At 45.5% G+C, this 70,475-nt stretch overlaps 4 protein-coding genes across 9 annotated transcripts; 1 reads left to right on the forward strand and 3 right to left on the reverse strand.

The window, feature by feature from the left end:
* Window positions 1-14,820: 14,820 nt before the first annotated feature.
* Window positions 14,821-26,061, reverse strand: TMEM253 (transmembrane protein 253). Of its 6 annotated transcripts, none has more exons than XM_043983173.1 (8): window positions 25,946-26,061; window positions 19,168-19,258; window positions 17,417-17,538; window positions 16,671-16,781; window positions 16,522-16,578; window positions 16,177-16,287; window positions 15,918-16,064; window positions 14,821-15,579 (listed from the first exon to the last, which is right to left on the reverse strand). In XM_043983173.1, the coding sequence occupies exons 3-8, from the start codon at window positions 17,522-17,524 to the stop codon at window positions 15,508-15,510; spliced, it is 606 nt and encodes a 201-aa protein (XP_043839108.1). In that variant the 5' UTR covers window positions 17,525-17,538; window positions 19,168-19,258; window positions 25,946-26,061; the 3' UTR covers window positions 14,821-15,507. The 6 variants fall into 6 exon arrangements, with proteins under 6 accessions (XP_043839108.1, XP_043839110.1, XP_043839107.1 ...); XM_043983175.1 differs by lacking the exon at window positions 25,946-26,061 and adding an exon at window positions 20,101-20,267; XM_043983172.1 differs by lacking the exon at window positions 25,946-26,061 and adding an exon at window positions 20,064-20,267.
* ZNF219 (zinc finger protein 219) lies at window positions 20,369-29,185 on the forward strand. Its single transcript, XM_043983171.1, is given in 6 exon segments — window positions 20,369-20,434; window positions 25,063-25,148; window positions 25,450-26,893; window positions 27,212-27,343; window positions 27,630-28,187; window positions 28,190-29,185. Coding segments are annotated over 5 exon segments (2,193 nt in total). The 5' UTR covers window positions 20,369-20,434; window positions 25,063-25,142; the 3' UTR covers window positions 28,243-29,185.
* Window positions 29,186-29,253: 68 nt separating this feature from the next.
* Window positions 29,254-54,188, reverse strand: ARHGEF40 (Rho guanine nucleotide exchange factor 40). Its single transcript, XM_043983180.1, is given in 29 exon segments — window positions 29,254-29,978; window positions 30,108-30,164; window positions 30,754-30,884; window positions 31,423-31,566; window positions 31,820-31,924; window positions 32,074-32,251; window positions 33,138-33,308; window positions 34,127-34,342; window positions 35,618-35,704; window positions 36,167-36,401; window positions 36,622-37,238; window positions 39,922-40,065; window positions 40,221-40,343; window positions 45,065-45,191; window positions 45,438-45,528; window positions 45,531-45,552; window positions 45,702-45,804; window positions 47,332-47,378; window positions 47,381-47,443; window positions 47,566-47,589; window positions 47,591-47,638; window positions 47,733-47,755; window positions 47,758-47,831; window positions 48,242-48,359; window positions 48,532-48,699; window positions 48,791-50,036; window positions 50,588-50,785; window positions 53,443-53,562; window positions 54,080-54,188. Coding segments are annotated over 27 exon segments (4,548 nt in total). The 5' UTR covers window positions 53,446-53,562; window positions 54,080-54,188; the 3' UTR covers window positions 29,254-29,978; window positions 30,108-30,122.
* A 14,247-nt stretch (window positions 54,189-68,435) lies between these two features.
* Window positions 68,436-68,783, reverse strand: LOC122740676 (60S acidic ribosomal protein P1-like). Its single transcript, XM_043983179.1, has one exon. The coding sequence runs from the start codon at window positions 68,781-68,783 to the stop codon at window positions 68,436-68,438; it is 348 nt and encodes a 115-aa protein (XP_043839114.1).
* Window positions 68,784-70,475: the final 1,692 nt, after the last annotated feature.

Consider the following 70,475-nt stretch of genomic DNA (forward strand, 5'->3'; position numbering starts at 1 on the left):
CAGGAGTACCTGAATTCAAATCTGGCCTCAGACACTTGACACTTACTAGCTGTGTGACCCTGGGCAAGTCACTTAACCCTCATTGCCCAGCCAAAAAATAAAAAAAAAAGAAAAGAAAGAGACCCCAAAAGGAAAACTCCAAGGAATATTGTAGCCAAATTCCAGAATTATCAGGTGAAGGAGAAAATACTCCAAGCAGCCAGAAAGAAGCAATTTAAATATCAAGGAGCCACAGTCAGGATTGCTCAGGACCTGACAGCTTCAACATTAAAGGACCGCAAGGCTTGGAATATGATATTCCGGAAGGCAAAGGAGCTTATATTGCAGCCAAGAATCTATTACCGAGGAAAAATGTTCATTCTCTTTCAGGGGAAAAGATGGACATTCAATGACATTGGGGACTTTCATTGTTTCCCGATGAAAAGACCAGAACTGAATAGAAAATTCGATCTTAACATACAAGACTCAAGAGAAGTTTAAAAAGGTAAACAGAGGGAAAAAAAAAGTTACTCAATTAGGTTAAACTATTTACATCCCTATGCAGGAAGATAATACTCATAACTCTTAAGAATTGTAAATGTATTTGGGCAGAGAGAAGGACTATACACAGAGGGTATAAATATAAATTGTCTTTGATGTGATGATACAAAGAAAATTAAGGGGTTAAAAAGGGAGTCTATAAGGAGGAGAGGTAAGGGGAGGTGGAATGGGGTGAATTACATCATATGAAGAGGTGGGAAAAAAAACCTATTAAAATAGAGGGAAAGAAAGGAGGGGTGAACATTGTTTCAACTCTACCCTCATCAGATTTGATTCAAAGAGGGAATAACATATATGTTCATTGGGATAAAGAAACTTAGCTCATTCTTTAGGGAAGTAAAAGGGGAAGGGAAAGTGGGGGGACTGATAGAAGGGAAGACAAAAGCAAGAGAGAAAAGGGTAAAGAAAAGGGAAGGGGTGATAAAAAGGGAGGGCAGATTGGGGGAGGCAGGGGTAAGAAGCAAAACGTCAGTGAGGAGGAATAGGGTAAAAGAAGGGGAAAAAGTACAAAGGGGATAAATAGAATGGAGGGGAATAGACAGTTAGTAATAATAACTGTGAATGTGAATGGGATGAACTCTGCTATAAAATGGAAGCGAATTGCAGAGTGGATTAAAAAACAGAATCCTACAATATGCTGTTTACAAGAAGCACATTTGAAGCAGAGGGATACACACAGAGTAAAGGTAAAAGGCTGGAGCAGAATATATTATGCTTCGGCTAAAGTAAAAAAAGCAGGGGGTAGCAATCGTTATCTCAGACAAAGCGCAGGCAAAAATAGATCTCATTAAAAGAGATAAGGAAGGAAACTATATCTTGCTAAAAGGTACTATAGATAATGAAGTAATATCAATATTAAATATGTATGCACCAAGTGGTATAGCATCCAAATTCTTAGAGGAAACGTTAAATGAGTTACAAGAGGAATTAGACAGTAATACTAGTGGGGGATCTGAATCTCCCCCTCTCAGAATTAGATAAGTCTAGCCAAAAAATAAATAAGAAAGAAGTGAAAGAGGTGAATAAATCACTAGAAAAGTTAAACATGATAGATGTCTGGAGAAAATTGAATGGGGATAGAAAGGAATATACCTTTTTCTCAGCAGTACATGGCACATTTTCAAAAATTGACCATGAGGGGGCAGCTAGGTGGCACAGTGGATAGAGCACCGGCCCTGGAGTCAGGAGTACCTGAGTTCAAATCTGGCCTCAGACACTTAACACTTACTAGCTGTGTGACCCTGGGCAAGTCACTTAACCCCAATTGCTTCACTAAAAAAAAATTGACCATGTATTAGGGCACAAAAACATCATAGTTAAATGTAGAAAGGCAGAAATAGTAAATGCATCCTTCTCAGATCATGATGCAATAAGAATTACATGTAAGAAAGAGCCATGGAAAAGTAGACTGAAAATTAATTGGAAACTAAATAATTTCATTCTAAAGAATGAATGGTTCAAACAACAAATCATAGAAACAATCAATAACTATATCCAAGAGAATGACAATAATGAGACAACATACCAAAATCTATGGGATGCAGCCAAAGCAGTGCTTAGGGGAAAATTTATAGCTCTAAATGTTTACATGAATAAAAAAGAGAAAGAGGAGATTAATGAATTGGGCATGCAATTTAAAAAGCTAGAAAAAGAACAAATTAGAAATCCCCAATTAGATACTAAACTAGAGATCCTGAAAATTAAAGGAGAAATTAATAAGATTAAAAGCAAGAAAACTATAGAATTAATCAATAAAACTAAGAGCTGATTTATTAAAAAACCAATAAAATAGATAAAATATTGGTTAATTTGATTAAAAAAAGAAAGAAGAAAACCAAATTACCAGTATCAAAAATGAAAAGGGTGGTGTTACCACCAATGAAGTGGAAATTAAATCAATAATTAGGAATTATTTTGCCCAACTGTATGCCAATAAATTTGTCAATCTAAATGAAATGGATGAATATTTACAAAAATACAAACTGTCCAGGTTAACTGAAGAGGAAATAAAATCCTTAAATAAGCCCATATTAGAAAAAGAAATTGAACAAGCCATTAATGAACTCCCTAAGAAAAAATCCCCAGGACCAGATGGGTTTACAGGTGAATTTTACCAAACATTTAAAGAACAATTAATTCCAATATTATACAAATTATTTGGAAAAATAGGTGAAGAAGGAGTTCTATCAATTTCGTTTTATGATACAAACATAGTGGTGATACCAAAACCAGGCAAAGCAAAAACAGAGAAAGAAAATTATAGACCAATTTCCCTAATGAATATTGATGCTAAAATCTTAAATAAGATATTAGCAAGGAGATTATAGCAAGTGATCACCAGGATAATACACTATGACGAGGTGGGATTTTTACCAGGAATGCAGGGCTGGTTCAACATTAGGAAAACTATTAACATAATCAACCACATCAATAAGAAAACTAACCAAAATCATATGATTATCTCAATAGATGCAGAGAAAGCTTTTGACAAAATACAGCACCCATTCCTAATAAAAACACTAGAGAGCTTAGGAATAAGTGAAGCTTTCCTTAAAATAATAAGCAGTATCTACCCAAAACTATCAGCAAGCATTATATGCAATGGAGATAAGTTAGAGGCCTTCCCAATAAGATCAGGGGTGAAACAGGGATGTCCATTATCACCCCTATTATTTAATATTGTCCTAGAAATGTTAGCTTTAGCAATCAGAGAAGAAAAAGGAATTAAAGGAATTAGAATAGGCAAGGAGGAAACAAAACTATCACTCTTTGCAGATGATATGATGGTATACTTAAAGAATCCTAGAGAATCAACTCAAAAATTACTTGAAACAATTAACAACTTTAGCAAAGTAGCAGGATATAAAATAAATCCACATAAATCATTAGCATTTCTATACATGCCCAACAAAGTCCAGCAGCAAGAGATAGAAAAAGAAATTCCATTCAAAGTAACAGTAGATAATGTAAAATACTTGGGAGTCTACTTGGCAAGACAAACCCAGGAACTCTATGAACACAATTACCAAACACTCTTCACACAAATCTAAATAATTGGAAAGATATCAATTGCTCATGGATAGGCAGAGCTAATATAGTAAAAATGACAATACTGCCTAAATTAATTTACTTATTCAGTGCCATACCAATCAGACTACCTAAAAATTATTTTATAGAGCTAGAAAAAATAATAACAAAATTCATCTGGAAAAACAAAAATATCAAGAATATCCAGGGAAATAATGAAAAAAAATTCACAGGAAGGTGGGTTAGCAGTACCAAACCTGGAGCTTTACTATAAAGCGGCAGTCATCAAAACTATCTGGTACTGGCTAAAAAATAGAGTGGTAGATCAATGGAATAGGCTAGGCTCAGGAAATGCAGTAGTAAATGACACTAGTAATGTAGTGTTTGATAAACCCAAAGACTCCAGCTTCTGGGATAGGAACTCAGTATTTGACAAAAACTGCTGGGAAAACTGGAAGATAGTATGACAGAAATTAGGCATAGACCGACATCTGACACCTTATGCTAAAATAAGGTCAAAATGGATACATGATTTAGACATAAGAGGTGATACCATAGGTAAATTAGGAGAGAAAGGAATAGTCTACCTTTCAGATCTTTGGAAAGGAGAACAGCTTATGACTAAACAAGAGATAGAGAATATTATAAAATGCAAAATGAATGATTTTTTATTACATTAAATTAAAAAGTTTTTGTACAAACAGAAGCAATGCATCCAAAATTAGAAGGGAAGCAGAAAGCTGGGAAACAATTTTTATGGCCAGTACTTCTGATAAAGGCCTCATTTCTAAAATATATAGGGAACTAAATCAAATTTATAAGAATCCAAGTCATTCCCCAATTGAGAAATGGTCAAAGGATATGAACAGGCAGTTTTCTGATGAAGAAACCAAAGCTATCTATTCCCATATGAAGAAATGCTCTAAATCACTAATGATTAGAGAGATGCAAATTAAAACAACTCTGAGGTACCACCTGACACCTATCAGATTGGCTAAAATGACAAAAAAGGAAAATAACAAATGTTGGAGAAGCTGTGGAAAAATTGGAACACTAATGCATTGTTGGTGGAGCTGTGAGCTGATCCAACCATTCTGGAGAGCAATTTGGAATTATGCCCAAAGGGCAATAAAGCTATGCATACCCTTTGACCCAGCAATACCACTTTTGGGTCTTTTCCCAAAGAGATCATGGAAAAGGGAAAAGGACCCACATGTACAAAAATATTTATAGGTGCTCTTTATGTGGTGGCAAGGAATTGGAAGTTGAGGGCATGCCCATCAATTGGGGAATGGCTGGACAAGTTGTGGTATATGAATGTAATGGAATACTATTGTGCTGTAAGAAACGATGAGCAGGAGGAGTCCAGAGAAACTTGGAGGGTCTTGTGTGGGCTGATGATGAGTGAGATGAGCAGAACCAGAAGAACATTGTACACAGTATCATCAACATTGTGTGTCGATCTACTGTGATGGACTATATTCATCTCACCAATGCAATGGTACAGAAGAGTTCCAGGGGACTCATGATGGAAGAGGATCTCCAAATTCAGGAAAAAAAAAAAAAGAACTGTGGAGTATAGATGCCGATTGAACCATACTATTTCTTTTGTTTTTGGTGCTGTTGTTTTTCTATTTCTATTTTCTATTTTGAGGTTTTTCCTCATTGCTCTGATTTTTCTCTTATAACATGACTAATACAGAAATATGTTTAATGTTTTATATATATACATACATATATACATACATATACATACATACATATATATATATATATAACCTATATCAGATTACCTGCTGTCTAGGGGAGGGGGTAGGGAGAGGAGGGATGGGAGGGAGGGGAGGGAGGAAGAAAAATCTGAAATTGGAAAGCTTGTATAAACAAAAGTTGAGAACTATCTTTACATGTAACTGGAAAAAAATAAAAAACTTTATTAAAAAAAAGAAATAGAGTGATGGATCAGTGGAATAGATTAGGTACACAAGACACAGTAGTTAATGACCATAGTAATCTAGTGTTTGATAAATCCAAAGACCCCAGCTTTTGGGATAAGAACTCACTATTTGACAAAAACTTCTGGGAAGGCTGGAAAACAGTATGGCAAAAACTCAGTATAGAACAACATCTTACACTATATACTAAGATAAGGTCAAAACAGGTACATGACAGACATAAAGAATGATACCATAAACAAATTAGAAGAACAAGGAATATATTGTCAGATCTATGGAGAAGGGAAGAACTTATGATCAAATAAGAGATAGAGAGTAGTGTGAGATGTAAAATGGATAATTTTTATTATATTAAATTAAAAGGCTTTTGCAAAACAAAACCAATGCAACCAAGACTAGAAGGAAAGCAGAAAACTGGGAAACAATTTTTACAGCAAGTGTCTCAATAAAGGCCTCATTTCTCATATATATAGAGAGAACCGAATACAAGTCATTCCCCAATTGATAAATGATCAAAGGATATAAACAGGCAGTTTTCAGATGAAAACATCAAAGCATGGAAAAATGCTCTAAATCACTATTGATTAGAGAAATGAAAATTAAATCAATTCTGAGGTACCACCTCACACCTACCAGACTGGCTAATATAACAGAAAATAAAATTGATAAATGTTGGAGAGGATGTGGGAAAATTGGGACACTAATACACTGTTAGTGGAATTGTGAAATGATCTAACCATTTTGGAGAGCAGTTTGGAACTATGCCCAAAAAGTTATAAAACTATTCATGCTCTTTGATCCAGCATTATCATTATTAGGTCTCTATCTGAGAGAGATTGTTAAAAAAGGGAAAGGACCTATATGTACAAAAATATTTATAGCAGCTCTTTTTTGTGGTGGCAAAGACTTGGAAATTTGAGGGGATGCCCATGAATTGGGGAATGGCTGAACAAGTTGTGGTATATGTAATGGAATATTATTGTGCTATAAGAAATGACAAGCAGGATTATTTGAAAAAAACCTGGAAAGATTTATATGAACTAATACAAAGTAAAGTAAGCAGAACTAGGTGTACACTGTACACAGTTAAAGCAACATTGGGCAATGATCAACTATGAATAACTTAGCTCTCCTCAACAATACAATTATCCAAGACAATTGCAAAGGGCTTATGATGAAAATACTATCCACATTCAGAGAAAGAACTGATGGAATATGAATGCAGATCGAAGCATACAATTTTCGTTTTGCTTTTTTCATGGTTTTTTTTCTTTTGGTCTGTGTCTTCTCTCACAATATGACTAATATGGATATATGGTTTATATGATTGCACACATTATATATATATATGTATATATATACACGTAAATGAATATTAAAATTGCCTTTACATGTAATTAGAAAAAATAAAATACTATTAAAAATAAATATAGTTCAGAAACATAACTAAGCTTGCCAGCACCAGCTAGCGAAGAAGTGGCTTGACTCTGTGTTTTAAGGAGCTTGTCACCTAGGGCAAAGAATCTCCTTGTGGAGATAGGAAGTTTATTTGTTTTGTTTCTTTTTTAGCACAGGCTATGGAAGAAATAAACAAATCACTCATTGGGTGAAAATCCCTTCCTTGATTTTTTTCCCTAGGAAATATTTTTTTCCCTAAGAGATTATGATGTTAGGGTTGCTACCTTTTTCTTTGAAAGAGATATACTGGGGGCAGCTAGGTGACGCAGTGGATAAAACACTGGCTCTGAATTCAGAAGGACCTGAGTTCAAGTGTGACCTCAGACACTTGACACTAGCTGTGCAACCCTGGGCAAGTCACTTAACCCTCATTGCCCAGCAAAAAAAAAGCAAAAACAAAACCAAAAACAAAAAAAAGAGATATACCAAAAAAGAAGTCAACCAGATTTAAATGGAAAGAGCAAGTAGAGCTCATTCTTCTATGAGGAAGAAATGGCACCCTAGTTAAGAACACCCTAGTTAAGAAACTTGAAGCAGGAACTTGTGAGGTTCTGTAACCTGGAAGTAGTCAGCTCCGCTAAGCAACAGCATTATGAGGCTAGAAGGGAATAGGGTCTGGTCAAGACGGCCCACATTGGGAAAATTACAACTTTGATCAAGACAAATGTTCAGGGGGCAGGTAGGTGGCACAGTGGATAAAACACTGGCCCTGGATTCAGGAGTACCTGAGTTCAAATCCGGCCTCTGACACTTGACACTTATTAGCTGTGTGACCATGGGCAAGTCACTTAACCCCCATTGCCCTGCAAAAAAAAAAAAAAGACAAATGTTCAAAAAAGACTATGTGTCTGATGAAGACTATGGACAAGACTGTGCCAATAGTGACATCAGCATTAGTGTTGTACTTTTAAGAAATTGCCCTTTCAAGACCAGTGTAAAGCCATGCCTGGCAGAGATGTAATACCATGCTAATACATCAGTAGAGTCTACACATTTTGTAGAGATTGCAAGCCATGTGAGACCAGTGGGAAGCAGGCCCAGAAGGAGCAGTGCAATGAAAGCATTAGCTACCCTGCAGTGTAGGAAGTGAGAACTGCTTATCCTATACTAGGCAAAAACCTATTACATATTCCATTGCTTGCAGCATTAAGGTGGCCCTTGGTTTTTGAAGACTATGTTGGTTGAGCACAAACTTTGGCAGGTCCTTCCAAAGTGTAACAACTTCAAGTGCAGGCCTGGAGATGGATCATTTTTCTATTATCTGAGCACCAGCCTAGTTGAGTACAAATGGGCTCATTACCACATTGACCACCACGTGATAATTGAGGGGCAGAGAGAGCAATTAATGAAGACCAGGTACTAAGGTAAATAGGATGTGATTTACATGAGAAGAGGGATCACTCATACCTTGGAGTATTAAAATGTAAACATGACCGCCTAGAGGGTAGGAGAACTTTGGGAAATGGAAGCTAGAAGCTAGTGTGAAACTCTACTTGGGTATCAGGTTTCTGAACATATTATAGCCATGTCACAAACATACTGCCAGAGTGCCTCACAGTATGGAGAACAGCCCTTCCTATTGATGGAGAGAAGATAAAAGACTGAGCTAGTGAACACCTATACCTGGACTGAAGGGAGAGACCTCTAGATACACCTGGGTCTGGACAGCCCAGAGCCCACAAGATGGCAGCAGAGGACACAACCTGGACATGGGAGGTAATGAATTTGTGAACCATGCTTTTCTGAAGTAAATTTTTCTATTAGAATCCTTCCCCAGAAGACAAAAGGACCATTCTTAGTCAATGAGAGCTGATTTTCCATAGTTTAGATGTGTTCATTAAAATCAGGAAAGGTTAATGAACTCATAATATATGAGTAATATTAATAAATAGGATAATTCCTTCAAATGTAGGACCTTATGGGACTTTATAGGTTCTCTAGTATCTAGTTTCTTAAACCGTGGGTCATGACCTTGCATGGGGTCACATAACTCAATGTATGGGTCATGAAAAATTTGGCAACAGTAAAAGCTTATGTATACTTATTTTGTATACCTATATACCCAGGGTTATGTAAAAAAAAGTTTAAGAAGTCCTGCTGTAGTCCAACCCTCTCATTTAAAATTTTTTTTTGTGGGGCATTGAGGGTTAAGTGACTTGCCCAAGTCACATAGCTAGTAAGTCTCAAGTGTCTGAGGCCAGATTTGAACTCAGGTACTCCTGACTCCAGGACAGGTACTTTATCCACTGCACCACCTAGCTGTTTCCAACCCTCTCATTTTACTGGTGAAAAAAACTAAGGCCCAGAGAAGTTAAGTAGCCTGCCCAGATTTGCACAGTTAGTTAGTGACAGTGGAACTAGAGCCTCAGCCCTCTCTCTCTAGAGTTCTTTCTACTATCCCACACTGTGACTGAATCCAGATCAAATCTGGACTTGTGTAAGCTCTTGATCATATGTCATTTCTTGGAAATCTTCCCAGTGTTTGGAACAAGAGAAAGAAGTTAGTGATGATAAATATCTGACATCAGTGGGACCTTCATTCATAGTCATTCCTTCCTGTGAGATCCCAGTTGGTCAGCAAATAGAACAAAATATCTGTGATCTCCACAGAGTCTACTGTATTAAGAAAGCTGTTGCATTGGATGATGGGAAGGAACATAATATAGTAGAGGACCATGAAAAAGAAGGCACCAAGGAATTATTTTTTTTAAGGTTAGGGTCTTCTAGGGAAGAAACAGAGCAATGTAGTATGTGGGAGCAAAAAAAGGGATGCAACTGAACTTCTCAGAAGGTAGTAGAGAGGGTGAGATTAATTTATAGTCATGCAGCTCCCGTGAAGATGTCAAGGCAAAAATACCCAGTTTTTCATATCCCTTTGTAGTTTCCAGTACCCACAGTACAACTGTATAGCACTTAAATTTTTGAAGTACTTTCACATATATCTTCTCATTTCATCTTCACAGAACCCCATTGTGGTTGAAAGGGAATGTATTATTAACACCATAACTCAGCATGTCTAAAACCAAACTCAGTATCTTTTCCCCTAAGTCCTTCCTTCTTTTTAACTTTCCTATTATTATTGAGGGCCCAGTTACCCAGGATCATAGCCTAGATGTCATCCTTGATTCCTACATCTCTCTCATCTCACCCCTCCAGCCCCTCCATCCAATCTGTTGGTAAATCCTGTTGGTTCTATGCCTCCTTCTCTCCTCTGGCATTGTCACCACCCTGGTACATGGTCTTATCACCTTATACCTGGACTATTTCAATTACCTTCTGGTTGGTCTATTTGCCTCGTGTCTCTTCACTCCACTCCATCTTGGTCTACCTGCCTCAAATCTCTCAACTCCAATGCATCTTCCACTCAACTGTCAAAGTGAATTTCCTAAAGTGCCAATCTGACCTTCTTGCTATTAGTGTTGTTGTTGGATCATGTCTGACTCTTTGTGATCCCATTTGGAATTTTATTGGCAAAGATACTGGAGTGGTTTGCCATTTCCTTCTCCAGCTCATTTTACAAATGAGAAACTGAGGCAAACAGGGTTAAGTGACTTGCCTAGGGTCATATAGCTAGTGAGTACCTGAGGCTAGATTTGAACTCAGGTCTTCCTGACTCCAGGCTTAGGGGCACTCTATCTACTTCAACACCTAGTTGTCCTAGTTCTGACCATTTCATCCAGCTATTTAATCAATTCCAGTGGTTCTCTATTACCTCTAGGATCAAATATGAAATCCTCTGTGGTTCAAAGCCCTTCATAACCTGACTCTCCTACCTTTCCAGTCCTATGCCTTACTCTCTCCCGCCTCCCCCTAAGTGCTCCATCATCTAGTAACAATGACCTCTTTGTTGTTCCTTTCACAAGGCAGGCACTCTATCTCTCAACTACAGGTATTTTCACTGGCTGTCCCCATGCCTGGAACTCTCCCTTCTCATCAATACCTCCTGGTCTCTCTGGCTTCCTTCAAGTCTCAGATAAAATCCCATCTTTTATAAGAAGCCTTTCCTGATACCCCTTTTCTCTGTTGACTATCTTCAATTTTCTTGTATATACCTTGTTGGCATATAGTTGTTTTCATTTTGTCTCCCATATCAGACTGTGAGCTCCTTGAGAGCAGACTTTTTTTTTTTCTTGCCTTTTCAGCCAAGCTGTGCGGTGAATAGAATGCTAGGCCTGCTGTTAGGAAGACTTGAGCTCAAATTTGGCCTCAGATACTTTAATAACTGTGTGACCTTTGGCAAGTTGCTTAAAGGATTTACCCCTGTTTTCTCATCTGTAAAATGGGGGATAATAATGACACCTACCTTCCAGGGTGGTTGTAAGGATCAAATGAGATAATTGTAAAGTGCTTAGCACAGTACCTGATAGAAAGTTGATGCTTAATAAATGCTTGTTGACCATTTGCCATATGAAGAAACCAAGATCCAGCATGTGACCTGACAGTGATGAAGTCTTGACCAGAATTAGTTCCTCTGTCAGTTAATTGAACAATGATCAGGCATTCATTAGGTATATGCTATGTGCCAAGCACTTTGTGAAGTGGTGGGAATGAAAAGTCAAAAATAAGAGACCCTGCTTTTAAGGAGTTTGTATTCTTTGAAGGAAATAATATACTGTACAGAATGAATCAGAAAAGTAAATTTTCCCTGGGGTTGGGGGAGAGAGAAGTGAACAAACAGGTGTGGGGATGAGGAAAGGCTGGGATGTGATACTTGAACTGAGCTTTGAAGGTAGGTTGAGATTCTAATAGTCACATTGAGGAGTGAGTTCACTCCAGGAATGGGGGACTTGTACACAGGCATGGAGATGGGAGGCTGAATGCTGTATATGAAGAACAACAAGCAGTCTGGTCTAGCTGGAATGTAGTTTGTGAAAAGAAGCAATGTGTAATATAAGCCAAGAAAGATGAGCTGCAGCCAGACTGTGAAGGGCTTTGAATGTCCAACAGAGGACCTATGTCTAAGTGACTCCCAGATCAGTGCTCTTTTAATAGGTATGGGCAAAGTTTCTTTCTAAAATTTAATTCAGTGGTTCATGTGACTAAACCACAACTAAACCACAGGAGAAGCAGATGGGAGTATAACTATAAGAATGAATGAGCTCCAATTGCTCATCCGCTCACAGCAAGTGATTAACTCTTTGTTTTCCCTGAAGTACATTTGGAATCACTTCATCCCAGTATTGTGACGGTCATGGCATGTTTTCCTGGCTTGAACCTGAGTTTTACTAATTCTTTATCTAATCAAGAGCTGCAACTCTAGTTTAAGAGAAATTTCTGCACTAGTTTGTTGGCATGGTTTTTTGTTTTCTTGGCCACCATTTCACATTGCAGAAGTTCTCTTTCCAGCTCTTTTCATGCTGATGATATAGCCCTATACAGACAGGATCTCTCTAGACTTTCAGGGCTAAGAGATCTGAGAAAACAAACACTATTTTTTTTCTCAATATCCAAGCTTGGCCTTAAGGGCTTGTCCTTTGCTCCCCACCCCCCTCCCCAGCTTTTCTTATTCACCAGCTTTCCTGTAAAAGGGATGTGTACATGCTTCGACCCACTCTACAGAATTTAAGCTCCTTGGGGACAGAAATGGTTTTGTTTTTGTCTGTGCCCCCGGAAGTCTAGCAAAGTGCCTTGCGAACAGAAAGCCATCAATTGTTTGCTGTGTAATGGAACTGAATGAAGATTATTCCAAAATTGGCTAGGAGAGCACTGCTTAACTACCTTGGTGCCACGGAAGGGGAGTCTCAACTTTTGTACTACTGGAATTCTGGCATATGTGGCAGCCAGTTCCCTGGGCGATCCCGGGCTTTAGCTATTTTCTTGGTAAGGAGACATTACTAAAAGAATTCTGTTGTGACTTTCTTTTGATAATAAATGAGATAAAGAGAGGGTAACTCTGTGATCGTCGGAGCACTGTAAATCTGGAGTGTTTCCTTTCTAGCATATATGACTCTTCCCCAGTTATTTCTGTACTGATTGCCACACCATCCAAAATGTTACCTGGGTTGATGATTGGACTTGCCTGAAACTTGGAAGGATGAAAATGAGATACCTTTGCAATGTATTTATTTTTTAAAACAAAGTGCTATGTGAGTTATTCGAATCTTGTTTCCTCTAGATTTTAATCGTATTGTGAATTTGTATTTTTCAACATTCATCTTTGCTCCCTGATTGCTCGCCTGTCAGCTTTATATATCTTAACAACATTCTATTCTAAATTCGACAAACATTTATTGAGTGCCTACTATGCAAGGCAGAACAATGTACTGGGTCTAGAGACAAAAAACAGAAATGATACCTGATCTCAAGAATGAATGAATGAAACACTTATTAAGCGCTTACTATGTGCAAAGCACTATTAAATGCAACAGGTACAAAAATAGAAAAAGAAGTCCCCCTTTTCAAGGAGCTCACGTTCTAATGGGGGAAACAATATATACGGAAAGTTCCAGCTGCAAGTCAGATCTAAAAGTCCCACGGCTCTTAGAGTGCAGAGGTGAAGCAGATGGTAAAACCTCCTCTTGAATGTCATTATTTAATGTCACTATTCCCAGGGATCCTAGCTAGGTTCAGGGGTCCTGAGCTGTGCCTCTCAGGCTTACTTTTTAATGGGTGGGGCAGTGAAGGGGAGATACACATTGTTTTTCAGTCGTTTCAGTCGCCTCCGACTCTTCCTGACCCAATTTTGGGGTTTTCGCGGCAAAGATACTGGAGTGGTTTGCTATTTCCTTCTCTGGGAGATAGATGTACACAGGTAAGATAAGACAAAATAGAGATGGGGGTAGAAGGAGCAGAAATCAAGTGTGCAAAGAGCATTCGAGCAGAGAGAAAACACTAAAAGCTGGGGAGGGGGGTGGGTGTCAAGGAAAGCGAGACGAGCGAGTGGCATTTGAGCTGAAGCTAGAAGGAAGATAACGAATCTGAAAAACAGAGATGAAGGAATGCTTTCCAGAGTACGGGATGACGGCCTTCCTGAATGCAGGGAGGCGGGAGATGGAGTGTGCTTTGACTGTGATAGGCACAGGGGATTCAAAAGCCTGGCGCTTGGAACGTCTGGATCAAAGGTCGATTAAGGCGGCCAACCAGAGCCAGGCGTAATTTTGTTCCTGCAGGAGGGGGGAGGGGATTAAGGCTGGGAAGCGAAGTGGATGGGGGTGGTGTTTAAGCTTTAGATAAGAGTGTCTAAGTCCCTTAGCAAGAAACCTGTCTCAGTTTCCTCATCTGTAAAATTAAGATAAAAAATATGTGCACTACCTGCCTCCCAGGGTTGTGAAGAAAGCACTACATAAGTGTTATTATTAAGTGTTATTATTATCAAATATGTGGGACTAGGAAGTTGCTCTCCTCGTCTCGCCCCGTCCATCCCCTCCTCCTCCTCGCTCCAAGACAGCCCCACTTTGAGCCAGGTACACTGCTTCTTGGGACATCTCCAAGGCCTTTCTCTCGCTCATCTCGGGGGTTTTATGCCTTGCAAAGGGAGGAGGGGCCGGGGAAGGGGGTAAGGGTGATTCCGTAAGGGAAACCCCAGTTCTGTGGCCTTGGCGAAGACGCCCCTCCTCCCGTCGCTTCGCGGGCAGACGTGCTCCCCGCGCCTTGGCGGCCGCGCTGCCTCTAGGCTGCAGCGCCCCTTTGGGATGCAGCCACTTCTCCGCCCAGATGCAGGTCGGATCCACGTCAGCTCCTCCTTGCCCCACCCCTCTTACCCCTCTTCCCCCCGCCTCGCCCAGCTTCTTCCGGCCTATTGGTTGCCTGGACCCGAGCGAAGTGTGCGCGAACCAAGTGGATGGACCGCGATGGGCAGATCTCTAGCGCTGCGCGTCACTCAAGGTATCCGTATCGCCCCCAGTTGCACTGAGAAGGACCTTTATTTCCCAGCATGCAAAGCGGTAAGGGCATCTGCTGGGATTTGTAGTTCTCTGCCTCCTTCCTTTAGCAAAGGGTTGGGCGACTTGCGGCTTATGGGGAAGATGTTGAATTGTGGATGGTTGGAATGTGATGAATGGGATAATGGAGCCCGATGGCAGGAATTGCATGGAAGAATGTCTGAGGATGGAAGGGAATGGATGAAGGGAGAGGGATAGATTGAGAGATGGATAAATGGCTGGGGGGAAGGATAGATACATAAAATGGAATAGCAACAAGTGTCAGGGGAATTCGGGATGCCGTAGGGGAGCTTTCACAGGATTACGAATTGGGGCAGTTAGTAGTATCCCCCTGAGGGAGGAGGACTCAGTCCCGAGCACAAATCTGCCTGGGCAGGGGCCCATGTCCACGGTTGAGCCAAATTGAAGAAGTGGCCACCTCCCTCCTTGGCATTCTTGTACGTGTGGTTGGATTCCAACCTCCTAAGCAATAGAGGTTGCTGGAGGAGAATGCAGGGAACTAGCATTCCGGATTGGGGGGGGGGGGCAGGGAAGGAGCCATTCCTGTTCCTTTCCCCTGGGCATCGGTGTCTGCGCAGGGTGATACTGGGACCACTGTGTCCATCCTCAACAAGCATTCTAGGAGTACTCTTCTGTTCCCCTTTGCTGGCTCATTCATTTGCTTCGTAATCCTCAGAGGGAATATTTTCACCATTTTTAACTTCTTCCATTTCTGAGAGTCCCTGAAAGGCAGACACAATTGTGAATGGTCAAGATGGAGCAGGTGGTGAGGGGAGAAGTATAGATTAAGAAGTAGGAGTGAGAGGCCCTCCTACTTTGTTTCTTCCTCAGAAATCTTGGCTGCTTCCAGCCCTCTGCCTCTTCCCCCACCCAGTTAGATATCCCATGGCTGGAACTAGATAGCCAGACAGTGAGGGTTTAGAACTGGGTCCCAGACTTTTCCTGCCCCAGGTTTTGCTACCCTTCATAAAGGCTCTGTGCAAGAGCTTATCCTCCCCCTTAAGTGTCACTAAGTAAAAAAACCATTCAGCTGCCACATCATCTTCCCCCATTCTAGTACCTCCTGTAGTTCCTGGTAGCGCAGTCTCCGAGCACCACAGCATCCTGGCTTTCTTTGGCTCAGCAGGAGGAGGGAAAAGGCAGAGGCCAGAGCTCCGCCTAGGGTGAAGGCCTCTGCACTCAATTCCACGATCAGCAAGCCAACCCACTGCAGGCAAATAGAGCTTGGGATGAGACTTGCAGTCTCCCCTTTCCACTGAATGATTCTCCCAGCCTCTCTTCTAATCACTCTCCCTCATCCCTTCCCCTGTTCATGGTACCTGGTAGGAGGTTGACTGTATGGGACCCAAGGCCAGCTTCATTCCTTGGACCACAACAACAACAAGTCCCAGGATCATCCCAAATAAGTTGAGTATCATCATGGCTCTCATCTGCCAGAGAATGAATTTGAGTTCATCCTGCCTAAGACAAAGGGCAGACCACCCAGCCTGGACTGTCTGTCCCATCTTTATTTAACCTTAAGCACCTCGTCCCAGCAATCTGTCCCATTCTTCCCTCTTAGTCATATCTATCAAGAAGTAGAAACACTGATTCTGTAGATCTCCTCGGCTTAGTCATTAGCCCAGTGGTGTCTGGGGAATTCTGAGTTTAGGACCTCTGCTCACCTTCCAGAGTCGGGGTGTTCTTCGAAGTTCTAGTGTTAAGATCCCAGTAAGAAGACCCTGATGGTTAAGAAGGGTTATTGTTGGGTTGTTGCCTGGTGGGAGGGAGGGATGACTCCCTGAACTCTCCCCTCATTCTCCCTGGGTCTCACCGAAGCTCCTGGCCAGAGGGGTAGGGCTATATTCATGTGGCAGTCAGATTCCAGGCAAGAAATGGTAACAGCAAAGGGCACAGAAGCCAGTGCCATCCAGAGCTGGCTCACCTGATTTGGGAGGTCGAGAAGAGGTAGAACAGATAGGGTGGTAATAGTAGTAGTTCTCATTTTTATCTTCATAATAATAGCTCACATTTATATAGTAGTTAAGATTTGCCAAGCACTTTACTTACAATATTCCTGTGAAATAGGTAGTTCAAGTATTTTTGTGGATCCTTTCCCTTTTTTTTTTACAGGACAACGAGGGTTAAGTGACTTGTTCAGGGTCACACAGCTAGCAAGTGTCTGAGGCCCGATTTGAACTCAGGTCCTCCTGAATCCAGGTCCAGTGCTTGATCCACTGCACCACCTAGCTGCCCAGTTCAAGTATTTTTATCTCCATTTTATAGATGAGGAAGCTGAAGCTCTTGGAGGGGAAGGGACTTGCTCAGTGTCACATAGCTGTGTTAAAGCCAGGCTTTGAACTCCCTTTTTTAAAAACTACAGATCAAGGGCTCTCTTTCCACTGTACCAAGCTCAGCCCCTCCTCTCATTCCTGAGGTGCAGGTGGAAAGGGAGGGAGGGGTGGGGTGGGGAAGGAAACAGGGAGAAAGGGAAAGGAGGGGTGGAATGATTCTCTGGGGGTGGGGACACCACGAAGATGTAGTGGAGGGGATCCAGGGGCTGTGGAAGTCCAATCTCACCGCTAACACCAGGAGACGCCCACTCTCTCTGTGTTGGGCCCAATGCCTCAACTTTTCTTCCCGGACTGCCCTCCTCTCTTCCACAGGCTGGATCTCTCTGTCCTCCATGACTTTGCTGGAACCTAGAGGGGACGTCCCAGCTTTAGCCCCAGGGACATGACAGTCTCCTGCTCTAGGGAGCCCAGGGTCACCTAGACCAGAGAAGTTCCCCCTTTTCTAGGCTCAGCTTTGAGAGGGGCATGCTCTGCTATCCTTACCCTTAGCCTCCTGCCTCAGCCACCCATCTACTTACCTGAAACCTACACTCCCTTCTGAGAGCTTAAGTTCTCTGATTCAAACATACCAAATCTGGTGACTTCTTCAGATGGGCAGGAAACAGTTGGGTATCCTGATACTGTGGACCCCAGAGAATGAAAACTTGAAGGACACCCTTGTTCCTTCAAGAGAAGGTTGTCAAGGGCAGGGTGGGGCCGGGGCAAAAGTCCTTGTGACTTGTTGGAGGGAAGGGAGATAACCAGGGATCGGAAGTCACTAGTATTCCAACAGTCTTCCCAGGCACTGAAGGTCCCATATACCTCCATTTTTATTTTCCATATACTCATCTCCCTAATCACAGTCTCTCTTCTTCTCCATTTCCTCAATCCCCATTTTCCCAGATCTCCAGATCTATCATGACCTAGCTCCACCAATCCCCTCTCCATGAACCAGACCAGAATTCCATCTCACAAATAATATGCTTGTTCTCTCTCTCTTCCCCACTATTTCCTGGCCTTCTATTCTATCTTGTTGAAGTAGGTGGGAAAGGAATTAGTTTTCTCCACACTCCAGAGTCTTTGGGGAACATGACTTTATTAGGTGCTCCATATTAGTGCCAGGCTAGTCTGCTCAACCCAGATTTTGTATTTGTGTACTCACTGTTCCTGCCTCTTCTAGTACAAAGCTTCTTAAACTGTGGGTTGAGTAACTGAATGTGGGGGTCGCAAAAAGTTTGGCAACAATAAAAGATTACGTATACCTATTTTATATACCAAGAATCTTGTAAAAATGTCTTGGGCTGGGGCAGCTAGGTGGCACAGTGGATAAAGCACTGACCCTGGAGTCAGGAGGACCTGAGTTCAAATCTAGCAGCAGACACTTAACACTTACTAGCTGTATGACCCTAGGCAAGCCACTTAACCCCAATTTCCTCATTAAAAACCAAAACAAAACAAAATGTCTTGGGCGGAAAAAGTTTAAGAAGCCCTCTTCTAGGACTTCATAGTCTGAGCTGAAATGAAAGGAAATGATTCTTCAACTGGTAGTTTCATCTCTCTGCATAGCAGAGTGGAATGAACACTGGATTTGGAGTCAAGAAGATCTTCCTTCAATTTATCACCCTTCCACTTGTGACCTGTATGACCCTGAATAAAATTACTTGACCTCTCATGCCTCCTGCTTGTTCATCTGCAAAATGAGAGAGTTTGGCTAGAAAGACCGCAAAGGTCCCCTAACTCCAAAATCCTGTTATAATAAAATGTTAGAGCTAGAATAGACTTTAAAGATCATCTAATTCAACTGCCCCCCCCCATCCCCACTAATTTTGCAGATAAAAAAAAAATCTGAGGGCTTCCTAAGACCACATAGAAAGGAAGTAGCAGGGTTAAAAACTAGAATCCAGAACTCCTGGCTCCCAGTCCAATGCTATTTATTTCCACCACAACCTACTGCTTCTATTGTCTTTTCTCTCCTTTGCCATCTCTCCCCAATCTCACCTTTCTTTGTTTATCTCCAGTGCTTTACTTCTAGTTCTTATTTCCATATCTTGTTTTCACCTGCTGAATCTCACCACTCACCACTTCCAGGCTGTGAAAACAGAAGCAAAAGGCAGTATCCACATTATTGCCTAGTTTGTCCTTTTTCAGCAGTTCTTTCCATCAGGTCCTTCCTCTTCTCCTTCCTCCTCCTCCTCCTCCTCCTCCTCCTCCTCCTCCTCCTCCTCCTCCTCCTCTTATCTTACCTCTTTTCCTCCTCCCATTCCCTAGTACTGGGACAACCACCTCCTTACACCATATCTTATTCTTCTATGCTTTCTGTAGTTGTGTGATGTGCTGGAAAGATTATGATTGGGATCAGGCATCTGCTTGTGGGACCGTGTATGGGGGATGTTGGGGGTCGAGGAGGTGGCGAAGGGATGCACAGCTGCCTTCAGGGTAGTATGTAAGGTTTGATGGCTGTGCATACCTCCTCAACGGCCTAGAATTGTGGTACATAGGAGGAATCACGCTAGGGCCAATGTCGGGACGACTGCCATTATTAAAGCATTTAATAATAGCTTTATAAATATAACCGTAAACTAGCTATTATATTCTTTAACTTTGAAGATGATACAAAAGTGTGGGTTGGAGGTGGGTGACGGGTACAAAATACAATCACTAAAACGCAGTTCAAGAGGGACTAGATTAGACACGCGCGCGCGCGCGCGCGCGCACACACACACACACACACACACACACACACACACACTCATACACTATGCAGATAAATGATGAGAAACTAAATGCCTGGTAAGGGGCAGTCATGCCGGCATACAGGGCGGGGGGGCGGGGAGGATGTGGGGGAAAGCGGCCGATGACCTTTAAAAAACCCCTCATCCTCTGAGCCTTATCACCTGGTTCCTTCCCAGAAAGGCGCCCCCATCTTCCAACCTCACTCCATCTCGTTCGCTCCTGCCTCTTTGCCCAGCACCGAGGTGCCTAGCCTTGTCTCCCCAGTGCCTGGTACCCCGCTCTTATTCCCGCTCGGCTCCCAGCCCGGCCGCGCCGCCCCCCGCATGCTAATGGCCGGGGCCGCCTCCTGCCCCACACAATGCGGGCCAGGGGCGGGGGCGGGGGGACCGAAGGAGGGGGAGGGGGCGGGGGCCGGGCCCGGCCGGGGGCGGGGGGGCCGGGGCCCAGCGCATCTCCCCCGGCCCCACGTAACGCTGACGCCCGCGCCGCCGGCCCGCCGCCCGCCCGCCCGCTCTGCCGCCGCCCCGGGCTCGTGAGTAGCCTCTCCCCCCCTCCCGTTCTCACTCTCCCCCCCCCTCATCCGCCATCCCGGCTCCCGCCCCAGGCCCCCTCCTTACCCCCCCGCCCTGTGGGGGGGGGGGCGCTCCCCGCGCCCAGCTCGGAGCAGGTGCAGGGGGCGGGGGCGGGGGAGGGGCGCCGGCTCGGCCCCGAGCAAACTTCGCCCAGAGCTCCCAGAGGGGGGGCCGGCCGGGGAGGCCCGGGAAGCTGGGGGCCCAGAGAGAGGTGGGGTCCAGGTCCCGGCGGCGCGGGGAGCGGGGACCCTGGAGGAAGGGCCAGGCGAGGGGGAGCGAGCGTCTTTGTAGGGGCCCGGAGGGGCGGGGAGGGAAGAGGAGTGGAGAGGAGCCGGGGGCGCGGGGGCTGGCGAGGTTGGGGAGCCGGGGGTTGGTGGGCGATCCGGGGCACAGGTAGGTAGGGCCTGGGGTTAGGGAGGGGGTGAGGATCCGACCTCTCGGCTCCGGGGTGTGGGGGTGGGAGGGAGGAGATGGGGGTGGGGGAAGGACTGTTTCTCTCTGAGTCCCAAACAAAGTGTCACAAAGAGCTCGGCCCGCCGGCAGCCGAGGCAGCGGCTGAAGCTCCGCTTTTGTTCTCCTGAGATGGGGTAGTCGAGCCCCTAGCTGCTCCCTCCACGACTGCTGTCCCCATCATTTGCCACGCTCTTCTCATCCGTATCGCTTTGGGCAGGGGTGGGGAGAACCCTATGTGAGTCCAGCCTAATTTGCCAATCCCAAGTACTGGCAGGACAGCAAGGGGGCTCTTCCCCCCAAAGGCTGTTCAGACTCCCATTCAGGGGCAGGGGGCTCACCTCTAGTGGAGGGATTCCAACCTAGCGATAGTCAGCTTTGCTATAGGAACTTGGGGGGTTCACTAGTCTCATCCCCTGCTCAATCAGGAGGCCTTGTGAAACCACCAGAAGAGAGTCAGGTTGGGGTTTGGGTGAAGGCCAAGACTCTGGGGCAGTTTCACTGATTGTGGCCTGAAATTGGTTGAGCAAGTAAGTATACCTTATTTCCTCCTGAACTGTTTAGGTCCCAGAATGAGGGCCCTCCCCAGAACAGTAAATCTGGGAAGAGAGTAGCTTTACTCTATGTCTAGGGATACTGAAGCCAAGTACCCCTATCATGAGGGGTGCCAAAGCCTTGGTTCATTGGGTCCCTTTTTCTATGCATATTTAGATGGTCTTGAGGGGGCAACCATGGTATCTGAGCTGTTGGTGGACTGGGGTACTCAGTAGGGCCCTGGGCTAATACTTCCTCCATCCCTCCTTCCCTGTAAGCCCGGTTGTGAGCAGTTTAGCCTCAGCAATGCTTCTCAGGCAGATTTGGGTTATGGGCTCTCTACAGAGAATTCAAGTTAACTTAGAGAGCACTTTGATCCTAAAGTCACTGACTGGCAAGCTGTAGCCCAGATGCTACAGGATGGCATGAGGGGACAATCTTGAATAGCACTCTGGTTGGGCATTGCCTCTACTTACCTGCCATCTCCCTGTACTTGCCCCTCTCTACCCACTTATAGTTGGAAGTCCCTGTCCTTCTAAATCCCGAATTCCCCCACTACACTAGACTTCGGGGCCAGTAGTATGGCACACAATTTAAGCTATTGATTCCTGTCTTAAGTCATATGACCTCTTTAGAGCCATATGAGAGAAAAAGTTATGGGTTGTCAGGGACTGAAAAAGTATATGTGTATATGGGGATGGGGGTGGGGAGTGGGAATGAGAAGTTTCTTTTCTAGATCAGCATTGTATCAGTCATGACCTTTGAGCCTCGAACTAGTCCAAACTTTATGGGAACTACACTGCTTTGTTATACCTAGGTGATACATACATGAGCCTTCAGTGAGAACTCAAGCCCTATTTCAAAGAATCTAGGACTCCTCTAATAGTTTTAGATTGGGATAAATCCAGAGATAACTCATGGTATCAAAGTGGACCAAGACTGGCCTCTGAGTTTGGTTCTAGGTCACTATTTTCTAGGAGAATTTGATCTAATTAGGAAGATCCTCAGCGAATTCTAATTTTAGATCATTTAGGTGTTTATTTAGGACCCTTTCACAGGTCTAAGGGCTCTTGAAATAATATACTTGGAAATTATATTCCCACCACCACCATGATGAAGACTACCTTCTGTGATGCCTCTTAAAAATGAATTTCACCCAGGTCTCTTGAACTCTGGTCCTGTATTTCTTGGACCCCAACCTGAGCTCTAGAACCTTTTCAATACCTGGGAGGCATGGGAGGGAAGTTCATGAAGCATCTAGTAGTTAGTGGGTTCTGGACATTCAGGATCCCCACCCCAAACCATTTGGTTTCTGTGAATATACAAGATTGGTTCTATAGCAGAATGTTCTGGAATCCCCAAGAGAGTTCCAGAATGTGACAGCTTGAAGAAACAGATTAGTCAGTTACTGGTTCCAGAATGTAAAAACTGTAATTGACAGGACATTGCTCCTCATATCTAGTAAATTAATCCAGTTTCATTTATTTTCCATGACATTTAAAACATTTTTCAGTGACACTGAGAAGTACAAAAGAGCCCCACTACTATCTCACTTTTTATGTGGTGTATAGATGAGAAATTGTCCTCTTTCTGGTTCCCAGTGCCCTCTTTTGGTGTTGAGAGGACAAACATGGCCACTCTGATGTATACCCTTTTCTGTGGTGCTGAGGTGGCCAAAGGTACCCCTCTGGTAGTCCATTGTACTCTCCATGGTACTGAATCTTGTAATCACTTGTTCTGCTTGCTCTCCCAAGCCCAAGAGATGGTAACCACAACTATCTTTAGGTTCTTTCAGGTTCTTGGTCCCAAGGAAAGAATGTTTTTTTTTTTCCCTTGATGGTTCCAGAATTGGATGAAGGGAGATATGTTAACGTTGGGAGTGAGACACATTTGTCTGTGGGCTCAGTGACCCACAGACAGGGACTCCTTTGTCCCACCTTACACTAATAATAAAGCTCCCACAGCCTAAAGGGTCATAGATCTCAGATAACAGATGGAGGCTCAGCACATTCCATATAGAATCCTTGGAGGTACAGGGTCCTCTAGAGGTCATTATATCTCTCCCTCAAAGCAAGAATGATCTTCCCCTGGCTCAGATAGTCTTTCCTGTTATTAAAGGTCAAAGGGAAGGACATGGCTTAATCTTCATTAGTAACACATTTCAGATTCACAACCGTCACCACAAGGAAGGTTTTTATAATTCGTCCTAAATTAAGTATAGTTCTGTGTAAAGGCAGGAAGATAGACTGGGTCTCAGGTTATCTTTTCTATCTGTTTGGGTCATTCTCTTATATTGATGTGGTCAGTCAGCATGATGTAGTGGAGAGAGATTTGGCATAGGAATATAGATCTGTGCTCTAAATATGAATTTTGTGACCTTAGAAAAATTCCTTCACCTCTCTGAGACTCAGTTTCCCAATCTGTAAAATAAAGAGGTTGGACTAGGTGAGCTTTAGAGTCCCTTTCAGCTTGGAGTTTCTGTGTTCAATCTCTAATTCCTAACACTGACCTCCTTTGTAGGCCAGAGTGCCCCCCTGACTTTTCCTTTCAGTGCAGAGAGCTTCCCTGAGCACTCCAGCAAGGATGACCAGGCCTTGAAGTCTTAGCCTGGAAAACTTTAACCCTTTCCTTTCCAGGCCATGTGCTGGGCCTCTTGTCTGTGCAGATGGCTCTAGCCCCGCCTCTCTGCCCCACACTCCAGGCTGTGGCGCTCAGAGCCAGTGTAATCCTCCTCTTGTGTGGGGGAGCTTCTCCCCTGCAGAGATAAGGAAAGCCTGGCTTGGAGCAGCCCTGGACAAAGGGGCTGTGAGGTACCATCAGGTCGCAGTCTCCAGGGTGCTAAAAGCAAGGGAATGGCTTTTTATCAGGATTTTCCACTTTTGATCCCTTTCCCCGGGCCAGAAGAACCCCTTTGCTCTCATTCTTCCCCAACTGTTTTCCCATCCCTTCTCTGTTTCTGTCTTTCCCCCCTCATGCCCCTCCCCCTCTGTCTGTCTCCAGACTTGCTGCTACTGCTGCTGGGAGGTGTTTCTCTCCCATGCATGAATGAGTCTCTGTAATGAATGGAAATGAATGGAGCAGGAATCCAGGCAAAGGGAGGGGGGATGAGGGGGAAAGGCAGAAAGACAGGGTTCAGGCAAAAGGAAGGATAGACTTGGCCAGCATGATAGGCGATGGCTAGAGGGAGGGAGGGAAAGGATAACCAGGAAGCTAGGTAATTCCACTTGACTGAGAGGGAAGTGCCCGGACGTACTTGGAAGATATGGGGGAATCATGAGGTCCACTCCCATCTCCTCCATAATGGAAGAATTGGTACATTGGACTCCAGGATAACTGATAAAAGTCAGCAAGGGAAGGGCTTTGAGTTTGGAAATTCTCACTTATTACCTGCTAGGGCTGGGTAATCAAGGGTTTCAATTTCTGAGGAATTAGAGAAAATCTCTGCCCCCCCATCGCCCCCTGCAGTTTAGGAGAAAAGAAAAAAGGACATTTATATTTGAGTTTTGGAGGGGGAAGGGTCTCTTTCATTGTGGGTGAATAAAGTTCCTCTCTTCCACCTAGAAACCTAAGATCTCATATTGGGAATCTGGCTTTCTCTCTCTAGCCCCCTTGCCCCAGACGCTTCCACCAGAGGCTTTCCCTCCTCCCTACAATCCCTGGAACCAAAGAATGTGAAGTGAGTCCATGGAGGTGAGTGATGCTGTTGCCCCCTCCCAGAAAACTCCACCATCCTTTGCCCCCTTTGCCTCCCTGAGGCAGGAAGCAGAGCTGGGGGTTGGTGGTGTGTGTGGAGACGATAGTTGATTGGTTTTTTGGGGGGGAAGGTATAGTACTTTTCTTCTCTAATTTCTACCACTCTCTTCTCCCCTTGGGGCTATGCTGTCCCTTGATCCTCCCTTTTCCCGCCCCCATAGTTCTTATCTTCCGGTTCCCCACTTCCCTCTTCCTTGTATCCTCTCTTGACCCGACTCCTCCGCTCCTGTCTTGGCAGGGCTCACGTCCTCGCTCCCCGGGCGGCCCCCTTGCCCTGCCAGCTTTCGACGGCGAGCTGGACCTGCAGCGTTACTCCAACGGGCCGGGCGTAAGCGGGGGGCCGGCGGGAATGGGAGCAGCCGGCTGGCCCGAGAGCCGAGGGAGCGGGCGGCGCTTCCCGTGCCCAGTATGCGGGAAGCGCTTTCGCTTCAATTCGATCCTGGCGTTACATCTGCGGGCCCACCCGGGCGCCCAGCCCTTCCAGTGCCCGCACTGCGGTCACCGAACGGCTCAAAGGGCCTTGCTGCGCCTGCACTTGCGCACGCACCAGCCAGAGCGCCCGCGCAGCCCCGCCGCGCGCTTGCTGCTAGAGCTGGAGGAGCGCGCCCTGTTGCGGGAGGCCCGGCTGGGCAGTGCGCCCGGGGCGCTCCTGCAATCTACGCCCTCCGCAGAGTTCCCTGCTCCGGCTCCGGCTCCTTCCCCGGCCCCGGTCCCAGCCCCGGCCCCAACTCTACCTGCCTTCCGATGTCCCTTCTGCAAAGGCAAGTTCCGCACGGCCGCGGAGCGTGAACGCCACCTGCACATCCTCCACCGGCCTTGGAAATGCAACCTGTGCAGCTTCGGGTCCAGCCAGGAGGAGGAGCTGCTGCGCCACAGCCTGACGGCTCATGGCGCTCCCGAGCGCCCCCTGGCGGCCACATCGGCCGGGCCTCAGCCCCTGCCCCTGCCCCTGCCCCTGCCCCTACCCCAGCAAGAATCCGAATCGGCCCCGGATCTTGAACCCGAGCCGGAGCCGGAGCCGGAGCCTGCCCCAGCTCCAGCCACAGCCCCCGAGGAGCCTCCAGCGCCCCCGGAGTTCCGTTGTCAAGTGTGCGGCCAGAGTTTCACACAGTCCTGGTTCCTCAAAGGCCACATGCGCAAGCATAAGGCCTCCTTCGACCACGCGTGCCCTGTCTGCGGCCGCTGCTTCAAGGAGCCCTGGTTCCTCAAAAACCACATGAAGGTGCACGCCAGCAAGCTGGGGGCCCTGCGTGCGCCTGGGCCCGGCTCGGGCCCTCCTCGGGCCCCTCCCCCTCCCGACCTGGGCTTGCTGGCTTATGAGCCCTTGGGCCCCGCGCTACTGTTGGCCCCGGCGCCGCCCCAGGGAGATCGAGGCGAGCCCCCGGGGCTGCTGGGCTACCTGAGTCTGAGAGCCGGGAAAGCCAGGCCCAACGGGGAGGGCACCGAGACCGGGGCTAGCCGAGGCTTCGGGGGGTTCCGCCCGCTCCCAGCCCGGGAGCGTCGTCCCCGCCTGGAGGAGCAAGATGAAGAGGAGGAGGAGGTGGTGGTGGAAGCAGATGAGGACAGCTGGACTCGGAGCAGGGCCCTTGGAGCGCTGGCTTCCCTTCATAGACGGCCAGGGGAGGGCACGGGTCATCCAGCCCCTACTGCAGGGGGTCAGTCTCGGCCTGCTGCCTCCCAGGGTACGTATCTGTAATTAGGAGTAAGTGTTAACGCCTCCTCTTGGCCGGAGCCTTACCCCGTCGGGCTGGGGGCATCATCCTTTTCTCTTACTGCGTTTCTGGTCCTTTGTTGTGTCTTCCTATGTTTCCCACCTGCCTATTCCTGGTAGCATCTTCCTACAAGGACAGCCTTGATTCCCCACTACCTGCCCTCATTCCCAACCACTTCCTTTTGGCTCTCGTCTTGTAGAGCGCCCTTTCGAAGTTTGGAGGGAGAGTAGGGAGGACACAGCTGGGGGATCTTAGCTTCTTAACTCGACTACTTAACATGTTTTGCAGAAGAGAACGGCCTCTTAGTAGGGGGAACACGGCCCGAAGGGGTCCGGGGAGCCTCGGGCAAGGACTGCCCCTTCTGCGGGAAATCCTTCCGTTCTGCACACCACCTCAAAGTGCATCTTCGGGTGCATACAGGTGAGATGGGGGGGGGAGCGAAGATATGTTCGAGGGCTTCAAGGGATTGGAAACAATTGCAGGTCTTGAGCAGGAAGAGGAGAGCACATGGGGCTGGGAGGACGAGGGCCATCTCTTGTCCTGAGTTAGCGATGTGTGACAGACATTTTATGAGGAATGCACAGGTCGTCAGAGGACCTTCAGTAATGGGTGGGGGTCACTGGTTTGGGGGCAGTCCTGAATCTGAAAGGGGGAGCCAAGGGAAGGATGAGGGGTCTTCTCCCTAACGGTTCTCTGCTCTCTGCAGGTGAACGCCCGTACAAGTGTCCCCACTGTGATTACGCGGGTACCCAGTCGGGCTCTCTCAAATATCACCTGCAACGCCACCATAGAGAGCAAAGGAGCGGGGCAGGACCCGGGCCGCCCCCTGAGCCTCCGCCCCACCCTCAACGGGGCTCGGCTCCGTCCCAAGGGGCTAAACCCAATCCTGCGCCCCCAACCTGGGCGGAGGGCGCCATGGGCTCTCGCCTCCCTTCCAGCGCCACTGCCCCCTCCCGTCGTAAACCTGTGAGCCCTGGGAGGACCCTGCGCAATGGGCGAGGAGGCGAAGCCGAGCCTCTGGACCTGTCCCTGCGGGCGGGGACCGGAGGTGAGGCCGGGGCCGGGGGCTCCCTGCACCGCTGCCTCTTCTGCCCGTTTGCCACCGGAGCTCCCGAGCTCATGGCTTTGCATCTGCAAGTGCATCACAGCCGACGTGCTCGGGGTCGCAGGCCACCCCAGTCTGCCCCTTCCCCTCCCTCCTCCGCTTGCGTCCTGTCAGGGGAGTTGACCCCCAGCCCTCCGCAGGATGGAGATGGGAGCCCTGGCTGTCCCGACCGGGAGAGGCGTCAGGGGCTGGGGTGGGAGGGCAGGAACGGTAGGGAGCCCATTTAGGGGCAGGTAGCATAGAGAGAGCGCTCGCCACGAGGGAGCGGGAAATCACTAGAGGTAGTTGGGTAGGGCAGCCAGCAGGGGCAGCTCGGAAACCCACATGCAGGTCCTCAGGCCGATCTGGGCAGAGCCTGGAGCAGTCAGTCTGGGATGTGTGGGTCGGAGGGCGGTGTCCACCCTGTCCTGGGGAGAGTCACAGTGCCTTAGAGTGGCGGAGGTGGGGGGCAGAGAGCAGAGTCCTAGGGCGGGAAAGGGGGCCCGGTAGAGAGGGCCACCCCACCAGTCCTTGCTGGTCCATAGCTGTGAGAGTTTATTTTTGTACGAGGGGGACCGTCCCACCCTCCTCCTGTCCCTAGCAGAGGTCCTGTAGACGTCGCTATTTTTGGTACGATCCCCGAAGACCCGGTTTTCCCCAATAAACAGGTGTCTTAAGGCACTAGGCACTGTGTGCTTCTGTTGGCCTATGTCCTGCTGTTCTTTGTCAGTCAACCCCATAAGACAGTGAATTTACTCAGATACTGTCCATTGGACCAGGATCTCCTTGGAAGAAGCCAGGACTCCCAACAGAGGTGGGTGGGTAGAAGGGGGTGTAAGACGAAGCATCTCACCCTTGGTGGCCTCACTGCCAGTCTAGAAGACCTTTCAGAGAGGAAGTTGAATGGAAGGCACCTCCAGAGCCAGGTTTCTGGCACCAACAGCTTTTGAGGTGATGAAGTGGGGTTGGCACCTAGCTTATTTAAATAATTCAAAAGAGTCGGGATTTTTTCCTTGTGGGCACTACCTTCTCAGGGAGATTGGAATCATTTCTGTGCTTTAGTAAGTAGGTACTTAATGAGTTGCAGTGCCTCCCCCCACCCCACCCCCCAAAAAAAATCATTACCTGGTAGCCAATCTTTTTTTGGTGACCCTCCCTAAATTTTAGCTGGCCTCATTTAGACATGAACTTAGTCATAGGAACAAAGCTTTGGTCATAGATTTAGACTGTAGAGGTCTTGTAGTTCAGGGCCCTTCCTTTTCCAGATTTGAAGTATGAAGTCCACTGTCACTCAAAGAAAGGGGCCCTTTTACTTAAAGTTTCGGGTTTTTTTTTATTGATCCTGGCCATGAGACTAGTTCTGGGGAAGTGTCCAAATTAAAGTGTTGTCTCAATCACTCCAAGAGACTAAGAAGACTTCCTGTTTCCAGGAGATGACTCCAGTAAATACATTTAATAAGGCAATAGTAATTATAATAACAGTAATTACATAGAAGACACCTTCAGGTTCCCAAGCCCCTCCCTCCCACAATTTGCATAGTTCCATCTCCTGTGATGGTCCAGTTCCCAGAATACTCCAGTTTGCCTGGCAGAGATGAGTTCCTTTAGGGAGGAGTAAGGGGTGGAAGAGAAGTGAAAGTTGTGGGTAGGGAAGTACTGGTCATGTGCAATGATGTATTTCCTAGGGGATGATGAGTTAGGATTGGGAAAGAAAGGGAAGAGGGAGAATTTCTCCTGTTGCAGGGTTTCAGTGGTGAGCAGATGTGGTCACCTTGGGTCCTGCAGGCAAAGGCACCAAGCTAGGAAGAGCAGGGGATGGGGAGGCAGTATAATAATGCACTGGTCCCTTGACCCCTCTTTCCCAGAAAATAAAATGAAAGGAAGAAGCATGGCACTCTCTCATGCCTATAGTATACTTCCACCCCAACCCATCATGTGCTTCAAAGGTGGTGTTTCTCTTGAGTTCTGGACCTATTATGTAAGAGAAGAATGAAAGGAATTTAATAGAGGAAGAATTGACTCCTGGAAGCTGGGGTGAGGGAATTAGGAATATCTCAGTGGAGGGAAGTGTTGGGTGGGAAAGAGGATATTATGACTCACCCCAGAGCTCCAGGGTCACAGGGGGGTGGTGGGGTCACTTGGGGCTCGAGTATCGCTCTGAGGAAAGAAACTACAGTGAGCTGGAAGGATAATAACTGTCTCTTTTTACTTGTTCTCCCATCAACCCTGTACCACTTTAATAATATTAGTTTTAGCTAGCATTTAATGTAGCTCTTCATAGCTATGTGTGATCTTCAGTTGATCCTCACAATATCTATGAAGCAATTAGATTTTACCATCCCCATTTTATAAATGAAGAAACTGAGGCTGAAAGAGGATTAAGTGTTGCTTAAGGTTACACAGCTAGTAAATGGCAGTTCAGACCACCCCTGGGAGATAGCCTGGACTTCAACATAGTTCTTATAACTAAAAGCCTGGACTTGTTTTACTATACCAAAATTGTCTCCCTAATGTTTCTGGATTATGTCAGTTTAGCTTAAGCCCCGCCCCATCTGTCATTCCCTCTTTTCTTCCACCCTGATATTCAACTGTTTATTAAATGTTCTTCCCTATCTTAGGGCTATTTTGATCCCTGGCTTAAATTGGGAAGGGCAGTATTCCTGATTCATGAATTGTGAATGGGAGAAGACACATATAAAATAGTCAAAAAGATCATTCCCAGACCTGGTCCTTTAGAGGAACTTACCGGACGGGTAAAGCCCAAGATCCCTCCACTAGGCAGGATAGGGGTGCTACTCCCAAGGTGGGGGGGCTGTAGGCTGGGGCTGCTCCTTGCTCCTGGGGACACTTCTCCAGAAGAGTCAGGCGATTCAGGTGCTGGAGGGGAAGCTGGGATGAGAGCAGTGTATAGAACCCCTCCAGATTACCTTAAGCAACCAGGCTTCAGGAGCATAGAGGAAAAACTCCCTAGCAACAGGAAGCTGTGAGTCACCATAGCAACCCAGTTGCAGGGGAACCCCCCCAGTAAGAGGCAGGAAATTGTCAGCAGCATCATTAGAGCAACCAGGGAAGAAGCGACAGGAAGCTGTAAGTATTGCCATGGTGAACCAGGAGGACACAACAGGAAGCTGAGGCAGTTTCCATAGCGACCAAGGGAGAGCTAGAGAGAGGGGCATAGAGGAAATGCTTCTTAAAAACTGTCTTCTATAAGCATCACCCTAGCAATGGGGTAGAAAGTGCTTTAGAATTGGAAAGGTGTACAAAATCATCACGGCAACAAGGCTACTTGGCTAAGGCAGGAAAAATTTCTCAGTTACAGGCAACCCTAAGCATTGCCATGGTGAGCTAGCTGTTAGGAGCATCCAGTTAGGGACATCACCAGGGTGCAGGGCCACTGCCACACTTGGTGCCTCACCCAGGGAGATCTGCTTGATGTCCAGGTCCCAGGCCTCCTCCTCGACGCGGGCAGGCAGGGAGCAGGCTCCCGGGGAGAGACAGGGTGGGGAGGGGCCGACATGCTCAAAAGAAGAGACAGCCACGGAGGCCCGGGTTCGGGCAGCTGTAGAAAGTGGGGTGTGTGGGAGGGAGGGGCTGATGTCATGGGAAAGCTCTTCTACTTCCCTCGGTCCCATGGAAGATCCCTTAGTCCCACAATTCCTAGAAAGAGTTTACCACTCCTCTTTATCTCAACTTACCCACAACCCCCCCATCCTTGAACTGCACCCTCATCTTTAAGGTTTTGAGTACTTCATGGAGAAGATTGGTTCGGGGTGGGGGGGGGGGAGAAAAACGTTCCACACCATGACCCTCACCTCTCCCTGTGAGCAGGGCACTCAGGGTCCTCTCCCCAAGGGCTTTGATGTCCAAAAAGGGTTTGTTTCCAATTCCCATGGATACCATTTGTTGCACTCGAAGCTCTGGGGAAATGGAGGCATTGTCATATTCCCCTCCCTTGCCCCCTCTGCTCCTGCTTGAACACCAGCCTGTTGTCCACCCCTCTCTTTGTTCCTTCTCCACCACCACCCCTCCTTCAGTCCACTCAAACTCCTCAGCTCTCTTCCTGTACCCTTGTTGTGGGCTGCCTGTCTCCAAAGCAGCTGGGCAATGGAGCTTGTCCATTTATGTTTAATCTCAGATGAGGCGGCCTGAAGTGTGTATGCTTCTCGGGAACGCCGTCTTCGGAACCACAGCTCAAAGCAGAGCCCACTGTCTCCAATGTTCTCTGTCAGCCCCATATCAGCAGTCTGTGAGAAAACAAAAGGGAGAGAGATGGAGAGTGAATAAATGAGCAGGTGGTGCATCTCATCCAAACCTGATCGCCAAGATTAAGAATATGGCCTAAGAATAAATACTGGAGCCATAGAAAATGATTCTAAAATCTGCTGACTCAGATCTTGCTCCCTTTCTTTTGGGGTGGTGGTGGTGGGCAACGAGGATTAAGTGACTTGCCCAGGGTCCCCCAGTTAGTAAGTGTCACATATCTAAGGCTGGATTTGAACTCGAATCCTTCTGAATCCAGGGCCAGTGTTTTATCTACTGCACCACGTAGCTGCCTCTACTGACTCAGGTCTTGGAACAAAATTATTGTCAGTGGAAAATAGGAATCCTGCAGCACCTCTTACCAAGGTATCTTCGTGTGGGCAAGTCATCTGGGCAATTTCTTTGATTTTTCACACTAGTCAAGAAATATTTGCAGTGCCTGTGTATTCTAGATCAGAAGTGTCAAACCCATCACTAGCAAAACTCCTGAGTGCAGCCAACCCAGTTAAAACAGAATTGGTAAATGTTTAACAAAATAAATGAAAATTAACATAGATAATGTTAATTTGTGGTTTTCTAAGTCATTATATGGCTTGCAGGGATACCTTTCTATTTGAGTTTGACCCCACTGTTCTAGACCACATAGTACCATTCCCATTTTATCCCTGGATTGTTCAGTGGTGGCTACTACACTAAAGAAAAGGGAATCTCATGAGTTTGGTTCATGATGAGCACTTGAGACCCTGATCCATTGCTTGAATTCAGGCTAAGGCCTGTTTCTAGACTATCCAAGTCTGTGGACTATGGTGAGGTTCCAGAGCACTGTGAATATCCAAGGAAGGAAGGAAGGCTGCCCCCATGGGGATGTACCTTAAAAGCCTGCTTGTAAACAAAAACCTCAGGTCCACCCTCTGGGCTCTTGAGTTTGCTGAAGAGGAGGAGATGTTCAAAGAGGAAGACATGGCGCAGACATTTCCTCCTCCCACAGAACACAGTGAAAGGATCTCTGTGCAGTAGCTGGCCTTGCTCCTTCAGATCCACCTGATGAAAGACAAGGGGGAAAGTTTGCCCTGTCCTTGATTCTAGCACAAAATCTTATGACCCTATGATTCCTTTCTTATTCCTTCTACTTGACTTTCCAATTCTGTGCCTTTTCTCCTTACTTAGTTCCATCCTGAATGTCCATTCTATTGCCTCTTCCTTTTTCTTGTTCTCTACCTGGAGATAAAAGTTGGCTGGCCTTGAAGGAGGAAGCAGGGAAATGGGATTTGCAGGAAATAGGGAAACAGCAACTTTTGGCTTAGAATTGGAAGCTTTTGGCTTAGAAACCCCAAACGTGGGGTTCAGGGCTGCTTTGACAAGTCATAGATTATGTATTTCTATAGGCAGTGCTCCATTCCAGCTTTGGAGGAGGGAGGGGAAGAAGTCATGGTACACTGCACTGCAGATTGTAACCTCTGAAGGGACCTTTGCATCCTGAATGTATTCTTGTAACCAAGGGGGCAAAGAATTAGAAGGAGGTATTCCTCAGAGGTTGACATTGTGGTGGAACTTGATCTCAGGGTGGAGAAAAGAGAAAAAGGAAGAAGAAAATAGAATGGGCATTTGGGATGGCTCTAAGGTAAGGCTAACGAGGTAGATGGGGGAAAGGCATAGAACTGTCATTGACTTGGGAGGTCAAGTGGAAGGGACATGAAAGGGGTCATAGGGTTTGGGGCTAGAAGAAGTCTTAGAAATTATTTAAGTTGAATTCTTTCATCTTACAACTGAAGAAACTGAAAACTAAGGAGGTGACTTGGGCTGAGGTCAAATAGCTAACTAGCAGCAGGACCGAAACTGGAACCCATCACCCATCTCACCTCACAGCCACGTACGGCCTCCACAGCCAGCAGATCCCGGCCTCTGTCCTCTTGGTCCCTTAGCAGCTGCAGGGCAGCCGCCAGAGCCTGACGTTCAGAACTTAGCTCAGTCCCGGTCTCTTTCAGCAACTCCTCCAAGAGTTTCCCATATCGAGCTAACTGTTCCAGGGGTTGTTGTAGGAATCGGGGAAGGTAGGGACCACCTTCTGTGGAACCCTTGGGTGGAGGAGACACAAAGAGTTCATGGTGAGGGTTTGAGGCTTTCATTCAATGAGCATGTTATGTTCTGGAGAGCTGAAGGGTGCCACCCAAGGATGATATGTGTAGATGGGACCAGAGGAACCCCTTCCCCCCCAGGGTATGGACTTCTCCATACATCCTGGAGAAAAGTTAGGGAGAGAGGACATGTGGAAGATTATTTCACCTTCCATAATCTGAGGAGAAAAGGATGAGGAATGGAATGAATTAGAATAATCACCTACCGTATTTCTATAGCGTTTGTACTTTTTTTTTTGTGTGGGGCAACGAGGGTTAAGTGACTTGCCCAGGGTCACACAGCCAGTGTCAAGCATCTGAGGCTGGATTTGAACTCAGGTCCTCCTGAATCCAAGGCCAGTGCTCTGTCCACTGTGCCACCTAGCTGCCCCCAGCATTTGTACTTTTTTTAAAAAATTGAGGCAATTGGGGCTAAGTGACTTGCCCAGGGTCACACAGCTAGTAAGCGTTAAGTGTCTGAGGCTGGATTTGACCTCAGGTACTCTTGACTCCAGGGCCGGTGCTCTATCCACTGCGCCACCTAGCTGCCCCCAGCATTTGTACTTTTTTTTTTGTTTTTTTTTTTTTGCAGGCAATGGGGGTTAAGTGACTTGCCCAGGGTCACACAGCTAGTAAGTGTCAAGTGTCTGAGGCCAGATTTGAACTCAGGTACTCCTGAATTCAGGGCCGGTGCTTTAACCACTGCGCCATCTAGCTGCCCCAGCATTTGTACTTTTTAAAGGTGTTTTCATATCTGATCTTATTTGATCCTGGTTACAGCCCTATGAGATAGGTAATCTAGGAATTCTCTGTATTTACTGAAATGAGGAAACAGACTAAGGGAAGTAGTTTATTTATGTTTACATAGCCAATTAACTATTCAGTAGAAGAAGTGGGGTGAAAACACAAATTTCCCTTCTGTCTGCCTGACCTTGGCACTGGCTTTGTGGACTTGTTTCATCCTCCAGAAACTTGAACCCTTTTCTCAAGCTCCAGGCTTAGGGCATGGCTGTGGCCCCACTCTTGGGATGTTGCTGGGCTGCCCAGTTCTAGTGCCTTATCCATTATTGCCAAGTGACTCAGACAAATTACAGACACCCTACACATCTATGTGCCACTGGGAAGATTCCATTTTCCCACCTACTATGGGATATAGGATAAAGGGTGGAACTGGTAGGTGTGTTCTGCATCCCTCTATCCCATTCCCTATTGTGTATTTAGGAGGAGACAGCTTACTTTGTTAGGTGGGTTGAGTGCAGCCAGGCCAGCTTCCAGTTTGTGCCGGTGTTTCAAATACTGAGCATACAGATTGAACTGGTCCCCCTGTATCAGGAAGAAAGTGGGTAATGAGTAAACTGGCCTCCCTGCATCAAGAAGAAAGTGGTTAACAGTAGCCCACGAAGAACCAGGTGATGCAGAATGAGACGCTCTCTACTCTTGCCTCCCCCAAAAGGACACTGGGGAAGATCAAGAGACACTTGGTCAAAAGAAAGGGACCGACTTTGTGGGCAAAATCCCCACAAAATAAAGTACAATGTCTCACTGGAGATGCTATTATTTGTATAGCGGTCCAGAAAACGATGAAGAAATAGCTTGAGGGAGACATGAGAGGTATCTTTAGAGGCACTTGGGGATGGGGAGTTCTAGAGGATGGGGCATTGTGAAGAATAGTTTAGGAGGATAGAGCTTGGGAGAAAATACATTAAGGGGAAATGAGGCTTATAGAGGCAGGGGCCAATGGGGAAGGGGGCTCAGGGAAGGAAAAGACCCCACTTGATTACTCACATGCCTCAGGAAACAAGCCCCAACTCGAAGAGGGTGTGTGGCACAGCCTTGCAGCTCTCGAAGAAAATGCACCCTGTGGAAGTTTCGCAGTCGCTCACGAGCAGCCAGGACTGTGGCCCAGTCTACCCGAAGCTCTGCTGTCAGCTCGGGCCCTGGCGTTGGTCCTGGTTCACCCAACATTGTTACATACTCTTGCTCACAAGAGATCAGCTCGGCCACCAACCGCTGCTGGGCACTGTAAGCACAGGACAGGGAGCAGGGGATGTCACTCCAGAGCATGAGAGGAGCGGAGGTGGAGGAGGGGTGAGGGGGGCCCTGACGGGGTGTGATGGGGGAAGTCCTCCCTCCCTAACCCGGCATGCACTAACTTCGCTGGAGTTGGAAGGGGACGGAAAATTAGTGTTGGTGGGGAGGATGGGGAGGGCTCATTATCTAAGGGTGGTTTCAGCACTCACCTGATGCTTCTCTTGCGCTCCATCCGAGGGGTGCCAACCCCCCAGGGCCCATCAGGGACTCCAGCTCGACCTAGCAGTACATGTTCTCTGGGGGAACAGGTCCTGTCCACCACCTCAGTACTGCTGACCTCTAGGCCACGGATCAATACGGCTCGTGTGGCCCCAGGGCGTGGCTTGCCCAGGGCCTCAGGAGCAAGTTCTGGTGTTTCTTCCTCACTGTCTTCCCCACAGGGTGCCAGGGAACAATGGGAAGGAGCTGGTCGGGGCCCGGGGCTATTGGGGAGCAGCAAAGAGCTGAGACTTCGAGAGGGGCTGAGTGGCTCCTGTTTGCCTCTTCCACTGCTGGCACTGTCTGCCCGTCGTCGACATCGGCTTTGTGGACTTGTTTCATCCCCCAGAAACTCTTGAACCCTTCTTTCTAGCTCTAGGCATCGGGTATGGCAGCGGCTCCACTCTTGGAGAGCGGCTGGGCTGCCCAGTTCCAGGGCCAGAGCCCGCATTTCTTGGAAGGTGCCTGCACTGGGCACTGGAGCCAGGGCTGCTAGTGCAGCCTCCCGACCTGCTCCTGCTCCTGCTCCTGCTAATTTGGCTGTTCCCTCATCCACCCACTCGTGTGCCTGTGAGGACAATGGGAGAGACATGGGAGAGGAGGAAACAATGAAAGACAGAGAAAAAGGGATGAGAGGTTAGGCTGCTGTCCTTCTTATAACAGTTTTATTTTGTCTTCTTCTCTTAATGCCCCTCCACCTCCACCACAAGGCTCTTGCAAGAATATTGCCCAAGGAAAAGCAGCCCCTGGGGATACTCTACCCCAGAGTCCCAGTATCTTTCATGTCTCCAGGCTAAGGGCCCCCAGAGAGATAAAGAAAATTAATTAATAGTTTACACTTAAGTTTTGGAGTTTATGAAATGTTTTACATACATTGTCTGATTTGGATATATTATCTCAGAGATGCAGTGGGGAATAGTGGAAAGAATACTGGTCTTGGCATCAGGAGCCTTGGGTTCAAATCCCTGCCCTGCCACTGGTCATCCGGGTGATCAGTGGAGTCACTGAATTTCTCTGTGTTCTTTGTCTGAAAAAAGGGGGAAACTAATTGCCTCAAAGAGCTGCCTTGAGAAAAGCACTTTGCAAACCTTAAGACTCTATAATTCTCCTATTTGATCCAGCCAACAATTCTAGAAGGTATGGATGCAGGGATTATTATCTCCATCTCTCCTCAAATGAGGTGAAACTCAGAAGTGAAATGACTCCTGCCCAGTCAAACAGCTTGTAAGCATCAGAGGCAGGATATGAACAGTCAGTCCTCTCTCTTTTCTTTAATTGCTCCTTATCTACTGGATCCTTCTCTACCTATAAACATACCTAGGTTTCTCCATGCTTAAATCTGACCCTACTATCCCCTCAAACTACTATCATACAGCTTTCCTTTATAGCCAAACTCATAGAAAACACTATAACCACTAATCCTCACTTCCCCTTTCATTTCTCAGCCTTTTTTTTTTTTTTTTAAGGCAATCAGGGCTAAGCGATTTGTCCAGGGCCACACAGCTAGTACATGTCTGAGGCTGGATTTGAACTGAGGTCTTCCTGACTCTAGGGCTGATGCTCTATCCAGTGTGCCACCTACCTGCCCTTTTAGTCTCTTCAATCTGCCTTTTTGCCCTTATCACCCAACTGAAACTTCTCTTTTTAAGGTCGCTTGAAGATCTCTTAATTACTAAATCACATAAACCTCGTTCTTCTCCTTCTTCTTCTTCTTTTTTTTTTTTGTGGGGCAATGGGGGTTAAGTGACTTGCCCCGAGTCACACAGCTAGTAAGTGTCAAGTGTCTGAGACTGGCTTTGAACTCAGGTCCTCCTGAATCCAGGGCCGGTGTTTTATCCACTGCGCCACCTAGCTACCCCAAGCCTCGTTCTTCTTAATATTGTTTGGTACCATTGACCATCATCTCCTGATTATTTCATCTTCCTTCAGTTTGGGTGAAACTGCTCTCTCCTGGTTCTCCTTCTACCATTCTGACAATGCCTCAGACTCCTCAATAATCAGCCCTCCAACTGTGGGTGTGTCCCAATATTTTGTCCTGGACTTTCTTTTCTTTATTTATATTCTTCCTCTTGGGGACTTCATCACCTCCTGTGACTTCAATGCAATGTCTGTGCAGATGATTCCCATATCTATATATCTAGACCTCACCTCTTTGCTGGGCTGCAATGCACCATCATGAAATGTCTACTGAACATCTCTGAACAAACAATAGACATTTTAAACCCAGTGTGCTCAAAATGGAACATGTTATCTTCCTACCCAAAGCTACCCATCTTCCACTATCCTTCCAGTCATCCAGGCTTATAACCTTGGGGTCATCCTACATTCTTCATTCTCCCCCTCACCCCCATACCCAATCAATCGTCAAGTCTTATTGATAATATCTTCAAAACATCTCTGCCATCTGCCTTCTCTCCACTCACATGACCAATACCTTAGTTCTGGATCTCATTAATTCTTTTCTGAACTGTTATAGCAACCTTCTAATTGGTATTCTAGACTTCAGTCTCTCCTGTCTCTAATTCATAGTGCCTGGCACATAGTAGGTGCTTAATACATGCTTGCTGACTGACCCTACATTCCAGTCAAGTTGGCCTATTTTTCTTTTCTTTTCTTTTTGAAGGGGAATGGGGGTTAAGTAACTGGCCCAGGGTCACATAGCTAGTAAGTATCGTGTCTGAGGTCTAGATTTGAACTCAGGTCTTCCTGAATCTAGGGCCGGTGCTTTATCCACTGCGCTACCTAGCTGCTCCTCTATTTTTCATTTTTGTTCGACATTCCATCTCTTGTCTCTGTGACTTTGTATAAACTGTCTTCTAGTCCATAATGCCCATCTTCCTCATACTGGGTTCTTGGATTCTCTAATTCTTTTTAAGACTCAGCTCAAGTGCCCCCATCCTATAAGAGGTGTTTTGTGATACTTCAGTTGTTAGTGCCCTCCTGAAGTCCTCTTCTGAAATTAACTTTGTATTTCTTTTGTGTACATTTTGTATTGACTTCTCTGTGTACACGACATTGTTTTCCCTCAAAAGAACATAAGCTCTTTGAGGGCAGGAACTATATTCATCTTTACATCATCATTGCTTAGCAGAGTATAGCCTGGCACATATAGACACTTAGTATGAACCTAGGTTACTTGACCCTCTAATCCAACCCACTTTCCTCCAGAAAGGGGTAGACGAAGAGAAGGAAGACAATAAGGAGATGGGAGAGGAGAAAGGAAGCAAAAGAAGGGGAAGGAGCAAGGGTACCTGCTGAAAGAAACGGTGTAGCCGGAGGGCTCGATGGAGGCTACTCTCCACTTGTTCCAATCTCTGCTCAAAGTCATCCAGTGGCTGCTGGGTGGTACGGTCTTCCCCCAGGGTCAGAGCCTCTCGAGCCTGAGCCAGCTGCTCCTGCAGAAGGTTTGGGGGGGGGGCAGGCGGGGGTTCATTGTACACGGTCTCTGTCCTGGCCTTTCAAGAGCTTTTCCTCTTTCCTCCTGTACCAGATTTTCTCTTCTCTTTTGTCCCTTATTTTTAGGCGCCTCAGTTGGTCCCCCTTGCCTTACCTGGGCTTCAGTACTGAAGGTTTGGAAACGCATCTCTGTCTCCTGCAGGGCAGAGAGGGAATCTCCAAGCTCAGTAAAACTCATCAGTTGCTTTTCTCCTGGGCCAGAAAGCCACTGCAACACCTGGAATTGAACAGATCGGGGAGAGGAGGCTCCAGTCAAAGAAACAGTGTGGCATTATAGGAAGGACCCTAGGGGCAGCTAGATGGCACAGTGGATAAAGCACTGGCCCTGGATTCAGGAGTACTTGAGTTCAAATCCAGCCTCAGACACTTGACACTTAACTAGCTGTGTGACCCTAGGCAAGTCACTTATCCCTCATTGCCCCACAAAAAAGATAAACAGGAAGGACCCTAAATCCAGAAGTAAGGAATGTTGGGTCTGATTGGTTCCAGCTGTGCCATTAGCTGGCTTCCAGATTTTGGACATCTCCCTAATCCTCAGTTCCCTCATCTGTAAAATGGAGATAATAATAGCCATATTTCAAGGACTATAAGAATCAAACGGACCTAATGGATATGAAAACATTTCGAAGAGTATTATACAAAATCCCATTGTCATTAGGAAGACTTGGGGTAGGCGGGATATATAATTGGGGCTGACAAGAGCTTGGCATTGAAAAATGACAAACAATGGGAGAGTGAGAAGGGAAGCCTCATAGGACCTGCAGGCAGGCTGAGCTAAGTGTTGTCGGGGTGTGGGGGGATAAAGGGAAAACAGAAGGAAGCTCTTTAAGAGAAGCATGGTTGGGGGCAGCTAGGTGGCGCAGTGGATAGAGCACCGGCCCTGGAGTCAGGAGTACCTGAGTTCAAATACGGCTTCAGACACTTAACACTTACTAGCTGTGTGACCCTGGGCAAGTCACTTAACCCCAATTGCCTCACCAAAAGAGAGAGAGAGAGAGAGAGAGAGAGAGAGAGAGAGGAGAGAGAGAGAGAGAGAGAGAGAGAGAGAGAGAGAGAGAGAGAGAGAGAGAGAGAGAGAGAGAAACATGACTGGGGGCAGCTAGGTGGCGCAGTAGATAAAGCACTAGCCCTGGATTCAGGAGTACCTGAGTTCAAATCCGACCTCAGACACTTGACACTAACTAACTGTGTGACCCTGGGCAAGTCACTTAACCCTCATTGCCCCACAAAAACCAAAAGCAAACAAAAAGAAAAGCATGGTCCAGGACAAAGCAATATAAAAAGTGGTGTTGAGGACTTGACTGGAATTAGCTGATTTCTCAATAACTGAAGAGCCAATGAGGAGAGGTGGAGGAAAGGTACTTCCATTTCTTCAAGCTGTGTAACTATGAACAAATTATCTGGTTGCCAATATCTATTTCCTGAATAACATATAGATAATAAAATTGCACTATCTACCTTACAGAGTTGTGAGAAAGGCATTTGTAAATCATAAAGAGCTATATAAATATGAGCTGATGATAGCATTATTAATTGATTATATTTTTATTTTGTTGGGCAATGAAGGTTAAGTGATTTGCCCAGGGTCACACAGCTAGTAACTGTCAAGCGTCTGGGGGTGGATTTGAACTCAGGTCCTCCTGAATCCAGGGCCAGTGCTTTATCCACTGCACCACCTAGCTGCCCTCGATAGCATTATTATTGTCGACATTTTCCAAGATCTCAGATTCAGCTCAGGTGGAAGAAGGGCAGAAGGAGAGAGGAATGGGACTGATCAACATCAGAGAGGGGAAGACCTGGTTCCTTGATGCTAAGCAGCCTATAGAGAAGGTGAGGAGGGAGACTTCTTGGAATGGCCCCTTGAGATTTGGAAGGTTGTATTGGAGTTGGAAGATTGTAACCTGGAACAAATCACTTAACCTTTCTGGGCCTCAGTTTCTTCATTTGAAGTTATCTGAGATGGCCGCTAAGGCCTTTTCCAGCTTGAAATCTAGGATCCTATGATTACACAGCAGTAAGGGAAGAACATAAAAATAGCTAAAATTATATAGTAGCAGGCACTATGCTAAGCACTTTATAAATATTGTCTCATTTTATCCTCACAACAGACTCGGGAGGTAGATGCTATTATTATTCTCCCTTTATAGATGAGGAGACTAAGGTCAAGTGACTTGCCCAGGGTCACACATCTAGTAAGTATCTGAGGCCAGATCTGAATTTAGATATTCCTGACTCCAATCCCACCACTTGATCTACTGTACCATGTAGCTGCTCCATTAAAAACCTGACATTTAATCAGGTTCAAACAGGTTTACCCAGAAATTGCTGAGTAAACTTGATCCAGGTGGCAAATCCTAAAGTCAGAGTGGAGGTGTTCTAGGATAGAATTTGACGTTCTCACTTAGAATCATGAAGGATCTGGCTGCCGTGTATGGTTCTCCCAAACCAAAAAGGAGCATAGTTCATTCCTGGCCTGAGAAATTTTGATCAAGAATTAGGATAGAACTCTTGGCATGCTCTTCCCTCTCCCAGGCTTCTCTCTCTCTCTTTCTCTCCCTCTCTCCTAGGTATGTGGGGCTTCTGATGCTTTGGAGCCATATGCTCTCTCTTTACTAATATTTAATATGCTTTAATAAATGCTTAATGTCCCCCCCCCCAAAAAAGAATTAGGATAGAAAACTTAGATGTGTCAGTCTGGGAAGATACAAAGATTTCTTGTATGTGTAATTCTATGCCTTCTTGCATTATTTTTGAATATATGTATATATACATGCACACCCATATACATATATACATGTATACAATACATACACATACACACGCATGCATACATACATACATACAACCATATACACATTCTCTTTTGTCCTGGAAATAAACAATGGAAAGTGTTTCAGACTCTTGTCTGAAATATGTGTCAACCAGAAGTAATGGGTAAGAGGGACATGCATGCTAGGACATTGTTAAAATGCATCTCACCTTGTCACTCCTCAGGAAGCTCTCCATTGTCTCTTTTTTTTTTTTACAGTTTTTTTTTTAAGTGAGGCAATTGGGGTCAAGTGACTTGCCCAAGGTCACACAGCTAGTAAGTGTTATGTGTCTGAGGCCGGATTTGAACTCAGGTACTCCTGACTCCAGAGCCAGTGCTCTATCCACTGCGCCACCTAGCTGCCCCTTCCATTGTCTCTTGGACAGAGTTTCTTAAATGTTTTCTTTTTGGTCATAGACCCGCGTTAGCAATTTAATGAAACCCCACTATTTTGGTTTCTTTCTGATATTCATAATTGAAAGAAATGCTAAATTTTATTTAGAGGCTAGTGAAAATACGTAGTTATCCCTTCTCACTTTCCCCATCATGGTTTCAATATGTCGAGGGATAAGAAATTAAATGGGAATTTTTAAAGAGTTTTGCAGAAAGCCACAATTGACATACCAAGGTCAGCAGATGACACAGTAAAAGTTTAAAAGCTCAGAAATGCATAAAATATATGTATGGCATTGTATAATATCAACCCAAATTTTACAAGAAGGTATTGTAAACACCCCATAAAAGAAAAAGAAAAAAGTCCAGGCAGCTAGGTGGCACAGTGGATAGAGCACTGGCTCTGGAGTCAGGAGTACCTGAATTCAAATCCAGCATCAGACACTTAACACTTACTAGCTGTGTGACCTTGGGCAAGTCACTTAACCCCAATTGCCTCACTAAAAAAAGAAAAAAGTCAAACTTCTTCTCTGGCATGAAGGGTGGACCAAAAATTTTTACATGAATTTTCCAGATTGTGGGGATGGTGGTGGTGGGGGCTGCACCCCTCGTTGTTGTGGAAGTGATAACTGTACATGTAATTTTCCCCCATCCAAGTTCATAGACCCCCTATAATCTATTCATAGACCCGTTGAGGGGGGCAGGGTCAGTGGACCCCAGGTTAAGAACCTCTACTCCAGGTTCAACTCTTGTTCAGCAATTTAAGCCTTTCACAGTCTGATCTTAACCTACTGTTCCAGGCTTATTACACGTGACTCTCCATGTACTCTGTCGTCCAGCGAAATAGTCCTATTTCCTGACCCTCACAACAAAATATCACATTCCCTGTCTGCTTGCCTTTCCATGGGCAATGTCCTATGCCTTTCGTATACTCTCTCCTTCCCTTCACCTCTGAACAAACTTAACTTGTTCAAAGCTCAGCTCGAGGGCCATCTCTTACATGATTTGGCCTTTGCTGATCCTCCCAGTTGTGGGTGCCTCCTCTTTGAAGTTTCTGTGTTTACCTTGTCGTCATTTCATAGATGCTTATATCTACTTAGGATATAGATCTAAAGTTGGAAGGGACCTTCAGCTGCCATCTTGTCCAGTTCATTTTTTTTTGGTGAGGCAATGAGGGTTAAGTGACTTGCCCAAGGTCACACAGCTAGTAAGTGTTAAGTGTCTGAGGCCAAATTTGAACTCAGGTCCTCCTGAATCCAGGGCCGGTGCTCTATCCACTGCACCACCTAGCTGCCCCCTTATTTTTTATTTTTATTTTTTTCCAGTTCACTTTTATACATATTGCATCCAATAGAATGTAAGCTTCTTGAGGGCAGGGACGGTCTCATTTTTGTCTTTAGAATCCAAGAAGGCAGCCTTGTGCCTGGCACATAATCGATTCTTAAGGATCCTTGTTAATTGATTAATAGAATCAGGTTTAACCCTGATAGAAACAGGGTTAATAGCAGAAGGAAAGCAGGTAGTTAGGGCTTTGGCAGATCTCAGAATTTAGGAAACCAAGTCGGTTTGAGGCCGAGGAGGCTCAGTGCCCTGCGGTGTTTCAATTATCAAGGAGATTTAGAAAGTGAGGAAAAGCAAAAGCCCTGGGAGCCTGAGGCTAAGTCTTCTTCAAATGAACTGGTTGCTTCATATCAAAAGAGCTCGGGGTGTTTGGAGAAGGGAGGACTCTGGCTCACCTGGAGGAGCCTGTGCTGACGTCGTTGATTCTCCTGCTGCTGTAGGTAGAGGTTGGACAGGCGCACAAGCTGATGAATGGCTTCATCCACTTCCTGGTACAGAAGGGCAGGACCTGGCCCCTCCAACCTGAGAGTAAAAGTGGGAATGTGAGGAATAGACTACTTCTGACCAGCTCCACCTTTCACACAGCTATACCCCCTTAGCCCCATGCATTCGGGACCCCTTGGGGTCCACTTCATTGGGCTGTTCCCTCCACCTCTGGCAGCCCATCTGCCTGCCTCATCTCCTACCTTTTGTAATCTTCAATCTATCCCATTCTTCTCTTCAGTTCCCTAGCCCCGACCCCTCCCCTGCTTAGGTCACTGCTCTCACCTGCTGCTGTGGACTATACGAAGCCTCATGAGAGTAGCTCCTCCATCCCTCTGCAGTTCTGCCAGCCGGGGATCTGCTAGCACCTTCCGCAGGGATCCGGAGTTCCCACCTCCATCTGTGAGAGCATGACCCCTGAAAAGACACCAGCCCTTTTCTCTTGCACCCCCGTCCCATGAGCTCGCCTTCTCCCCGGGCTAAGGTCGCCCCCCTCTCTTCTTCCCTGGAGTTCTAGCCTGTCTCTCTTCCTCTTTCACTCATCTGTACCTCTCCCTCAGGCTCCACAGCCCCTTCGAGTTCCTCAATGGCTTCCCGTACAGAGCATAGGACGTTACGGCACAACTGGCATAGTCTTGACACTTCCTGGAAAACACACACACACACACACACACACACATGGCACAGAAAGGACAGAGATATTATTTATGATGAAGAACCCAAATTCTAAGATGGGGTAGCCTAACTCCAAGATATATCCTCCCCTAACTCCCCCAGGGGGAACCAAGCTACCGAACAGCAGAACTGGCAGGGTAGTAAGGGTTAAGTGGCTTGCTCAGGGTCATACAACTAGCAAGTGTCAAGTGTCTGAGGTCAGATTTGGACTCAGGTCCTCCTGAATCCAGGGAGGGTGCTCTGTCCACTGCACCACCTAGCTGCCCCCTAAGCTTACAGACTCTTAACCAGACTTGTTTTTACATATGAGGAAACTGAAGCCAAAGAGATGAAATGAAACTTTGCCCCAGGTCACACAGCCTGTTAGTGATGGAGCAAGGTCTCAAACCCAACCTTCCTCAGGCCATTGATCACATAGTTCCTCCACCTAGAATATTCTTCCCCTCCACCCACTCAACTCCCACCCATCTTTCAAGGCCCAGACCAAGTCCTACAACTGCCATAGGGATGCCTCTCTAATAATTGTAGGGTACACTCCACTTTAAACTGTTAGTGTAGATCACTCCACTGCTTAACCATTTGCATCACTAAGAGTCATAGAATTATAGAAATATTCAACCACGGGAGGAATCTTAAGAGACACTAGAGGCTAACACTGCCCTCCCCTGCTCCCCAGGAAATTGGCATCCAGATAGGTGAAATGACCCATCCAGGGTCATCTACCTAGGTAGTGGCAGAGCCTACATTAGAAACCTTAGCTCTCCCACACTGCCTCCTCCTGTTCTTTGGTACTTTTTTTTTTTTTAGTGAGGCAATTGGAGTTGTGACTTGTCCAGGGTCACACAGCTAGTGTTAAGTGTCTGAGGCCAGATTTGAACTCAGGTACTCCTGACTCCAGGGCCGGTGCTCTATCCACTGCGCCACCTAGCTGCTCCCTTGGTACTTGGTTTTTAACACAGGACTTTTTGGTGCTATTTTGCATTATTCTCTAATTGTTTTTCGGGGCATATATCTCATCATCCCCAATATTATAAGCTTTTTGAATGATAACAGTTCACGTTGATATAGCTGTTAAGGGTTTACAAAGCACTTTCATCGTGACAACTTTGTAAAGCAGGTCATGCAAATATCCTCATTTTACATTTGAAGAAACTGATGTCTAGAGAGAACAAATAACTCGCTTGGGGTCTACAGCTCGGCAGTATCAGAGTCTGGAGCTGAAATCTAGATCACCTGATTCAAGTCCAATTCTCTTTCTACTAAACCATACCTAATCTTATCAAGATCTTTAGATTCTCTAGAAACACCTCAGTTAAGTGGTCAATAAATACAATTGGATTGAATTGAATTGAAAGCACCATCACTTACAGTCTTGTGGCCTTGGCTTGGGTCTAGCCCTTTACTCCAGGCTGCACCCAATGTGGATTTCCCGGCCATGGGCTCATGCCTATACTACCTTTTCTTTGTGGGGGGTAGGGGGGAAAAGGCGATCTCACCTGATGTGGTTTCTGTCCAGCGCTGTGGAGAAAGGTCCCTGTGACCTCCATAGGTCCTTTCTGTAGCTCTTCGGGCTTGGCCACCGTTGGTAGGTCACTCTCTAATAGCAACTCAGCACCCTGTGGAAATGCTGGGATCAGGTGGAGTTCTGGCCAGATACATAGCCAACCAAGTAAGCCAGTAAAGGACTTAGCCATCTCTCTTCTCTTTCACCCACAGGTAGGGCTTTAATAGACCTTACCTGAAGGTCACTGAGCTCAGTGGGGGGCCTCATTCTCAGTTAGAATCATCATCGTTGTATCATGGGGGTGGGTCTTTGGAATCCTAAGGAAGAGGTAGATCAGATCAAACCCTGGGAGTCAGGGAATATAGGAGGAGCACAATGGAGTTATAGGTCTAGAATGATACCTGAAGGTCATTTAGAACAGGATTAGTCCCGGGGGAAGCAAGGGAGCTCACCGGAGGTCTAGAAGGACAGATAGTCCTAACGTCTTCAGGTCAGACCTGTGTGGAAAGGGAATGATAATAGGTCTCATCTTGAGGTTAAGGCACAGTGAGTCTGAGGGTCCGTTTTAGTACATGGTCAATTTCTTGTGTCATAGAGATAGGATGTAAATAATCAGTATCTGGGGTGGAAATTTTGCTTCAGGAAGAGAGTGTCTTGAAGATCATGGAGTCAAGTTTCCTGAGGCTCTGGGGAGGTCTGTATTTATAGACCCCAAGGTGAAGGAGCCAAAGTATGGAAAATGTAATCAGTGTCCTGCATATAATGGCAGGGTTCTCAGAATTTAGAAGGGTCATTGAACTCAAAGTCATTGGGCTGAGAATGGATGGTGGGATTGTGTCATTGTCCCAGAAGTCATGAGGTCATCGTCTTAAGACCCAGGGAAGTTGCACTCCGGCCCATATTTACCTGAGCAGTGGAATGGAGGTAACAAAGAACAGTGCTCATCTCTGCTTGTGTGGGTGGAGGCTCAATAGGAGGGCATGGCGGAGTGATGGTCAGCAAGGCCCGGCCACTCTGGTCTACCCCTCCTGTGGACAGGAAGTGGCTATGAAAAGGAGTCAGGGATGATAGCCTGATTTTGGTGAAGGTGTGATCAGTCTTTACACCCCTCGGCTCTCCCCAGCAACACAGCTTCCTTTTCCCTTGCTCTCCCACCTCTCTTTTTCTGGTATCTTCTATTCCTCCCCTCCAAGCACTCACCAGTCAGCATGAAGAATCCGGATGCCATCAAGCCCCAAGTCATATTGGAGTCCTCGTCCACCAGAGCTGGGGCACACCCTTCAGGGCTACTGCCTTTGGTGCCCTTCTTCTCAGTCTTAGGCGGCGGCATTAGGGGGCTGGATGGGAGTTCCTCTGGGTCTGTGGACACTAAAGAGGGACCAGAAGAGTGGTGGGACTGGGGTCCCCAGACTGAGCCCACGCCCACCTTTGCTCCCCATTGGCCTCTTTGTGTTCTTACCCTCTGCAGCAGCCGAGCTCTGCACTGTTGGCTCTGCTTCTCTGGCTGCGTCTTCTGTAGACTCATAGGCAGAAGAGGGAACCGGCTCGCTTTCCTTTCCTTGTTCTGGCTCAGGGCCCAGCTCTGACTTAGTCTTTCCTGTACATTCAGGTTCTTCTTGCACCAGGCTGACTCTTGAGCGCTCCTTCTCCTTTGGGGGGCCCAGGCTAGTGAGGGCCTCAGGATGACTGGTCTCTTCTTTGCTTCTGGGGCTCGATGGTCTGCTTTCTGCTCCCTGCCCAGCGGTTCCTCTGCCTCCCCCACGTTTCTTCCTTCGGTTCCCTTTGCCTAATTTCCGGGGTGTCCCAGGCAGTCCCTCATCCCCCTGGCCCGGTCCATCCGCACCCTCATTTGGTCTCAGAGGGAAAGGGCCAATCTCCCCTCCCAGTGCCTTGGCGGGGAGCTCAGGAGTATCGAGTGTTCCTTCTTCTTGAGGGGATCTGGCTCGTGGGGGAGAGCCGGTGTTGACTCCAATGCTGCTCCCTTCTCCAGGGGGCCGTGGGCCGTCTTGACCCTGGGGCACCGTCCCCTTCTGGTGCAGCCATGCCCTGTGCCGTCTGTGTCGTCCCTTCCCTCCCGCACCTTTCCTGGCAGGCACGGTTTGGGTCCTGGAGAGGCTGGGGGAGCTTGTTGCATCCCCCAGACACCCTCGGGCTGGTAGGGTCACCTCCAACAGCTCCACATACTCACCCTCAGGGGCTTCTGCTGGGGCATTGTGCCCATCCCCGGGGCTTCGGGTGCCCAGGGTCTCCTCAGGCTGTGGGGGGCTAGAGAGCCCAGGAGGCCCTGGAGGAAGCTCTGGGGGTAGAGAGACTGGGCGCTGTCCTACCATGAGACTGCCTTTGTGCACAAAGCGTGGGCAGATGAGTTCAGCCCAAGGCAAGCGTTGGACACCTGTAGGTGATGCCAGGAGGCATGTGGTGAGGCGCCCTGCTGGACGGTCTTTGTTGATGCCCTGCAGCCACTCAGGAGAGAAAAGGTAGGCACAGGCTTCTGTGGATACCGGAAGTTCCTGTACTCGGCCTCCCCCTGGGGCGAGGCACTTGAGTGCCAGGCGAGGGGCTCGGGCCGCCGAGGGCACTACTTGTAGGTAGAAGTCTCCAGGGCGAAGCAGCTGCCAGGGCAGTGCAGCCAGCTGTACTACTACCTGTTCATGCAGACAGAGTGGCCAGCCCTCGTGAAGAAAGAGGAAGCCGCTGTACTGGGCCTGGAGAGAGAGGGGGAGCTGAAGGTCAAGGTGCCCCAAGCCTGGTCAGCGAGCTGTGGAGGCAGAGTACATGGGAGCGGGACAGATAGGGTAAGGGCTATTCCATTGCTCTTGATTGGTCATTACCTCAAAACGAACACAGAGCCTTAGACAGGGAGTTCACTATGGCAAGGCAGCTGGTGTGAGTACTGTTCAGTATTTCAGGAAAGTCAGGTTAAGTAGTTAGTTTATGTATGGGGACAGGGTCAGTATTGAGGGTCCACGGAGACTGCTAGTATCCCAATCATAGAAAGTTAGCCCTGGAGGGAAACTCTGAGACCAGACAATCCAACCTCTTTATACAGATGAAGAAAGACAGCTAGTTGCTCTCTTTGGGGAGTCAATCTCTGAAGGGGTCAATGTCTCTGAAGGGGAGGTCAGTTTTTCTGGGGGGGGAGTATCTGTCTCTGGGAGTTCATTCTGTAGGGATTCTGGGATGAGGCAATCAGGCAGTCAGTTTAGGGCTCAGTGAGCAGGCATGCATGCAGGCAGGCAGGCTTTCAGTAACTCACACAGGCCTCCTGCTGGACCCGGGCAAGAAGGTGTTTAGCGGGCACCAAGAAATCCAGGGCATAGCGCAGTGCATCTTCTCGATAGGTTCGCTCTACCACCTGGAACACCTGGCCCAGCAATGTGGGTGCAGTTGCCTCAAAAGGTGGGTACAATGCAGCCAGGGTGCTCTGTACACAATCTTCTACTGGCTCTGGCTCCTGGAAGAGGAGAGGGGAAATAAGATGAGATTTCTGGGGGGACAGGTCTAGAGATCAGAGGACACTGTGGTATAGTTGGGACGTCTAGGGCAGTTGGATGATCTGTCCACAGGCCTATCTGTCAGTTCTTCGAATTGAAGTCTGGTCAGATAGAGTTCAAGGAAATCAGATTAGTTGCTCTAAGGCACTAGGCAGTAGCTGGTCAGGGTAGAGAAGGATGTGGCAGATCAAGCTTACGTAAGACCTTTGGTACCTACATACATAATCAGTGGAGGGTGTAAACTAGGAGGAATTATGCTTTATACCAGTCCCCTACCTCCTCCACAAATGAAACACATTTTAGGTAGGTGAAGTTAGGTTAAAATGAACATCTGGGGGGCATGTTATAGGGGGAAGGAGGTCACAAAAGAGGGATGAGGGAAGGGAAACCAGGGAAGGGCTTTACCTTGCATGGATGTGTGTAGGATGCTCATGAGTTGGGCCTGGCTACTTTTTAGCTCCAGCTGGCTGAGTCCCTTTTTCCTAGCCATCGCCATAGCCCCTTCCTTGAACTGTCCCTCCTTCTTGACCTGCCTTTCCCCTCCATCCTCCCCACACACCTGTGGCAACCTTATGGATGACTCTGATTCCAGGTACCCTAGAAGTAGTTTTTCTCACACCTCCATCATCAAGACCCTTCCCATATGCATTTATGCTCTCTTCTCTTCCTTGATGTTCTAAGTAACCTGATTTAATTTTTTTTAGTGTGTGTGTGTGTGTGTGTGTGTGTGTGTTAAATGGAGCGGGTGTCTATAGTGTGATTGAAATGCTCCTCCAACCCCCAAATAACTCCGGTCTAGAGGAGGGAAGCACATATAAACTGTAGAGTACCACAGATTTATGGGATTTGCATACTGAGTGATGGATTAGGAAGACAGAGGCCAGCTAGACCTGACAAAGAGGGGTACCCAGACAGACCCGGGCCTTCAGGCATGTGGAAGCATTAACTCTAGTGCCTAGCAGAATGAATAGGTGTGGGTGGTGGTGGTTGAGAATAGGGTGGGGGTGGGGTCAAGTGGGCGATAGGCTCAGAGGCCAGGAGAAGGAGGGGGGAGCAGAAGCTGAGCACGGAGGCAGCTGCAACCCATTAGGGGCGGTGAGCTCATGGCTGTGTGAGTCCCAGCCACAGGAAGCAGCAGCAGAGGGAGGGGGGAGGAGCAGTCTGAAGAGAGGGGACTGGGAGTGGAGAGTTTGGGAGGGATTGGGAGGGAAGTGGCAGGGCTGGGACAAGAGAGGAGACTAGAGTGACTGAGTCAATAACCCCTGGCACCTCTTCCTTGTTTCCTCCTTGACAGTTTGTGCCCTTCCTCTCTGAAGTGTGAGCTTCCCCAGTGGCAGTACCCTCCTTCTTCCCTGAAGTTCACTCTCCTTGTGGCACTCCCCCTCCCCCATTCCTGCAGTAGGTGCTCCCCCTGGTAGTGCCTTCTTTCTCTCAGCAGTGAGGTCTCCTTCTGTAAGTGTTTCTGCAGTGAGTTCTCTAGGGGGCAGTGCCCATTAGGCACCTCTCTCCTCCCCTGTAGTGTCTACCTGCCTCAGTTCTCCAAATGCCCTCATCCCAGCTGCAGTGTGAACTCTTGCAGTGAGTTTCCCTTAAGGCAGAGTCACCCTCACCACTGCAGTGTGAACTCCCCTGACAGCGTCCTTTTCTCCCGATGCCATTCAACTCACCAAACATAACAATCAACTATAGTATGCATAGCCCCATATAACATAGTAGAATAAATACAAAGTTTAAATAAGATATAATCCCGTCTCTTGGGGCTCCCAATTGTGGAGAGAGAACTGACATAAGCACGGAGAACTATAATATGCAATATTAAATGATAAGAACAATTAGAGACGTGTGGAACAAAGGGCTGTGTGCGCTTCCCCAGGTGACTCTTCCTTCTTCTCTCAGGTATGCTACCTGCATACTCCCTTCAGTCTTAGTTCTTCTGCATCTCTTCTTCTACCTTGTTTACTCTTTCGTGCCCCTGCCCCAGCTACAGCTGTAGCTGGTCCTCTTGGGACCGGATGGGTGGGCCTCCCCTCACAGGACTGGGGACTGAGATGGAAAATGGTGATTGCAGGCAGGTCCGTTCTCATGGCCTGGCCGACCCCTTCCAGGGCCATTGCCAGGACCTGCTCCCAGGGGCCCTGGGTGGGCTAAGAGGGGGGTAATTGGGAAGCGAAGGGGCGCTGTACAAGTAAGAGTAAGTCAGAGGCAAGGAGATCAGAGAGTAAGAAAGGGAAGGAAGCAGAGAAGGCAAGGGATATGGAAAGCACAAATTTGAGCGTAGAAGAAAGGAGGATGGGGGTGGGGTGGCAAAGTCCAGATAAAGGGATAAAGGATAAGAGAAGGAGTGAGGGGACTAAAGAGGGGGAAGGAACCAGCAGGGAGAGCCAGGCAGCTCCAGATTCAGAGACAGAGAGATAGAAAAGAGAGGGAAGGAAAATAGCGTTCCGTTCTTTTCCGAGGTGGGGAACTAGAGTCAAAGTAGAAGCGAGATCAAGGGCAGGCAGAGGAGGCAGCGGGGTCGGGGCTGGGGCTTGGGATCGAGAGGCCCAGAGGAGAGGGTGGAGGCCAGAGGCAAAGGGCTGGGATAGGGAAGGGGTTTCAGCTGAGGTGTAGGACTCACCATGGCTCAGGGGCGCCAGGGCCCCAGTCAGCGGCTACGTCCAGGCGGGGCCGGGGCGCACCGCTTCCCTCCCTCCGGCGGCGCTCACTTCGTCTGGCTGGGGGACAGCTCCGGCCCCGGCTGCAGTAGCAGAAGCTAAGCCCGGGCTCCGGCTCCGAGGCCGCGGGGCTCCACCAAGGGGGACCGAGACGGCCGCCCCGCCCCTAAGCACACCCCCCCCACCACCCCCTAGCTCCCCAGACTCCCTTCTCTGCCACTTGGTCTAACGGGAGATGTATAATTCCCTGGGACACTCCACCCTTAGCCCGCCCATCCACCCAGAACATCCACTCACGTACCCTAAATTCTCGTCCTTCCCACACCTTAATCAATTTACTTAGGACCTTGACCCATCGGACAGCCAGACTCTCCCAGGGATTCCCCTCTTGCCAGTTGACTGGTCTCCTTCCCTAGGGATCTGTCTGGGATCTGACCCTCAAATGAATCTTTCTGGGACTTGGGGTGAATATTCCCCGATCTCTCCTCTCCGGGCAGGTTCGGGGCTGGAGACATCCTGTCTTGGAACTCTACGCCGGGCCATGTTTTCCCCTCATTTGGATCTCTATTTCTGATGTCCAGACTTGGGTTGAGGGCCTACCTCTCATCAACTAAACATCTCGTGGCGATGGACGGAGGAAAATTAGGGGACCCGGCAGCCACTGTCCGGACAATTCCAGCTCCCCCCGCCTCCCGCCCACCATGCTCGGGCCTCTAGCAGCTCTGCTCGGACAATGAGGTTCCTGTGTCCGAGAATGACGAGGTGCGTGGGTGTGGAGGGGGGGGCGGGGAAGGGAGGGCTAAAGGGTTAGGAGAGGGGACTGTGCTTGGGGTGGGGGGGGAGCTGTGGATTCTAGTTCAAGGTTTCTTCTGTAGTCACTTCTAATTCTTCTTGGCTGTCCCTATTCATTATTCACCTTGCTTTCCTCCACCCCACTTTGGTCTTTTGCCCAGAGGGGCCACCAGTCAGGGCTGAATGAAGCTCAGGAAGGAGCTGGTACAGAATTCTTAGGGCTTTGCACACTCCTTGCTTACTTCAAGAGGAGACAGGAAGTAGGAAACATTCTATCTTGAAATTCTACCCTGGGCCAAATTCCCTTCATTTGGACGTCTTGCTGATTTCCAGTCTTGGGCTGAAGGGCCTCCCCCAGACTAAATGTTTCGTGGTAGTGGAAGGGAGGGAAATCGGGGGTTTCAGCAGATACCTGATATCTACAAGGGCAGTTCAGGTTTAGTTTGGGGATGGGGGGTGGGCTAGAGGAGGGAGAAAGCTAAAGCATGCTTTGTCACCAACCCATCTGTCCCACATCATCCCTTGGTCCTTGCAGCCAGCTACTCTCTTTATAAGGTGAGGGTGGTTTGAGAAAGCCACTCTTAGGATGACCCAGTGTATATTGCCTGGTGGAGACATTTAGAGAAGCATTGACCTTATCACCCCCTCACCTATTCAGGAAGAGGGCAGATCTCTGGGAATGTTTCTTCTGCTGGGTTCCAAATTTTAGGAAGGAGGGGCATGGGAGAGGGAGGGGGATATAGAGGCTTCCCAGGGGGAGAAAACTGTCCACGTCCAATGAAGCCCAAGTTATGCTGCCCTCTGACCCAATAAACCAGTTCCAGATTCCTGTGGTTACTGGAGGTAAGGGAATTCCCTCATCTTCTCCCTGGGTTTACTCCCTGGACCTCTCCCTCCAGCTGTGGATAAAGGGGCATTGGTGTGAGTAGCTATCCTTTTCACTATATAGAATAAGCACCAGGTGCCCCAAGGTGCCCCAAGGTGCCCCAAGGTGCTAGGTTTCAGAGATTCTGTTCTCCTATATCCCATGGGACAAATGGTTATGGAGACATCCATTTTATCTTAGAGAAAAAGTAGCTTTTTCCTTTGTACTCTATAGGATGAACATAGAGGTAGAATCCTTAGGTTCCCCTGACCATGACTGACTCCTGGTAGGATTTAGATTTCTTTCTAATAACCAGTGGTCTTTGGATCTTCTGATTGTCAGCCATCCTCTAATGTCAGGAGATGCGGAGGCCTCCGACACACCCAAGAGACTGCAAAGGGTGCCCAGGAAAGAAATATCATGCTGCCCCCTGGTGGTCATTCTCTTAATGCCACTGTCTTGTCACTCAATGCTTTGGGAAGTCTTGCTCATGTCTAATCTAAATCTAGCCTAATCTCATGCTACTTTCCTTCTTTCAAGTAGACTACACTCCACCACCTATTCTCATCTTGCCTGCCCCTAACAAAGTGTCTCTGCTCTGAGACAGACTCCTTTCCCACCTAGCTCCGTGAAGTTTCCTGCTATGCTCAACTCAATAAATTAAACATATTGAATTAAGCATCTTCTCAGTGCTATACTCCATGATAGACAAAGAAGAGAATACAAAACCCAAAATGAAACTCTCAAGGGTTTCTCTCTTACATTCTATCACAGGAGAAGTCAAATATAGAAATTATATACCAGGAAATGCTTGAAATAGATATATGACTGAGATATAGAAGGTCATATCCTAAACAAATTAGAAAAGCAAGGAAGAAAATACCTTTCACAACGAGGTGGAAATTTAATTAATAAATAAATAATAGAGAAGATCAGAGAAGATAAAATAGACAATTTAAATTACCCCCCCCCTTCTAGGGGCAGCTCAGTGGCGCAGTGGATAGAGCATCAGCCCTGGAGTCTGGAGGATCTGAGTTCAAATCTGGCCTTAGGCACTTTACACTTACTAGCTGTGTGACCCTGGGCAAGTCACTGAACCCCCATTGCCTCACCAAAAACAAACAAAAATAAATTACCCACCCCCAAAAAAAACCCTGAGACAATTTAAATTTAAAAGATTTTGAACAAATAAAATCAGTATAATTAAAGTTAGTAAGGAAACAGATACCTGGGAGGGGAGATCTTCACAGCAATTTTTTCTGATAAAAGTTTCATTTCCAAGATACATAAAAATGCCTAAGAATAACAACTGATCCTTAATATGTAAATAGTCAAAGGGTATGAACAGGTAGTTTTCAAAGGAAGAAATCTAAGCTATCAACAACCATATGAAAAATCCTCCAAGTTACTAATAATTAGAAAATTGCAAATTAAAGTAACTACATTTCTCCTTCACACTCCACAGATTGTTGAAGATGAAAAAAAAAGGAAAATGACAATTGCTGAAAAGGTTGTAAAGAACAGATACATTAATACAGTTTTGTTGGAGGTATGGATAGGCCCAGCCATTGTGGAAAGCAATTTGAAACCATGCCCCAAAGTTACTAAACTGTATATACAAACCCTTTGGCCCAGTGATATTATTACCAGGCCTTTACTGCCCCCCCCCGCCCCCCGCCCCCCCCCCAAGAGATCAAAGAATGAGGAAAAGAGACCATGCTTACAAAAATATGTATAGCATCTTTTTTGTTATTGCAAAGACTTAGAAACAAAGGGTTTACCCATCAGTTGAAGAAAAGTTGAACAAATTATGGTATATGAAGAAAGGGAAGTTTAGAGAAAAGATCTGGGAAGACTTGTATAAAGTGATTCAGAGTGAAGTGAACAGAACCAGGATAACAATTTCTACAATAACAACACTTTGAGGAAAAATTATTTTGAGACTTATAAACTCTGATCAAATTGTTGGTTGTCCCAGAATTTTGTAAAACAATATGTAATTATGCTTAAAATGTGAATAAAATATCTCTGCCCTTTGACCTAGTATCTCACTGCTAGGCATATACTCCAAACAAACTAAAGACAGAAAAAAAGTCCCATTATATGCCAAAATTTTCCATATGGCACTTTGTGTGGTAGTAAAGAAATGGAAACAAAATAGGTGCCCATTGACTGGAAAATGTACAGACTGTGGCACAGAAATGGAATGGAATATTATTCAAGCATAAGAAACTACAAATATGAAGAATTTAGAAAAACTCAGGAAGCATATTAACTGATGTAAAGCAAAATAAACAGAACCAAGAAAACTATACATAATGATTTTAACAATGGAAATGGAAAGAAAAATAAAACAGAACAGAAAACCATATAATTATAATGGCTAAACTTGGCCTCAATGAAGAGAAAAAATATGCCTTCCTTCTTTCACTGGAGAAGTATGGAATGACGCATGTATTGTTAGACACTGTCAATATTCTACTTTGATTTTGATGAACCTAAAACCACAAAGTATTACAAGTGAGGCTTCATGTGCTCTTGGTGGGTATTCCAGGCGACACTTAGGATGTAGCAATAATGAATGCATTCCACACCCCTCTATTATCCATCTCACTTTCTGCAGAAAGGTAAGGTGTCCCTTTACCATTAACTAGCAGGAGACGTAGTTCATAATATTGCCCACCAGGTGGCGAGCTAGTCCATCCATTGGCTCAGTCTTGCTCATAACCTTGATGCATTCACAAAAGACACTTTACAATTAACCCTAAATTTACTTTATTTAAAAAAAAATACACCCCCCTCTAATGCTCAAGTTCAGGCACTGAACTTTTCTGTGGCAACAGGGATCATTAAACATAGTAACATAGTAAAAATAAAATTAATTTTAAAATTATTTTAATTTTAAAAATTAGTCTAATTTACTTTATTTAAAAAAAAAAACTAAAACCCTGTCCTTCATCCTTAAAGAAACAAAAATCTTAAAGTGTCAAGTATTTCGCTTGAGAATGTTTTGCTCAAACTTCTCTAAAACTTTTCCCTAAATTCTATCCCATGTCTTTGGGGGTACCTGGGGCAATAGTTCTGTCCCCTCTGCACTTCCATAGGTCATGGAAGGGATTGAGGAAGGGACCCTTCTCCCAGAGTCAATGAATATAAATGCTACAAAGCAGTGAGGATTCCTGGCACTACTTTGTCTCACTAACTGGTCTAGACTCCACTGCTTCCTGCTTGGCTGCCCTGGCTGCTCCTGGGATCCAGCCCTGCCCAGCTCCTCCCCAGCTCCCCTGTAGTCTGGGAGATCCCAGCCATCAGGCTACAGCTTTCTCTGGTCCTATGCCTGAATGGTTGCTGGGAAATCTCTCTCACGGACACTGTGAACAGATCTGATTCCCCAAAGTTAGTTGATACTAATCTTCCTGGCAGTCAGCTGCCTTTGCCCTTCAGTGTTCAGCTGCCAAGTGCCTCCATTTCTTTACGTGGTGAAGAATGAATTCTTGTCTCTAAGGCCAATTGGGAGTAAAGAGAAAACATTTAAGGCAGCCTGCCCAAGGACCACTTTGCCACTGTTCTGTTTACATCTCTAACCCTTGTCAAGCCCAAGGCTAAACCTTGCTCACAAGAGGGCCCCTTAAGTGACTAAGAAGACACTGACTCATTTTTCTCTCTTAGCTGAATTAGAATGACTTGCTTACCTCTTCCCAATGAATTTTTTGAAGCTAGGGGAAAATCTCTCTCTCTCTCTCTCTCTCTGGTTAAGGAGGGTTAGGTGACTTGCCCAGGGTCACACAGCTAGTAAGTGTCTGAATCCAGGGCCTGTGTTTTATCCACTGCACCACCTAGCTGCCCCCCCCACGCACCCCATTAGCCTTTTAGACTCCTATCATTCTCCCACTATGCCCACCTTGTAAATTACCCCTGAGGCTCAGAGATGCTTCCAGATAGAACTAGGATTTTTGTTGTCATTTGCCCTTTGTTCTCAAAGAGAATCAATCAGTGACATTGTGGAGGTGATGTCTTGCCTTGCAAGTGAATTGGATCCTAGTAAGGCAGGGCTGTGTAAAGTCACCAGCCTCACTCTCTCCTCCACAGCCATCTGGATCCAGTAGCAAGATACCGATTGATTAGGACAATTGGAGATAGATCCAGATGCAGTGGCAGACCTTGGCCTTTTAAAGCTAAGGCCTTAAGTTTGGTCATTATAATTGCAGTGGTCAATTTCATTTTATTGTTCCTTCCATTTATATTATTGTCATCGTTGGGTAGTTTGTTTTCCACACCTTGGTTAGTTCATGCTTCATTATCATATGTTACCATTGAATCTTTACTTACATGTATTATAATTTTGTTTAGCCATTGTAGGTACACATTATGCACACAAATATATAATTTAAAATAAACATTTTGAACTGTTTGTCTTTCTATGGGGTTTAGGTATTGATTTTTGTGATAGTTCAATTCTTATATTTCTGTGGCTAAAAACTTCTGGTTACATATAGAGAGAAAGAAACATTTTTTTAAATCATAAAAATATTTTATTATTTTCTAGTTATATGTAGAGATAGTTTTCAACATTTGTTTTTACAAGATTTCTAGCTCTAAATTTTTCTTCTTCCCTCCCTTCCCTTCCCCCTCCCCAAGACAGCAAGCTATCTGATATAGGTTATATATGTACAATCACATCAAACATATTTCTGCATTAGTCATGCTGTGAAAGAAGAATCAGAACAAAAGGGAAAAACCTCAGAAAAGAAAAACAAAAAAAGGAGAAATAGTATGGTTCAATCTGTATCTAGATTCCACAGTTCTTTTTTCTGGATTTGGAGAGCATTTTCCATTATGGGTCCTTTGGAACTATCTTGAACTATTTTACTGCTGAGAAGAGTCAAGCCTATCACAGTTGATCAAAACCCTGTGTTGTTGACACTGTGTACAGTGTTTTTCTGGTTCTGGTGAGAACTCAGCATCAGTTCATGTAAGTCCTTTGAGGTTTCCCTGAAATCTGCCTGCTCATCATTTTTTACAGCACAATAGTATTCCATTACATTCATATACCACAACTTGCTCAGCCATTCCCCAGTTGATGGGCATCCCCTCAATTTCCAATTCCTTGCCACCACAAAAAGAGCAGCTATAAATATTTTTGCACATGTGGGCCTTTTTCTCTTTTTATTATCTCTTTGTGAAAAAGACCTAATAGTGGTATTGCTGGTTCAATATGCACAGCTTTATAGCCTGTTGGGTATAGTTCCAAATTGCTCTCCAGAATGGTTGGATCAGTTCATAGCTCCACCAACAATGCATTAATGTTCCAATTATTCCACAGCTTCTCCAACATTTATTATTTTCCTTTTTTTGTCATATTAGCCAATCTGATAGGTGTGAGATGGTACCTCAGAATTGTTTTAATTTGCATTTCTCTAATCAATAGTGATTTAGAGCACTTTTTCATATGGTAATAGATAGCTTTGATTTCTTCATCAAAAAACTGCCTGTTCATATTCTTTGACTTGCATTCTTATAAATTTGATTTAGTTCCTGATATATTTTAAAAATGAGGCCTTTATCAGAAATACTGGCTATAAAATTTGTTTCCCTGCTTTCTTCCTCCCTTCTAATTTTGAATGCATTGCTTCTGTTTGTACAAAACTTTTTAAATTTAATGTAATCAAAATCATCCATTTTGCATTTCATAATGTTCTCTATCTCTTATTTGATCAGAGAAAGAAACATTAAAAAAAATATTTAATGAAGGGGTAGCTAGGTGGCCCAGTGGATAAAGTACCTGCCCTGGATTCAGGAGGACCTGAGTTCAAATCTGCCCTCAGACACTTGACACACTCGACATTAGCTGTGTGACCCTGGGCAAGTCACTTAACCCTCATTGCCCCACAAAACAAAAACAAACAAAAAATATTTAACGAAGTGCATATAAATGTCGTGAACAATGTCTGATTCCTTTCTTAGATGTAGTTTTTTTGTTATGTATAACTGTAGTGAATTGAATGTGTTGTAAAACTTTATATAAATATGGATACCATGCAAGGTATTTCTAACAGTGTAAGGAATCTGATCTCTGTTAAGTAGGTGCATGGTTCATTACTTTATAGTCACACAGTATGTTTGGACTTATACTATATATCTGACAGACACTTCTTCCCCAAACTACTTCTCCAAACCACTCCATATATTCTCAAAAAAATTAATTTCTAAATTAGAAGAGAATATAATTCAAAATTGCTTCTTTCTTCAACAAATGTAATCACTGTTGTATTTCTGAAAATGATCCTTTGTTCAATAAATTTTCCAAAGACATAATTGCAGTAAAGCTAAGACTTTTCCCAGGTGTCAGTTTGTCTGAGGCAGTGCCCTTTCAGTGATTAAAGCTAGGTAAGAAATGAGGCAAAGAATGGACTTTTTTAAACCTAGTCCTCTCCCCCTCCCCCCAATCAATCCGGGAAGGGAAGACCCTTAAGGTTTCTGGCTGAAACAGAAACAATTGCTATTTACACTTAACTCTGAGCCATCAGAACCCAAACAATGACAAAGTGAGGTTTGGGCTGGGACCTATCTTGGCCAATCAATGAAAGCCAGAGTGATTTGGGTTTAAGGCATGGTCCTTAGAAAAGAAATTGAGGAGCAGCTAGGTGGCTCAGTGGATAGAGCACCCGCCCTGGACTTAGGAGAACCTGAGTTCAAATGTGACCTCAGACACTTGACAATTACTAGCTGCCCAAAGGGGGAAAAAAAGAAATTTAGCCTGTAAACCCCAAGATATCTTTCAAGGTTTCAGTGATCAAAATTTATATTCCTTTGGGCAGTGGAAGGGAAAAGGCAAAACTGAATTCCTGTAGTTAGCAATTCTGCCATAAAAATTGCATGTCAAAATCTCTCTTGTGACTTGGAGAATTTTCTCATCCTTTGGGCTCATAGACCCCACCCAAGAAGGTACTGAGGGCAACTTCCCAATGGTAAATACACAATTCATAGTATGGAGGGATGCTTTATTAAAACAAGGAAAAAAGAAGAAATCCCAGAATGAGCAATCATTAGTTGCCAAAATGTGTGTCAATCTTTTATCATTTACTTAGTCCCAAGTCATACTTCTCTGGTGAATGTTTTTCCCTTCAGGTCCTGTCATGACCCATTTTTCTATGCCATTGAATAAGGACAAATATACTACAACTCAGGTACCACGGGACCATGAGACACTCTCCTCATTGGTGGAGATCAATGCCCCATGCCAGCATAAGGGGGCAGGGAAGCGTTGGCCAGAAGAGGAGAGAAGAGAGCACCAGGTTCCTACTGTCACTTCAGGCTCTTCTGGCTTCCAGCTTCAAGAGAGAAGATGTATGATGCCAACCCCACTTGAGATTGCTGAAGGGAAAAGATTCTGGGAAGAAACCGACATGAGAGGAGCTAGCAGTCTCCATCATATCCTTATCCTCAGTTTGTTACACTAGAGACGCGGGAGGAATTTCTCCTTTGGGTGATATCTGGGACTCTTTCTTGGTTGAGATAAGTTACTTTGTTACCAATGGAAGTGCTCTTTTACTGTGTATTCTCACTGGCATATATTCTCTCTTTTTTTCTTCCTTTTTTTTGTGGGGCAATGAGGGTTAAGTGACTTGCCCAGGGTCACACAGCTAGTAAGTGTCTGAGGCCAGATTTGAACTCAGGTCCTCCTGAATCCTGGGCTGGTGCTTTATCCACTGTGCCACCTAGCTGCCCCCTGGCATATATTCTCAAGTATATACTTTTTCTGATTTCCCTTTTGCCATTAACTTTGTTAAATGGGTTTCTTTGCTATCAGCTATGAGTGTTCATTTGCAACTGGTATTTGGTGGGGAGTTGAGCCTAGGATATAAAGCTGGGGTCTCTCCTCTATTAATAAACAGTAATCAAAAGTTTATCTTGAACCTGAAAACTGTATTCCCTAGAATAATAATACGCAAAAGAGCAAATAGATATAATTCTAGCTTTTTACCCCATCTCTCTGAGAAGAGCAAAGCTGCAGTTGCTGGTCCTAGCCTCCTGCTTCTCCTCCTGGCAGGAATTAAAGTCTTCCTTAGTTAAAGGTGGAAGGAGAAGAGGCTAGAGATGTCTATTCTGTCTCCCTTCAAGCCATGCAATGACAGCCCTGTTATATGTGGAAAGGGCAGCCCTTGCCATACAGATCTTTTTTTTTTGCCACACAGATCTTAAATTATAGGAGTGGGGTGGTATGGTATGTCTCTTCTTCTACATCACCTCCTTTTCCTCTTATTTCTCATGCCTCTGTGGCATATTCACCCCATCATTATTATGTAAGCCAGCAGTTCTTCATGAAATCCTCTCATTTTTTTCTAACAATAAGAACCACTGTTGGACCTCAGGGTCTTTAGTACTATGACCCCTTCCTTCTCCAGGAAGACGCTTCTGTACTCTTGACCCTTGAAAGTAATATGGATTGATTCAGTCCTAGGAGAAGCTTACCTAATGAGAAGGGTCTGACTTCCCTATCACATACTCTTTGACTTATTATATTCCCCTACCCTGTTGATCTGGGAAAGTTTTATTTAAAGCTTAGATTTGGGATCATGTGTAGGCTTCCCTAAAAGGGTAAGTAAAAAGGTTCTCAATGTAGGATACATGTATGAATCATGTGTGGAACAGGTATTTATTTTTGACACACAAAAGAAATATTGGTTTATAAAGGACTGTGGTGAGACGCAAAAGGACATATGAATATTGACCAAAAGATTTAAAACATGATTTAGTAACTCATAACTATAGTTATAACTCTCCTGAGAAATTGATATTTAAACCTCATCAGTACATAAAGCAGTTTTGGGAACTGCTAAATAGGTATTTATTACATTTTACTTCAGTTCTACACTGTTCAAACAACTCTTGGTCCATGTCTTCTGATTAAATGGGTAAGTCTTGGCCCAATCTTCTTGTTAGTGGTCATCATCTTCAAGAGCACTAGAATAATTGCTGAGAACTCTTGTCCTTGACTCTAATTAGCTCTGATGTAAAGGACTCAGTATCTTCAGACCTCTCTAACTTACAATGTTACCTCCAAGCTTGGATATGTCTATTTCAGGAAAAAGAATCATTCACTTAAGATTGGGAAAGAATGAACACAAGAGAAACAGTGCAAAACTTAGGCTAAAACTTGCCTAGCAAGAACATGTGCTTTAGCAGTCATGTGTTCACGGTCATGTGGTGGTCAGGGTGGGAGATAAGGCAAATTACTTCCTGAGAGGAGTGGAAGATGAGAAACCTTGCCTAATTCCCCATTCCTCAGAGGATATCACTTAAGGAATCCTAACATTATTTGTAGAAAGAAGAGAAAAGTACACTGAGGGCATGATAACTCCTTTTCATAAACAACTAAATCATTAGCTCTTCCTTTTCAGTAGCCAATGAGGAGACTTACTTCATCTCATCTCAAAGTGCCATGTCCCCTCAGTTAGGCATTTGTAGTCAGAAGCAGAAAGGTTAGCTCTGTGAATGTCCTGTTCAACCCTGCCATCCGTCTGATAAAAAAGAACAGATAACCTCCTGATCCCTTGTCTGTAAATTATTCCAGATTCCCTGTTACATTCCTACGCAATATATTTATATACAGGACATTATATACAGTATGTAATGTTCACAAATAACACATTCAGATAAAGTATACATACACTTTCTCATTTGCTTGCTAGCCTCCCCATACTGCAGGGTGATTGGTTGTGTCAGTAGGTACCTGTAGACTTTATGGATGACATCCTTACTGATTTCCCTTGGTGTACCTTACCTCACTTCCCACTCAGATAGTCTGGGAGCTCATGTTGTAACTGACTGCCACTTGTGGATTTTTTGTCTTTTTATTATTTATGGAGGACAAGTTACACACAAGCTAATAGCCTAAGATCTGGGTCCAAGGAGAACAGAAAGCTCTTGGGACTGTCTGATGCCCTTAGGTGGGTAAGTTCCAGAAAGTCTGTTTCCCTGAGAATGTCAAGTGTAGCAGAAGTAGATTGACTCCTCTCTACCACAGCAATTGTTTCTTGAAGGTCAAGCCTTGGTGGCTGGTCATTGACATCCCCTCATGTGGTACTTAGATTCAGACTCATCTTCATCTAAATCATAGCTTATTTTCCAAGGTTATTTTATGATTGGGTAGACTTCTTGTTCTCTCACTTACTTCATAAGGTGTGACTTCTTCCTTGGTTAGCTTTCTTGTGTTTCTAGTGACATCAAGAGTATAGAAGAAGTCTTCTCTCATGGCTAGAATTCCTGATTGTGTAAACTGAAACATTGTAATAAATGTTTATTTCTCTCAGCCTTCTTTCCTTTTGAGCTCATAGCTACGTGATAGACTTTTCTCTATAATTCTCTTTAATTGTGTGACTAATTGCAAGTTTTAAAATTTCCCCTATCCTCTAGCTCTAGAAAGAATAGGCCAAAAGGTAGCTAGAGTTTTACCTGCACATTTACATATGTCGTCCTGTGGCATTACTCATGTGTGAGATCTCCTTGGTCATGGAAAGGTATGTTTTTAGATTTTGTAATTCCTACCGGGTTGAGTACTTCACTAAACATTTTCTTTCAAAGTCTCAATGCTGATCATAGTGGATCTTGGTGGGGAAGTCAAATACTGAGAAATATTTCTTCATTAGACTTCAGGTATCACGAAGGTTCTCTGATTCCAGATATGCTAAACCTGTGGCATACTGGGTAAAGCGGCCATCACTCCTACATTGTTACTCACGTTCCTCTGATCGCCTTAAAAAGGTAAGAGGTTTAAACATACCAGCACCCAACATTTCTTAACAAGGAAGCTCTCCAGTTAAGTTGTTCAAGCAGGTTATACTTTCTTTTGAACACTCCAGCACAATTTTCCCAATTATACCTCAGTAACTGTTTGGAGCCAGCAGAATCTGTTCCTCACTAGATCTAGAATATTCTCATGACTTAGGTACCCTAGATCTTCACATTCCACATGAATGACTTTCTATATGCACAGGAGGTCTGCCATCTTCAGGGGTGTGCTAGTAATTGTTTAACAATGAGCTCTTCAAAAAAAAAGTGCACTCAACACACTTTTAAGTTTAATCTGCACTACTAACATTTTCTCCATCACTTTCTTAAATCTAGATAATAAACAAGACTGATAAATCTTGTTAAATGTTGCTACAACAAATATAGCATTTGGCAATTTCTGAGGTGTTGAATGCTCATCCTGAAGATTTAATACTCATTTGCCTTTAGCATACCTCTGCTATCTCCCTTCAGCTCTGCATTGCAGAATCCCTTGGTCCCTTCAAAAGCACAGCTCAGGGAGCACCACCAAAATAACTAAACCTTTCCTATTATCCCTGTCTATTTACCTTATCTTTCTTTTAAAATCACTTTTATTGCTTTGTATTTACTTACCTGGGCAAAGGTCCCATTAAACAGACTAGGGTTCTACCAGGACGGGAGCTCTTCGAGGGCCAAGTGTATTGTGTTTTTCCCTTTGCATCTGCAGCATCTAGTATAGCTCTTGGCACACAGCAAGTACTTACTTAATAAATGCTTGTTGAATTTAACGGAGGGCTTTTTTTTTTCATTGTTAGACTTTGGGTGCAACAACTTGCATTCAGACACCTCGAATGGGGTCTCTCATTATTAAATACAGTACTCTTGCCAATTCGCTTAATAAGGGCATAATCTCCTCTTCTCTCTCCTTATCTGGGGCTGCCTCTTTTCAGTGGAAGGACAGTCAAAATAACCCTATACTCAGACAGTTAAAAGGCTATAGTTCTACAAAATGGTCATGAGAGGCAAGGAAGAGTAAGGTTCAGGGGGCAGCTAGGTGGCGTAGTGGATAAAGCATTGGCCCTGGATTCAGGGGGACCTGAGTTCAAATCTGACCTCAGACACGACACTTACTAGCTGTGTGAACCTGGGCAAGTCACTTAAACCTCACTGCCCCGCAAAAAACCAAACCAAAAACAACAATAGCAACACAAAAAGATGTAACAGAACTAGTCCCAGTCCTTCTGTCAAATTAGAATTCCTCTATAACCTCTGATGATAATAGGGTTCAGAGGGGACACAGGTATCATCTTTCCATATTAGAATGTGAGCAGTTTATCCTTGCCTATTCTCTTTTGATTGTTTGTTCATGTTTGCCTTTTTATGCTTCTCTTCACTACTATGTTTATATTTTAGAGTTTCTCTGAAGCTCTGGTCTTTCCATCAGGAATGCTTGAATATACTGTATTTCATTAAATGTCCATTTTGTCTCTTATATGATAATACTCAGGTTTTTGAGGGGGAGGGTAAGTTATTCTTAGTCATAAGCCTATATCCTTAAGACATAAACCTAGAAGACAATGACTCCAAAACATCGCCAAGCAAACTTTACATTTAACTGGAATTCCCAGGATATAGTATAGTATAGTATAGTATAGTATAGTATAGTATAGTATAGTATAGTATAGTATAGTGTAGTGTAGTGTAGTGTAGTGTAGTGTAGTGTAGTGTAGTGTAGTATAGTATAGTATAGTATAGTATAGTATAGTATAGTATAGTATAGTATAGTATAGTATAGTATAGTATAGTATAGTATAGTATAGTTAATGGAATAGAATAGAACAGAACAGAATACAATACAATACAATATCCTAAGCTTTCTGCTGTTTTATGGTGGTGGTTGATAAATTTTGTGTTATCTTGGCTATAGTTCCTTAGTATTTGAATTCTTTCTTTCTGACTGCTTGTAATATTTTTTCTTTCATCTGGAAGCTCTGGATTTTGGCTATAATGCTTTCACGAGTTTTAATTTTGGGGTTTCTTTAGGAAGTGACCAAATGTATTCTTTCTATTTCTAAGTCCTAAGTGGAGTTCTGCTAGTTCTAAGAGATTTGGGCAGTTTTCTTTTAAGATTTCTTGGAATATGATGTTAAGACATTTTTTTTTTTTGGATCATGGCTTTCAGATAGTCCTATGATTCTTACTATGTGTTTTTCTTGATCTGTTTCCCAGGTGAGTTGTTTTTGCTATGAGATACCTCACATTTTTCTCATTTTTTTCAGTCTTTTGATTTTGTTTTAATTTTTCTTGTCTCATGGAGTAATTAATTTCTATTCAGTTTATTCTAATTTTTAGATAATTTATTACTTGGACAAGGTTTTGTAACTCTTGTGCCAAGATGCTAATTCCCTTTCTAATTTCTTTCTTCCTTAGCTCTCATTTTTTCCAACTTTTTCATTCTACTGTTCTCTTTAATTTATTTAATACATTTTTTGAGTTAAGCTTTTTATTTAATGTTTCAAAAAATATTTAGTCAAACAGACCAAAGCCCATGTCATCATCAGACTCCTCAGATTCTTCTTTTTCTGCTTCCTCTTTCTTCTTCTCCTCAGCTGGGGCAGCTGTGCTAGCAGGAGCAGCACCTCCAGCAGGGGCAGCACCACCAGCTGCTGGGGCAGGTCCACCAACTCCTACATTGCAGATGAGACTTGTAATGTTTACATTGTTCAAGGTCTTTGCAAATAATCCTGGCCAGAACAGTTCAACATTTACACCTGCTGCTTTAATGAGGGCATTAATTTTATCCTTCCTGACCATAACCTCATTGTCGTGAAGGATGAGAGCAGAGTAGATGCAAGCAAACTTGGAGACGGACATTTCAGGAGATGGATGAGGAGAGACTTGTTTGTAGTGGTGCTAGTTGCCGGCTGAAGTGAGGATTCACCCCAACGTGGCTTTAGCTTCCGAAGAAGTACGAAGCACCTTACAGACAACTGAAGAGAAAAAAGTATTTAATACATTTTTTAAAACTTTTAAACTCTGTTTCATATCTTCTAGGAATTCTAGTTAAATGTGAGGCTTGATTGGAGATGTTTTGGAGTCATTCTCTTCTGGGTTAATGTCTTGATCATCTCTGTCACCATAATAGCTTTTCATAGTGGGATTCATTTTTGTTTGCTCAGTCTTCCAGCCTACTTTCTGACTTTGGACTTTATTAAGGGCTAGGTTCTGCATACTTCAGGAGGAAATGTCTGGGATGGTTTTACTATTGCTTTCTTTTCTTTTTTTTTTAGGCAATGGGAGTTAAGTGACTTGCCCGAGGTCACACAGCTAGTAAGTGTCAAGTGTCTGAGGCCAAATTTGAACTCAGGTACTCCTGAATCCAGGGCCGGTGCTTTAACCACTTTGCCACTTAGCTGCCCCCTACTATTGCTTTCTTGTGGGTGTTTAGTGTTGTTACTTCAGGATCTCAGGGATAGCTCAGGCTAGAGACCTGCAAGTTTTCAAAGCTCCTAACATGGTTTGATCTAGGGCAAAGCCTGATTGTTGCCCCTCTGGTCTGAGCCCTTCTGGTCTGACTTGAGTCTGAGCAACAGGTCTGTGGGCATACTCCATTTGGAATTCCAGTAGACTGCTGATGGACTCTGCCACTATCAGCCAACTGGAAAACCCTGCTGATTCATAGTTTTAGAACTTTAGGCTTCCCTTTGGCTTGGGATTCCTGTCCTGGTTATTTCTCTGTAGCCTTTAGATTGGGTTGAAGGCTGGAACTGAAATCCATTCTACTTTGGGGGTCCAAGTTACACCATAGCTGCTTGTTTCTGAACTTGCTCCTCTCCTGGTGCACAACCTAGGGCCTGCAACTATTCCTCATGCTGAAATGACACCCCTTGCTACAGGTTATCTTCTAAGTCCATCTTATGACTTAGAACTGGGTGGTGAACAACATACCCTGAACTGTGGCAAGTCCCTCTGCTGGATCTGAGACCTCTGCCTGATCAGGTGTATAGTTTCTCCTGCACCGGAGTGCTCCCATGGTGTGCTCCTGGCCAGACCCCTTTCCCAGTATCTGTCTGTCTATTTCCCTATGATGACTTGAGCTGGAAAAATGACTCACTATGATTTTATTTTATCTTGAATTTCCCAATCATGATTCACTCTGGTGTATTTTCTAGATTTGTTTGAAGTATTTTTTTGGGGGGAGGGGGGAGTGCAGAGCTTGCTATACTCTTCCTGCTACTCCATCTCCCTCTATTTTTGAAAGCTATCTCCCATGCCTGGAATATACTCACTCCCAATCATCTCTACCTATTGTAATACTTTTCTTCCTTCAAGACTCAGGTGGGAGTCTACCTTATTCATCAAGTTTTCCCTAATTCCATTCCATATATCCACTACAACTAAAAATTATTCCCCCTTCCTTCATATTAAACTCTAATGGTGGGGTGGCTAGGTGGCGCAGTGGATAAAGCACCGGCCCTGGATTCAGGAGTACCTGAGTTCAAATCCAGTTTCAGACACTTGACACTTACTAGCTGTGTGACCCTGGGCTAATCACTTAACCCCCAT

This window comes from Dromiciops gliroides, chromosome 2 (assembly GCF_019393635.1).
Source record: "Dromiciops gliroides isolate mDroGli1 chromosome 2, mDroGli1.pri, whole genome shotgun sequence".
NCBI classification, from domain to species: Eukaryota; Metazoa; Chordata; class Mammalia; order Microbiotheria; family Microbiotheriidae; genus Dromiciops; species Dromiciops gliroides.

Coding starts and splice junctions, on each gene's coding strand:
- TMEM253 (XM_043983173.1), bottom strand. CDS start 17,524: ATGGAGGACAGAGAGATCCAGCCTGTGGAAGAGAGGAGGGCAGTCCGG. Junction 16,579..16,670: donor CCCTCTGGCCAGGAGCTTCG/GTGAGACCCAGG, acceptor CTTAACCATCAG/GGTCTTCTTACTGGGATCTT. Junction 16,288..16,521: donor GAACACCCCGACTCTGGAAG/GTGAGCAGAGGT, acceptor ATTCTCTGGCAG/ATGAGAGCCATGATGATACT.
- LOC122740676 (XM_043983179.1), bottom strand. CDS start 68,783: ATGTCCGTCTCCAAGTTTGCTTGCATCTACTCTGCTCTCATCCTTCAC.